Genomic DNA, 72,089 nt, shown 5'->3' on the forward strand with positions numbered 1-72,089 from the left:
ACAGAAGCATTCTCAGAAACTTGTGTGTGATGAGTGCTTTCAACTCACAGACTTGAACGATCCTTTTGATAGGACAGTTTTGAAACACTCCTTTTGTAGGAATCTGCAAGTGTTTATTTCGAGCTCATTGAGGCCAATGGTGGAAAAGGAAATGTCCTCAAATAACAACTACACGGAAGCATTCTCCGAAACTTCTTTGCAATGAGTGCATTCAACTCACAGACTTGAACCTTCCTTTTGAAAGAGCAGTTTTGAAACACTCTTTTTGTAGAATCTTCAAGTGGATGTTTGGAACGCTTTGAGGCCTAGGCTGGGAAATGAAATATCTTCACCTAAAAACTAGACAGAAGCATTCTCAGAAACTTCTGTGTGATGAGTGCATTCAACTCACAGACTTGAATATTCCTTTTGATAGAGCAGTTTGGAAACACTGCTTTTGCAGAATCTGCAAGGGTTTATTTGGAGCACTTTGAGGCCTATGCTGGAAAAGGAAATATCTTCACATAAAAACTAGACAGAAGCATTCTCAGAAAATTCTTTGCGATGAGTGCATTCTACTCACAGAGTTGAACCTTCTTTTTGATAGAAGAGTTTTGAAACTCTCTTTCTGTAGAATCTGCAAGTGCATATTTGGAGCTGTTGGAGGCCAATGCTGGAAAAGGAAATATCTTCACATAAAAACTAGACAGAAGCATTCTCAGAAACTTGTTTGCGATGAGTGCATTCAACTCACAGAATTGAACTTTCCTTTTGAAAGAGCAGTTTTGAAACACACTTTTTGTACAATCTGCAAGTGGATATTTAGAACGCTTTCTGGCTTATGCTGGGAAATGAAATATCTTCACCTAAAACCCAGACAGAAGCATTCTCGGAAACTTCTGTGTGATGAGTGCATTCAACTCAGAGACTTGAACATTACTTTGGATAGAGCAGTATGGAAACACTCCTTTTGAAGTATCTGCAAGTGTTTGTTTGGAGCGGTTGGAGGCCTATGCTGGAAAAGGAAATATCTTCACATAAAAACTAGACAGAAGCATTCTCAGAAACTTCTTTGTGATGAGTGCATTCTACTCACAGAGTTGAACCTTCTTTTTGATAGAGGAGTTTTGAAACTGTCTTTTTGTAGAATCTGCAAGTGCATATTTGGAGCTGTTTGAGGCCAATGATTTAAAAGGAAATAACTTCACATAAAAACTAGACAGAAGCGTTCTTAGAAACTTGTTTGGGAGGAGTGCATTCAAGTCACAGATTTGAACCTTTCTTTTGAAAGAGCTGTTTTGAAACACTCTTTTTGTAGAATCTGCTAGTGTATATTTGGAGCGCTGTGAGGCCTATGCTGGGAAATGAAATAACTTCACCTAAAAACTAGACAGAAGGATTCTCAGAAACTTCTGTGTGATGAATGCATTCAACTCACAGACGTGAACGTTCCTTTTGATAGGACAGTTTTGAAACACTCCTTTGGTAGAATCTGCAAGTGTTTATTTCGAGCGCTTTGAGGCCAATGCTGGAAAAGGAAATATCTTCACATAAAAACTAGACAGAAGCATTCTCAGAAACTTATGTGTGATGAGTGCGTTCAACTCACAGACTTGAACGATCCTTTTGATAGGACAGTTTTGAAACACTCCTTTTGTAGAATCTGCAAGTGTTTATTTCGAGCTCATTGAGGCCAATGTTGGAAAAGGAAATGTCCTCAAATAACAACTACACAGAAGCATTCTCCGAAACTTCTTTGCAATGAGTGCATTCAACTCACAGACTTGAACCTTCCTTTTGAAAGAGCAGTTTTGAAACACTCTTTTTGTAGAATCTTCAAGTGGATATTTGGAACGCTTTGAGGCCTAGGCTGGGAAATGAAATATCTTCACCTAAAAACCAGACAGAAGCATTCTCAGAAACTTCTGTGTGATAAGTGCATTCAACTCACAGACTTGAACATTCCTTTTGATAGAGAAGTTTGGAAACACTCCTTTTGCAGAATCTGCAAGGGTTTATTTGGAACACTTTGAGGCCTATGCTGGAAAAGCAAATATCTTCACATAAAAACTAGACAGAAGCATTCTCAGAAACTTCTTTGTGATGAGTGCATTCTACTCACAGAGTTGAACCTTCTTTTTGATAGAAGAGTTTTGAAACTCTCTTTCTGTAGAATCTGCAAGTGCATATTTGGAGCTGTTGGAGGCCAATGCTGGAAAAGGAAATATCTTCACATAAAAACTAGACAGAAGCATTCTCAGAAACTTGTTTGCAATGAGTGCATTCAACTCACAGACTTGAACGTTCCTACTGAAAGAGCAGTTTTGAAACACACTTTTTGTACAATCTGCAAGTGGATATTTAGAACGCTTTCTGGCTTATGCTGGGAAATGAAATATCTTCACCTAAAACCCAGACAGAAGCATTCTCGGAAACTTCTGTGTGATGAGTGCATTCAACTCACAGACTTGAACATTACTTTGGATAGAGCAGTATGGAAACACTCCTTTTGAAGTATCTGCAAGTGTTTGTTTGGAGCGGTTTGAGGCCTATTCTGGAAAAGGAAATATCTTCACATAAAAACTAGACAGAAGCATTCTCAGAAAATTCTTTGTGATGAGTGCATTCTACTCACAGAGTTGAACCTTCTTTTTGATAGAAGAGTTTTGAAACTGTCTTTTTGTGGAATCTGCAAGTGCATATTTGGAGCTGTTTGAGGCCAATGATGGAAAAGGAAATATCTTCACATAAAAACTAGACAGAAGCGTTCTCAGAAACTTGTTTGGGAGGAGTGCATTCAAGTCACAGATTTGAACCTTTCTTTTGAAAGAGGAGTTTTGAAACACTCTTTATGTAGAATCTGCTAGTGTATATTTGGAGCGCTGTGAGGCCTATGCTGGGAAATGAATTATCTTCACCTAAAAACTAGACAGAAGGATTCTCAGAAACTTCTGTGTGATGAATGCATTCAACTCACAGACATGAACGTTCCTTTTGATAGGACAGTTTTGAAACACTCCTTTGGTAGAATCTGCAAGTGTTTATTTCGAGCGCTTTGAGGCCAATGCTGGAAAAGGAAATATCTTCACATAAAAACTAGACAGAAGCATTCTCAGAAACTTGTGTGTGATGAGTGCTTTCAACTCACAGACTTGAACGATCCTTTTGATAGGACAGTTTTGAAACACTCCTTTTGTAGGAATCTGCAAGTGTTTATTTCGAGCTCATTGAGGCCAATGGTGGAAAAGGAAATGTCCTCAAATAACAACTACACGGAAGCATTCTCCGAAACTTCTTTGCAATGAGTGCATTCAACTCACAGACTTGAACCTTCCTTTTGAAAGAGCAGTTTTGAAACACTCTTTTTGTAGAATCTTCAAGTGGATATTTGGAACGCTTTGAGGCCTAGGCTGGGAAATGAAATATCTTCACCTAAAAACTAGACAGAAGCATTCTCAGAAACTTCTGTGTGATGAGTGCATTCAACTCACAGACTTGAACATTCCTTTTGATAGAGCAGTTTGGAAACACTGCTTTTGCAGAATCTGCAAGGGTTTATTTGGAGCACTTTGAGGCCTATGCTGGAAAAGGAAATATCTTCACATAAAAACTAGACAGAAGCATTCTCAGAAAATTCTTTGCGATGAGTGCATTCTACTCACAGAGTTGAACCTTCTTTTTGATAGAAGAGTTTTGAAACTCTCTTTCTGTAGAATCTGCAAGTGCATATTTGGAGCTGTTGGAGGCCAATGCTGGAAAAGGAAATATCTTCACATAAAAACTAGACAGAAGCATTCTCAGAAACTTGTTTGCGATGAGTGCATTCAACTCACAGAATTGAACTTTCCTTTTGAAAGAGCAGTTTTGAAACACACTTTTTGTACAATCTGCAAGTGGATATTTAGAACGCTTTCTGGCTTATGCTGGGAAATGAAATATCTTCACCTAAAACCCAGACAGAAGCATTCTCGGAAACTTCTGTGTGATGAGTGCATTCAACTCACAGACTTGAACATTACTTTGGATAGAGCAGTATGGAAACACTCCTTTTGAAGTATCTGCAAGTGTTTGTTTGGAGCGGTTTGAGGCCTATGCTGGAAAAGGAAATATCTTCACATAAAAACTAGACAGAAGCATTCTCAGAAACTTCTTTGTGATGAGTGCATTCTACTCACAGAGTTGAACCTTCTTTTTGATAGAAGAGTTTTGAAACTGTCTTTTTGTAGAATCTGCAAGTGCATATTTGGAGCTGTTTGAGGCCAATGATTTAAAAGGAAATAACTTCACATAAAAACTAGACAGAAGCGTTCTTAGAAACTTGCTTGGGAGGAGTGCATTCAAGTCACAGATTTGAACCTTTCTTTTGAAAGAGCTGTTTTGAAACACTCTTTTTGTAGAATCTGCTAGTGTATATTTGGAGCGCTGTGAGGCCTATGCTGGGAAATGAAATAACTTCACCTAAAAACTAGACAGAAGGATTCTCAGAAACTTCTGTGTGATGAATGCATTCAACTCACAGACGTGAACGTTCCTTTTGATAGGACAGTTTTGAAACACTCCTTTGGTAGAATCTGCAAGTGTTTATTTCGAGCGCTTTGAGGCCAATGCTGGAAAAGGAAATATCTTCACATAAAAACTAGACAGAAGCATTCTCAGAAACTTATGTGTGATGAGTGCGTTCAACTCACAGACTTGAACGATCCTTTTGATAGGACAGTTTTGAAACACTCCTTTTGTAGAATCTGTAAGTGTTTATTTCGAGCTCATTGAGGCCAATGTTGGAAAAGGAAATGTCCTCAAATAACAACTACACAGAAGCATTCTCCGAAACTTCTTTGCAATGAGTGCATTCAACTCACAGACTTGAACCTTCCTTTTGAAAGAGCAGTTTTGAAACACTCTTTTTGTAGAATCTTCAAGTGGATATTTGGAACGCTTTGAGGCCTAGGCTGGGAAATGAAATATCTTCACCTAAAAACCAGACAGAAGCATTCTCAGAAACTTCGGTGTGATGAGTGCATTCAACTCACAGACTTGAACATTCCTTTTGATAGAGAAGTTTGGAAACACTCCTTTTGCAGAATCTGCAAGGGTTTATTTGGAACACTTTGAGGCCTATGCTGGAAAAGCAAATATCTTCACATAAAAACTAGACAGAAGCATTCTCAGAAACTTCTTTGTGATGAGTGCATTCTACTCACAGAGTTGAACCTTCTTTTTGATAGAAGAGTTTTGAAACTCTCTTTCTGTAGAATCTGCAAGTGCATATTTGGAGCTGTTGGAGGCCAATGCTGGAAAAGGAAATATCTTCACATAAAAACTAGACAGAAGCATTCTCAGAAACTTGTTTGCAATGAGTGCATTCAACTCACAGACTTGAACGTTCCTACTGAAAGAGCAGTTTTGAAACACACTTTTTGTACAATCTGCAAGTGGATATTTAGAACGCTTTCTGGCCTACGCTGGGAAATGGAATATCTTCACCTAAAACCTAGACAGAAGCATTCTCGGAAACTTCTGTGTGATGAGTGCATTCAACTCACAGACTTGAACATTACTTTGGATAGAGCAGTTTGGAAACACTCCTTTTGAAGAATCTGCAAGTGTTTGTTTGGAGCGTTTTGAGGCCTATGCTGGAAAAGGAAATATCTTCACATAAAAACTAGACAGAAGCATTCTCAGAAACTTCTTTGTGATGAGTGCATTCTACTCACAGAGTTGAACCTTCTTTTTGATAGAAGAGTTTTGAAACTGTCTTTTTGTAGAATCTGCAAGTGCATATTTGGAGCTGTTTGAGGCCAATGATGGAAAAGGAAATATCTTCACATAAAAACTAGACAGAAGCGTTCTCAGAAACTTGTTTGGGAGGAGTGCATTCAAGTCAAAGATTTGAACCTTTCTTTTGAAAGAGGAGTTTTGAAACACTCTTTATGTAGAATCTGCTAGTGTATATTTGGAGCGCTGTGAGGCCTATGCTGGGAAATGAATTATCTTCACCTAAAAACTAGACAGAAGGATTCTCAGAAACTTCTGTGTGATGAATGCATTCAACTCACAGACATGAACGTTCCTTTTGATAGGACAGTTTTAAAACACTCCTTTGGTAGAATCTGCAAGTGTTTATTTCGAGCGCTTTGAGGCCAATGCTGGAAAAGGAAATATCTTCACATAAAAACTAGACAGAAGCATTCTCAGAAACTTGTGTGTGATGAGTGCTTTCAACTCACAGACTTGAACGATCCTTTTGATAGGACAGTTTTGAAACACTCCTTTTGTAGGAATCTGCAAGTGTTTATTTCGAGCTCATTGAGGGCAATGGTGGAAAAGGAAATGTCCTCAAATAACAACTACACAGAAGCATTCTCCGAAACTTCTTTGCAATGAGTGCATTCAACTCACAGACTTGAACCTTCCTTTTGAAAGAGCAGTTTTGAAAAACTCTTTTTGTAGAATCTTCAAGTGGATATTTGGAACGCTTTGAGGCCTAGGCTGGGAAATGAAATATCTTCACCTAAAAACTAGACAGAAGCATTCTCAGAAACTTCTGTGTGATGAGTGCATTCAACTCACAGACTTGAACATTCCTTTTGATAGAGCAGTTTGGAAACACTGCTTTTACAGAATCTGCAAGGGTTTATTTGGAGCACTTTGAGGCCTATGCTGGAAAAGGAGATATCTTCACATAAAAACTAGACAGAAGCATTCTCAGAAAATTCTTTGCAATGAGTGCATTCTACTCATAGAGTTGAACCTTCTTTTTGATAGAAGAGTTTTGAAACTCTCTTTCTGTAGAATCTGCAAGTGCATATTTGGAGCTGTTGGAGGCCAATGCTGGAAAAGGAAATATCTTCACATAAAAACTAGACAGAAGCATTCTCAGAAACTTGTTTGCGATGAGTGCATTCAACTCACAGAATTGAACTTTCCTTATGAAAGAGCAGTTTTGAAACACACTTTTTGTACAATCTGCAAGTGGATATTTAGAACGCTTTCTGGCTTATGCTGGGAAATGAAATATCTTCACCTAAAACCCAGACAGAAGCATTCTCGGAAACTTCTGTGTGATGAGTGCATTCAACTCACAGACTTGAACATTACTTTGGATAGAGCAGTATGGAAACACTCCTTTTGAAGTATCTGCAAGTGTTTGTTTGGAGCGGTTTGAGGCCTATGCTGGAAAAGGAAATATCTTCACATAAAAACTAGACAGAAGCATTCTCAGAAACTTCTTTGTGATGAGTGCATTCTACTCACAGAGTTGAACCTTCTTTTTGATAGAAGAGTTTTGAAACTGTCTTTTTGTAGAATCCGCAAGTGCATATTTGGAGCTGTTTGAGGCCAATGATTTAAAAGGAAATAACTTCACATAAAAACTAGACAGAAGCGTTCTTAGAAACTTGTTTGGGAGGAGTGCATTCAAGTCACAGATTTGAACCTTTCTTTTGAAAGAGCTGTTTTGAAACACTCTTTTTGTAGAATCTGCTAGTGTATATTTGGAGCGCTGTGAGGCCTATGCTGGGAAATGAAATAACTTCACCTAAAAACTAGACAGAAGGATTCTCAGAAACTTCTGTGTGATGAATGCATTCAACTCACAGACGTGAACGTTCCTTTTGATAGGACAGTTTTGAAACACTCCTTTGGTAGAATCTGCAAGTGTTTATTTCGAGCGCTTTGAGGCCAATGCTGGAAAAGGAAATATCTTCACATAAAAACTAGACAGAAGCATTCTCAGAAACTTATGTGTGATGAGTGCGTTCAACTCACAGACTTGAACGATCCTTTTGATAGGACAGTTTTGAAACACTCCTTTTGTAGAATCTGCAAGTGTTTATTTCGAGCTCATTGAGGCCAATGTTGGAAAAGGAAATGTCCTCAAATAACAACTACACAGAAGCATTCTCCGAAACTTCTTTGCAATGAGTGCATTCAACTCACAGACTTGAACCTTCCTTTTGAAAGAGCAGTTTTGAAACACTCTTTTTGTAGAATCTTCAAGTGGATATTTGGAACGCTTTGAGGCCTAGGCTGGGAAATGAAATATCTTCACCTAAAAACCAGACAGAAGCATTCTCAGAAACTTCGGTGTGATGAGTGCATTCAACTCACAGACTTGAACATTCCTTTTGATAGAGAAGTTTGGAAACACTCCTTTTGCAGAATCTGCAAGGGTTTATTTGGAACACTTTGAGGCCTATGCTGGAAAAGCAAATATCTTCACATAAAAACTAGACAGAAGCATTCTCAGAAACTTCTTTGTGATGAGTGCATTCTACTCACAGAGTTGAACCTTCTTTTTGATAGAAGAGTTTTGAAACTCTCTTTCTGTAGAATCTGCAAGTGCATATTTGGAGCTGTTGGAGGCCAATGCTGGAAAAGGAAATATCTTCACATAAAAACTAGACAGAAGCATTCTCAGAAACTTGTTTGCAATGAGTGCATTCAACTCACAGACTTGAACGTTCCTACTGAAAGAGCAGTTTTGAAACACACTTTTTGTACAATCTGCAAGTGGATATTTAGAACGCTTTCTGGCCTACGCTGGGAAATGGAATATCTTCACCTAAAACCTAGACAGAAGCATTCTCGGAAACTTCTGTGTGATGAGTGCATTCAACTCACAGACTTGAACATTAGTTTGGATAGAGCAGTTTGGAAACACTCCTTTTGAAGAATCTGCAAGTGTTTGTTTGGAGCGTTTTGAGGCCTATGCTGGAAAAGGAAATATCTTCACATAAAAACTAGACAGAAGCATTCTCAGAAACTTCTTTGTGATGAGTGCATTCTACTCACAGAGTTGAACCTTCTTTTTGATAGAAGAGTTTTGAAACTGTCTTTTTGTAGAATCTGCAAGTGCATATTTGGAGCTGTTTGAGGCCAATGATGGAAAATGAAATATCTTCACATAAAAACTAGACAGAAGCGTTCTCAGAAACTTGTTTGGGAGGCGTGCATTCAAGTCACAGATTTGAACCTTTCTTTTGAAAGAGCAGTTTTGAAACCCTCTTTTTGTAGAATCTGCTAGTGTATATTTGGAGCGCTGTGAGGCCTATGCTGGGAAATGAAATATCTTCACCTAAAAACTAGACAGAAGGATTCTCAGAAACTTCTGTGCGATGATTGCATTCAACTCACAGACGTGAATGTTCCTTTTGATAGGACAGTTTTGAAACACTCCTTTGGTAGAATCTGCAAGTGTTTATTTCGAGCGCTTTGAGGCCAATGCTGGAAAAGGAAATATCTTCACATAAAAACTAGACAGAAGCATTCTCAGAAACTTGTGTGTGATGAGTGCGTTCAACTCACAGACTTGAACGATCCTTTTGATAGGTCAGTTTGGAAACATTCCTTTTGTAGGATCTGCAAGTGTTTATTTAGAGCTCTTTGAGGCCAATGGTGGAAAAGGAAATGTCCTCAAATAACAACTACACAGAAGCATTCTCCGAAACTTCTTTGCAATGAGTGCATTCAACTCACAGACTTGAAACTTCCTTTTGAAAGAGCAGTATTGAAACACTCTTTTTGTAGAATCTTCAAGTGGATATTTGGAACGCTTTGAGGCCTAGGCTGGGAAATGAAATATCTTCACCTAAAAACTAGACAGAAGCATTCTCAGAAACTTCTGTGTGATGAGTGCATTCAACTCACAGACTTGAACATTCCTTTTGATAGAGAAGTTTGGAAACCCTACTTTTGCAGAATCTGCAAGGGTTCATTTGGAGCACTTTGAGGCCTATGCTGGAAAAGGAAATATCTTCACATAAAAACTAGACAGAAGCATTCTCAGAAAATTCTTTGCGATGAGTGCATTCTACTCACAGAGTTGAACCTTCTTTTTGATAGAAGAGTTTTGAAACTCTCTTTCTGTAGAATCTGCAAGTGCATATTTGGAGCTGTTGGAGGCCAATGCTGGAAAAGGAAATATCTTCACATAAAAACTAGACAGAAGCATTCTCAGAAACTTGTTTGCAATGAGTGCATTCAACTCACAGACTTGAACGTTCCTACTGAAAGAGCAGTTTTGAAACACACTTTTTGTACAATCTGCAAGTGGATATTTAGAACGCTTTCTGGCTTATGCTGGGAAATGAAATATCTTCACCTAAAACCCAGACAGAAGCATTCTCGGAAACTTCTGTGTGATGAGTGCATTCAACTCACAGACTTGAACATTACTTTGGATAGAGCAGTATGGAAACACTCCTTTTGAAGTATCTGCAAGTGTTTGTTTGGAGCGGTTTGAGGCCTATTCTGGAAAAGGAAATATCTTCACATAAAAACTAGACAGAAGCATTCTCAGAAAATTCTTTGTGATGAGTGCATTCTACTCACAGAGTTGAACCTTCTTTTTGATAGAAGAGTTTTGAAACTGTCTTTTTGTGGAATCTGCAAGTGCATATTTGGAGCTGTTTGAGGCCAATGATGGAAAAGGAAATATCTTCACATAAAAACTAGACAGAAGCGTTCTCAGAAACTTGTTTGGGAGGAGTGCATTCAAGTCACAGATTTGAACCTTTCTTTTGAAAGAGGAGTTTTGAAACACTCTTTATGTAGAATCTGCTAGTGTATATTTGGAGCGCTGTGAGGCCTATGCTGGGAAATGAATTATCTTCACCTAAAAACTAGACAGAAGGATTCTCAGAAACTTCTGTGTGATGAATGCATTCAACTCACAGACATGAACGTTCCTTTTGATAGGACAGTTTTGAAACACTCCTTTGGTAGAATCTGCAAGTGTTTATTTCGAGCGCTTTGAGGCCAATGCTGGAAAAGGAAATATCTTCACATAAAAACTAGACAGAAGCATTCTCAGAAACTTGTGTGTGATGAGTGCTTTCAACTCACAGACTTGAACGATCCTTTTGATAGGACAGTTTTGAAACACTCCTTTTGTAGGAATCTGCAAGTGTTTATTTCGAGCTCATTGAGGCCAATGGTGGAAAAGGAAATGTCCTCAAATAACAACTACACGGAAGCATTCTCCGAAACTTCTTTGCAATGAGTGCATTCAACTCACAGACTTGAACCTTCCTTTTGAAAGAGCAGTTTTGAAACACTCTTTTTGTAGAATCTTCAAGTGGATATTTGGAACGCTTTGAGGCCTAGGCTGGGAAATGAAATATCTTCACCTAAAAACTAGACAGAAGCATTCTCAGAAACTTCTGTGTGATGAGTGCATTCAACTCACAGACTTGAACATTCCTTTTGATAGAGCAGTTTGGAAACACTGCTTTTGCAGAATCTGCAAGGGTTTATTTGGAGCACTTTGAGGCCTATGCTGGAAAAGGAAATATCTTCACATAAAAACTAGACAGAAGCATTCTCAGAAAATTCTTTGCGATGAGTGCATTCTACTCACAGAGTTGAACCTTCTTTTTGATAGAAGAGTTTTGAAACTCTCTTTCTGTAGAATCTGCAAGTGCATATTTGGAGCTGTTGGAGGCCAATGCTGGAAAAGGAAATATCTTCACATAAAAACTAGACAGAAGCATTCTCAGAAACTTGTTTGCGATGAGTGCATTCAACTCACAGAGTTGAACTTTCCTTTTGAAAGAGCAGTTTTGAAACACACTTTTTGTACAATCTGCAAGTGGATATTTAGAACGCTTTCTGGCTTATGCTGGGAAATGAAATATCTTCACCTAAAACCCAGACAGAAGCATTCTCGGAAACTTCTGTGTGATGAGTGCATTCAACTCACAGACTTGAACATTACTTTGGATAGAGCAGTATGGAAACACTCCTTTTGAAGTATCTGCAAGTGTTTGTTTGGAGCGGTTTGAGGCCTATGCTGGAAAAGGAAATATCTTCACATAAAAACTAGACAGAAGCATTCTCAGAAACTTCTTTGTGATGAGTGCATTCTACTCACAGAGTTGAACCTTCTTTTTGATAGAAGAGTTTTGAAACTGTCTTTTTGTAGAATCTGCAAGTGCATATTTGGAGCTGTTTGAGGCCAATGATTTAAAAGGAAATAACTTCACATAAAAACTAGACAGAAGCGTTCTTAGAAACTTGTTTGGGAGGAGTGCATTCAAGTCACAGATTTGAACCTTTCTTTTGAAAGAGCTGTTTTGAAACACTCTTTTTGTAGAATCTGCTAGTGTATATTTGGAGCGCTGTGAGGCCTATGCTGGGAAATGAAATAACTTCACCTAAAAACTAGACAGAATTATTCTCAGAAACTTCTGTGTGATGAATGCATTCAACTCACAGACGTGAACGTTCCTTTTGATAGGACAGTTTTGAAACACTCCTTTGGTAGAATCTGCAAGTGTTTATTTCGAGCGCTTTGAGGCCAATGCTGGAAAAGGAAATATCTTCACATAAAAACTAGACAGAAGCATTCTCAGAAACTTATGTGTGATGAGTGCGTTCAACTCACAGACTTGAACGATCCTTTTGATAGGACAGTTTTGAAACACTCCTTTTGTAGAATCTGTAAGTGTTTATTTCGAGCTCATTGAGGCCAATGTTGGAAAAGGAAATGTCCTCAAATAACAACTACACAGAAGCATTCTCCGAAACTTCTTTGCAATGAGTGCATTCAACTCACAGACTTGAACCTTCCTTTTGAAAGAGCAGTTTTGAAACACTCTTTTTGTAGAATCTTCAAGTGGATATTTGGAACGCTTTGAGGCCTAGGCTGGGAAATGAAATATCTTCACCTAAAAACCAGACAGAAGCATTCTCAGAAACTTCGGTGTGATGAGTGCATTCAACTCACAGACTTGAACATTCCTTTTGATAGAGAAGTTTGGAAACACTCCTTTTGCAGAATCTGCAAGGGTTTATTTGGAACACTTTGAGGCCTATGCTGGAAAAGCAAATATCTTCACATAAAAACTAGACAGAAGCATTCTCAGAAACTTCTTTGTGATGAGTGCATTCTACTCACAGAGTTGAACCTTCTTTTTGATAGAAGAGTTTTGAAACTCTCTTTCTGTAGAATCTGCAAGTGCATATTTGGAGCTGTTGGAGGCCAATGCTGGAAAAGGAAATATCTTCACATAAAAACTAGACAGAAGCATTCTCAGAAACTTGTTTGCAATGAGTGCATTCAACTCACAGACTTGAACGTTCCTACTGAAAGAGCAGTTTTGAAACACACTTTTTGTACAATCTGCAAGTGGATATTTAGAACGCTTTCTGGCCTACGCTGGGAAATGGAATATCTTCACCTAAAACCTAGACAGAAGCATTCTCGGAAACTTCTGTGTGATGAGTGCATTCAACTCACAGACTTGAACATTACTTTGGATAGAGCAGTTTGGAAACACTCCTTTTGAAGAATCTGCAAGTGTTTGTTTGGAGCGTTTTGAGGCCTATGCTGGAAAAGGAAATATCTTCACATAAAAACTAGACAGAAGCATTCTCAGAAACTTCTTTGTGATGAGTGCATTCTACTCACAGAGTTGAACCTTCTTTTTGATAGAAGAGTTTTGAAACTGTCTTTTTGTAGAATCTGCAAGTGCATATTTGGAGCTGTTTGAGGCCAATGATGGAAAAGGAAATATCTTCACATAAAAACTAGACAGAAGCGTTCTCAGAAACTTGTTTGGGAGGAGTGCATTCAAGTCAAAGATTTGAACCTTTCTTTTGAAAGAGGAGTTTTGAAACACTCTTTATGTAGAATCTGCTAGTGTATATTTGGAGCGCTGTGAGGCCTATGCTGGGAAATGAATTATCTTCACCTAAAAACTAGACAGAAGGATTCTCAGAAACTTCTGTGTGATGAATGCATTCAACTCACAGACATGAACGTTCCTTTTGATAGGACAGTTTTAAAACACTCCTTTGGTAGAATCTGCAAGTGTTTATTTCGAGCGCTTTGAGGCCAATGCTGGAAAAGGAAATATCTTCACATAAAAACTAGACAGAAGCATTCTCAGAAACTTGTGTGTGATGAGTGCTTTCAACTCACAGACTTGAACGATCCTTTTGATAGGACAGTTTTGAAACACTCCTTTTGTAGGAATCTGCAAGTGTTTATTTCGAGCTCATTGAGGGCAATGGTGGAAAAGGAAATGTCCTCAAATAACAACTACACAGAAGCATTCTCCGAAACTTCTTTGCAATGAGTGCATTCAACTCACAGACTTGAACCTTCCTTTTGAAAGAGCAGTTTTGAAAAACTCTTTTTGTAGAATCTTCAAGTGGATATTTGGAACGCTTTGAGGCCTAGGCTGGGAAATGAAATATCTTCACCTAAAAACTAGACAGAAGCATTCTCAGAAACTTCTGTGTGATGAGTGCATTCAACTCACAGACTTGAACATTCCTTTTGATAGAGAAGTTTGGAAACCCTACTTTTGCAGAATCTGCAAGGGTTCATTAGGAGCACTTTGAGGCCTATGCTGGAAAAGGAAATATCTTCACATAAAAACTAGACAGAAGCATTCTCAGAAAATTCTTTGCGATGAGTGCATTCTACTCACAGAGTTGAACCTTCTTTTTGATAGAAGAGTTTTGAAACTCTCTTTCTGTAGAATCTGCAAGTGCATATTTGGAGCTGTTGGAGGCCAATGCTGGAAAAGGAAATTTCTTCACATAAAAACTAGACAGACGCATTCTCAGAAACTTGTTTGCGATGAGTGCATTCAACTCACAGAATTGAACGTTCCTTTTGAAAGAGCAGTTTTGAAACACACTTTTTGTACAATCTGCAAGTGGATATTTAGAACGCTTTCTGGCTTATGCTGGGAAATGAAATATCTTCACCTAAAACCCAGACAGAAGCATTCTCGGAAACTTCTGTGTGATGAGTGCATTCAACTCACAGACTTGAACATTACTTTGGATAGAGCAGTATGGAAACACTCCCTTTGTAGTATCCGCAAGTGTTTGTTTGGAGCGGTTTGAGGAGTATGCTGGAAAAGGAAATATCTTCACATAAAAACTAGACAGAAGCATTCTCAGAAACTTGTTTGCAATGAGTGCATTCAACTCACAGACTTGAACATTGCTTTGGATAGAGCAGTTTGGAAACACTCCTTTTGAAGAATCTGCAAGTGTTTGTTTGGAGCGTTTTGAGGCCTATGCTGGAAAAGGAAATATCTTCATATAAAAACTAGACAGAAGCATTCTCAGAAACTTCTTTGTGATGAGTGCATTCTACTCACAGAGTTGAACCTTCTTTTTGATACAAGAGTTTTGAAACTGTCTTTTTTTAGAATCTGCAGGTGCATATTTGGAGCTGTTTGAGGCCAATGATTGAAAAGGAAATATCTTCACATAAAAACTAGACAGAAGCGTTCTCAGAAACTTGTTTGGGAGGAGTGCATTCAAGTCAAAGATTTGAACCTTTCTTTTGAAAGAGGAGTTTTGAAACACTCTTTATGTAGAATCTGCTAGTGTATATTTGGAGCGCTGTGAGGCCTATGCTGGGAAATGAATTATCTTCACCTAAAAACTAGACAGAAGGATTCTCAGAAACTTCTGTGTGATGAATGCATTCAACTCACAGACATGAACGTTTCTTTTGATAGGACAGTTTTGAAACACTCCTTTGGTAGAATCTGCAAGTGTTTATTTCGAGCGCTTTGAGGCCAATGCTGGAAAAGGAAATATCTTCACATAAAAACTAGACAGAAGCATTCTCAGAAACTTGTGTGTGATGAGTGCTTTCAACTCACAGACTTGAACGATCCTTTTGATAGGACAGTTTTGAAACACTCCTTTTGTAGGAATCTGCAAGTGTTTATTTCGAGCTCATTGAGGCCAATGGTGGAAAAGGAAATGTCCTCAAATAACAACTACACAGAAGCATTCTCCGAAACTTCTTTGCAATGAGTGCATTCAACTCACAGACTTGAACCTTCCTTTTGAAAGAGCAGTTTTGAAACACTCTTTTTGTAGAATCTTCAAGTGGATATTTGGAACGCTTTGAGGCCTAGGCTGGGAAATGAAATATCTTCACCTAAAAACTAGACAGAAGCATTCTCAGAAACTTCTGTGTGATGAGTGCATTCAACTAACAGACTTGAACATTCCTTTTGATAGAGCAGTTTGGAAACACTGCTTTTGCAGAATCTGCAAGGGTTTATTTGGAGCACTTTGAGGCCTATGCTGGAAAAGGAAATATCTTCACATAAAAACTAGACAGAAGCATTCTCAGAAAATTCTTTGCGATGAGTGCATTCTACTCACAGAGTTGAACCTTCTTTTTGATAGAAGAGTTTTGAAACTCTCTTTCTGTAGAATCTGCAAGTGCATATTTGGAGCTGTTGGAGGCCAATGCTGGAAAAGGAAATATCTTCACATAAAAACTAGACAGAAGCATTCTCAGAAACTTGTTTGCGATGAGTGCATTCAACTCACAGAATTAAACGTTCCTTTTGAAAGAGCAGTTTTGAAACACACTTTTTGTACAATCTGCAAGTGGATATTTAGAACGCTTTCTGGGTTATGCTGGGAAATGAAATATCTTCACCTAAAACCCAGACAGAAGCATTCTCGGAAACTTCTGTGTGATGAGTGCATTCAACTCACAGACTTGAACATTACTTTGGACAGAGCAGTATGGAAACACTCCTTTTGAAGTATCTGCAAGTGTTTGTTTGGAGCGGTTTGAGGCCTATGCTGGAAAAGGAAATATCTTCACATAAAAACTAGACAGAAGCATTCTCAGAAACTTATGTGTGATGAGTGCGTTCAACTCACAGACTTGAACATTACTTTGGATAGAGCAGTTTGGAAACACTCGTTTTGAAGAATCTGCAAGTGTTTGTTTGGAGCGTTTTGAGGCCTATGCTGGAAAAGGAAATATCTTCACATAAAAACTAGACAGAAGCATTCTCAGAAACTTCTTTGTGATGAGTGCATTCTACTCACAGAGTTGAACCTTCTTTTTGATAGAAGAGTTTTGAAACTGTCTTTTTTTAGAATCTGCAGGTGCATATTTGGAGCTGTTTGAGGCCAATGATGGAAAAGGAAATATCTTCACATAAAAACTAGACAGAAGCGTTCTCAGAAACTTGTTTGGGAGGAGTGCATTCAAGTCACAGATTTGAACCTTTCTTTTGAAAGAGGAGTTTTGAAACACTCTTTATGTAGAATCTGCTAGTGTATATTTGGAGCGCTGTGAGGCCTATGCTGGGAATTGAATATCTTCACCTAAAAACTAGACAGAAGGATTCTCAGAAACTTCTGTGTGATGAGTGTATTCAACTTACAGACGTGAACGTTCCTTTTAATAGGACAGTTTTGAAACACTCCTTTGGTAGAATCTGCAAGTGTTTATTTCGAGCGCTTTGAGGCCAATGCTGGAAAAGGAAATATCTTCACATAAAAACTAGACAGAAGCATTCTCAGAAACTTATGTGTGATGAGTGCGTTCAACTCACAGACTTGAACGATCCTTTTGATAGGACAGTTTTGAAACACTCCTTTTGTAGAATCTGCAAGTGTTTATTTCGAGCTCATTGAGGCCAATGTTGGAAAAGGAAATGTCCTCAAATAACAACTACACAGAAGCATTCTCCGAAACTTCTTTGCAATGAGTGCATTCAACTCACTGACTTGAACCTTCCTTTTGAAAGAGCAGTTTTGAAACACTCTTTTTGTAGAATCTTCAAGTGGATATTTGGAACGCTTTGAGGCCTAGGCTGGGAAATGAAATATCTTCACCTAAAAACTAGACAGAAGCATTCTCAGAAACTTCTGTGTGATGAGTGCATTCAACTCACAGACTTGAACATTCCTTTTGATAGAGAAGTTTGGAAACACTCCTTTTGCAGAATCTGCAAGGGTTTATTTGGAGCACTTTGAGGCCTATGCTAGAAAAGGAAATATCTTCACATAAAAACTAGACAGAAGCATTCTCAGAAACTTCTTTGTGATGAGTGCATTCTACTCACAGAGTTGAACCTTCTTTTTGATAGAAGAGTTTTGAAACTCTCTTTCTGTAGAATCTGCAAGTGCATATTTGGAGCTGTTGGAGGCCAATGCTGGAAAAGGAAATATCTTCACATAAAAACTAGACAGAAGCATTCTCAGAAACTTGTTTGCAATGAGTGCATTCAACTCACAGACTTGAACATTACTTTGGATAGAGCAGTTTGGAAACACTCCTTTTGAAGAATCTGCAAGTGTTTGTTTGGAGCGTTTTGAGGCCTATGCTGGAAAAGGAAATATCTTCACATAAAAACTAGACAGAAGCATTCTCAGAAACTTGTTTGCGATGAGTGCATTCAACTCACAGAATTGAACGTTCCTTTTGAAAGAGCAGTTTTGAAACACACTTTTTGTACAATCTGCAAGTGGATATTTAGAACGCTTTCTGGCTTATGCTGGAAAATGAAATATCTTCACCTAAAACCCAGACAGAAGCATTCTCGGAAACTTCTGTGTGATGAGTGCATTCAACTCACAGACTTGAACATTACTTTGGATAGAGCAGTATGGAAACACTCCCTTTGTAGTATCTGCAAGTGTTTGTTTGGAGCGGTTTGAGGCCTATGCTGGAAAAGGAAATATCTTCACATAAAAACTAGACAGAAGCATTCTCAGAAACTTGTTTGCAATGAGTGCATTCAACTCACAGACTTGAACATTACTTTGGATAGAGCAGTTTGGAAACACTCCTTTTGAAGAATCTGCAAATGTTTGTTTGGAGCGTTTTGAGGCCTATGCTGGAAAAGGAAATAGCTTCACATAAAAACTAGACAGAAGCATTCTCAGAAACTTCTTTGTGATGAGTGCATTCTACTCACAGAGTTGAACCTTCTTTTTGATAGAAGAGTTTTGAAACTGTCTTTTTGTAGAATCTGCAAGTGCATATTTGGAGCTGTTTGAGGCCAATGATGGAAAGGGAAATATCTTCACATAAAAACTAGACAGAAGCGTTCTCAGAAACTTGTTTGGGAGGCGTGCATTCAAGTCACAGATTTGAACCTTTCTTTTGAAAGAGCAGTTTTGAAACCCTCTTTTTGTAGAATCTGCTAGTGTATATTTGGAGCGCTGTGAGGCCTATGCTGGGAAATGAAATATCTTCACCTAAAAAGTAGACAGAAGGATTCTCAGAAACTTCTGTGCGATGATTGCATTCAACTCACAGACGTGAACGTTCCTTTTGATAGGACAGTTTTGAAACACTCCTTTGGTAGAATCTGCAAGTGTTTATTTCGAGCGCTTTGAGGCCAATGCTGGAAAAGGAAATATCTTCACATAAAAACTAGACAGAAGCATTCTCAGAAACTTGTGTGTGATGAGTGCGTTCAACTCACAGACTTGAACGATCCTTTTGATAGGTCAGTTTGGAAACATTCCTTTTGTAGGATCTGCAAGTGTTTATTTAGAGCTCTTTGAGGCCAATGGTGGAAAAGGAAATGTCCTCAAATAACAACTACACAGAAGCATTCTCCGAAACTTCTTTGCAATGAGTGCATTCAACTCACAGACTTGAAACTTCCTTTTGAAAGAGCAGTATTGAAACACTCTTTTTGTAGAATCTTCAAGTGGATATTTGGAACGCTTTGAGGCCTAGGCTGGGAAATGAAATATCTTCACCTAAAAACTAGACAGAAGCATTCTCAGAAACTTCTGTGTGATGAGTGCATTCAACTCACAGACTTGAACGTTCCTTTTGATAGAGAAGTTTGGAAACCCTACTTTTGCAGAATCTGCAAGGGTTCATTTGGAGCACTTTGAGGCCTATGCTGGAAAAGGAAATATCTTCACATAAAAACTAGACAGAAGCATTCTCAGAAAATTCTTTGCGATGAGTGCATTCTACTCACAGAGTTGAACCTTCTTTTTCATACAAGAGTTTTGAAACTCTCTTTCTGTAGAATCTGCAAGTGCATATTTGGAGCTGTTGGAGGCCAATGCTGGAAAAGGAAATATCTTCACATAAAAACTAGACAGAAGCATTCTCAGAAACTTGTTTGCGATGAGTGCATTCAACTCACAGAATTGAACGTTCCTTTTGAAAGAGCAGTTTTGAAACACACTTTTTGTACAATCTGCAAGTGGATATTTAGAACGCTTTCTGGCTTATGCTGGGAAATGAAATATCTTCACCTAAAACCCAGACAGAAGCATTCTCGGAAACTTCTGTGTGATGAGTGCATTCAACTCACAGACTTGAACATTACTTTGGATAGAGCAGTATGGAAACACTCCCTTTGTAGTATCTGCAAGTGTTTGTTTGGAGCGGTTTGAGGCCTATGCTGGAAAAGGAAATATCTTCACATAAAAACTAGACAGAAGCATTCTCAGAAACTTCTTTGTGATGAGTGCATTCTACTCACAGAGTTGAACCTTCTTTTTGATAGAAAAGTTTTGAAACTGTCTTTTTGTAGAATCTGCAAGTGCATATTTGGAGCTGTTTGAGGCCAATGATTTAAAAGGAAATATCTTCACATAAAAACTAGACAGAAGCGTTCTTAGAAACCTGTTTGAGAGGAGTGCATTCAAGTCACAGATTTGAACCTTTCTTTTGAAAGAGCTGTTTTGAAACACTCTTTTTGTAGAATCTGCTAGTGTATATTTGGAGCGCTGTGAGGCCTATGCTGGGAAATGAAATAACTTCACCTAAAAACTAGACAGAAGTATTCTCAGAAACTTCTGTGTGATGAATGCATTCAAGTCACAGACGTGAACGTTCCTTTTGATAGGACAGTTTTGAAACACTCCTTTGGTAGAATCTGCAAGTGTTTATTTCGAGCGCTTTGAGGCCAATGCTGGAAAAGGAAATATCTTCACATAAAAACTAGACAGAAGCATTCTCAGAAACTTATGTGTGATGAGTGCGTTCAACTCACAGACTTGAACGATCCTTTTGATAGGACAGTTTTGAAACACTCCTTTTGTGGAATCTGCAAGTGTTTATTTCGAGCTCATTGAGGCCAATGTTGGAAAAGGAAATGTCCTCAGATAACAACTACACAGAAGCATTCTCCGAAACTTCTTTGCAATGAGTGCATTCAACTCACCGACTTGAACCTTCCTTTTGAAAGAGCAGTTTTGAAACACTCTTTTTGTAGAATCTTCAAGTGGATATTTGGAACGCTTTGAGGCCTAGGCTGGGAAATGAAATATCTTCACCTAAAAACTAGACAGAAGCATTCTCAGAAACTTCTGTGTGATGAGTGCATTCAACTCACAGACTTGAACATTCCTTTTGATAGAGAAGTTTGGAAACACTCCTTTTGCAGAATCTGCAAGGGTTTATTTGGAGCACTTTGAGGCCTATGCTAGAAAAGGAAATATCTTCACATAAAAACTAGACAGAAGCATTCTCAGAAACTTCTTTGTGATGAGTGCATTCTACTCACAGAGTTGAACCTTCTTTTTGATAGAAGAGTTTTGAAACTCTCTTTCTGTAGAATCTGCAAGTGCATATTTGGAGCTGTTGGAGGCCAATGCAGGAAAAGGAAATATCTTCACATAAAAACTAGACAGAAGCATTCTCAGAAACTTGTTTGCAATGAGTGCATTCAACTCACAGACTTGAACATTACTTTGGATAGAGCAGTTTGGAAACACTCCTTTTGAAGAATCTGCAAGTGTTTGTTTGGAGCGTTTTGAGGCCTATGCTGGAAAAGGAAATATCTTCACATAAAAACTAGACAGAAGCATTCTCAGAAACTTCGTTGTGATGAGTGCATTCTACTCACAGAGTTGTACCTTCTTTTTGATAGAAGAGTTTTGAAACTCTCTTTCTGTAGAATCTGCAAGTGCATATTTGGAGCTGTTGGAGGCCAATGCTGGAAAAGGAAATATCTTCACATAAAAACTAGACAGAAGCATTCTCAGAAACTTGTTTGCAATGAGTGCATTCAACTCACGGACTTGAACATTACTTTGGATAGAGCAGTTTGGAAACACTCCTTTTGAAGAATCTGCAAGTGTTTGTTTGGAGCGTTTTGAGGCCTATGCTGGAAAAGGAAATATCTTCACATAAAAACTAGACAGAAGCATTCTCAGAAACTTCTTTGTGATGAGTGCATTCTACTCACAGAGTTGAACCTTCTTTTTGATAGAAGAGTTTTGAAACTGTCTTTTTGTAGAATCTGCAGGTGCATATTTGGAGCTGTTTGAGGCCAATGATGGAAAAGGAAATATCTTCACATAAAAACTAGACAGAAGCGTTCTCAGAAACTTGTTTGGGAGGAGTGCATTCAAGTCACAGATTTGAACCTTTCTTTTGAAAGAGGAGTTTTGAAACACACTTTATGTAGAATCTGCTAGTGTATATTTGGAGCGCTGTGAGGCCTATGCTGGGAAATGAAATATCTTCACCTAAAAACTAGACAGAAGGATTCTCAGAAACTTCTGTGTGATGAATGCATTCAACTCACAGACGTGAACGTTCCTTTTGATAGGACAGTTTTGAAACACTCCTTTGGTAGAATCTGCAAGTGTTTATTTCGAGCGCTTTGAGGCCAATGCTGGAAAAGGAAATATCTTCACATAAAAACTAGACAGAAGCATTCTCAGAAACTTATGTGTGATGAGTGCGTTCAACTCACAGACTTGAACGATCCTTTTGATAGGACAGTTTTGAAACACTCCTTTTGTAGAATCTGCAAGTGTTTATTTCGAGCTCATTGAGGCCAATGGTGGAAAAGGAAATGTCCTCAAATAACAACTTCACAGAAGCATTCTCCGAAACTTCTTTGCAATGAGTGCATTCAACTCACAGACTTGAACCTTCCTTTTGAAAGAGCAGTTTTGAAACACTCTTTTTGTAGAATCTTCAAGTGGATATTTGGAACGCTTTGAGGCCTAGGCTGAGAAATGAAATATCTTCACCTAAAAACTAGACAGAAGCATTCTGAGAAACTTCTTTGTGATGAGTGCATTCAACTCACAGACTTGAACATTCCTTTTGATAGAGAAGTTTGGAAACACTCCTTTTGCAGAATCTGCAAGGGTTTATTTGGAGCACTTTGAGGCCTATGCTGGAAAAGCAAATATCTTCACATAAAAACTAGACAGAAGCATTCTCAGAAACTTCTTTGTGATGAGTGCATTCTACTCACAGAGTTGAACCTTCTTTTTGATAGAAGAGTTTTGAAACTCTCTTTCTGTAGAATCTGCAAGTGCATATTTGGAGCTGTTGGAGGCCAATGCTGGAAAAGGAAATATCTTCACATAAAAACTAGACAGAAGCATTCTCAGAAACTTGTTTGCAATGAGTGCATTCAACTCACAGACTTGAACGTTCCTACTGAAAGAGCAGTTTTGAAACACACTTTTTGTACAATCTGAAAGTGGATATTTAGAACGCTTTCTGGCCTATGCTGGGAAATGGAATATCTTCACCTAAAACCTAGACAGAAGCATTCTCGGAAACTTCTGTGTGATGAGTGCATTCAACTCACAGACTTGAACATTACTTTGGATAGAGCAGTTTGGAAACACTCCTTTTGAAGAATCTGCAAGTGTTTGTTTGGAGCGTTTTGAGGCCTATGCTGGAAAAGGAAATATCTTCACATAAATACTAGACAGAAGCATTCTCAGAAACTTCTTTGTGATGAGTGCATTCTACTCACAGAGTTGAACCTTCTTTTTGATAGAAGAGTTTTGAAACTGTCTTTTTGTAGAATCTGCAAGTGCATATTTGGAGCTGTTTGAGGCCAATGATGGAAAAGGAAATATCTTCACATAAAAACTAGACAGAAGCATTCTCAGAAACTTGTTTGCGATGAGTGCATTCAACTCACAGAATTGAACGTTCCTTTTGAAAGAGCAGTTTTGAAACACACTTTTTGTACAATCTGCAAGTGGATATTTAGAACGCTTTCTGGCTTATGCTGGGAAATGAAATATCTTCACCTAAAACCCAGACAGAAGCATTCTCGGAAACTTCTGTGTGATGAGTGCATTCAACTCACAGACTTGAACATTACTTTGGATAGAGCAGTATGGAAACACTCCCTTTGTAGTATCCGCAAGTGTTTGTTTGGAGCGGTTTGAGGAGTATGCTGGAAAAGGAAATATCTTCACATAAAAACTAGACAGAAGCATTCTCAGAAACTTGTTTGCAATGAGTGCATTCAACTCACAGACTTGAACATTGCTTTGGATAGAGCAGTTTGGAAACACTCCTTTTGAAGAATCTGCAAGTGTTTGTTTGGAGCGTTTTGAGGCCTATGCTGGAAAAGGAAATATCTTCATATAAAAACTAGACAGAAGCATTCTCAGAAACTTCTTTGTGATGAGTGCATTCTACTCACAGAGTTGAACCTTCTTTTTGATACAAGAGTTTTGAAACTGTCTTTTTGTAGAATCTGCAGGTGCATATTTGGAGCTGTTTGAGGCCAATGATTGAAAAGGAAATATCTTCACATAAAAACTAGACAGAAGCGTTCTCAGAAACTTGTTTGGGAGGAGTGCATTCAAGTCAAAGATTTGAACCTTTCTTTTGAAAGAGGAGTTTTGAAACACTCTTTATGTAGAATCTGCTAGTGTATATTTGGAGCGCTGTGAGGCCTATGCTGGGAAATGAATTATCTTCACCTAAAAACTAGACAGAAGGATTCTCAGAAACTTCTGTGTGATGAATGCATTCAACTCACAGACATGAACGTTTCTTTTGATAGGACAGTTTTGAAACACTCCTTTGGTAGAATCTGCAAGTGTTTATTTCGAGCGCTTTGAGGCCAATGCTGGAAAAGGAAATATCTTCACATAAAAACTAGACAGAAGCATTCTCAGAAACTTGTGTGTGATGAGTGCTTTCAACTCACAGACTTGAACGATCCTTTTGATAGGACAGTTTTGAAACACTCCTTTTGTAGGAATCTGCAAGTGTTTATTTCGAGCTCATTGAGGCCAATGGTGGAAAAGGAAATGTCCTCAAATAACAACTACACAGAAGCATTCTCCGAAACTTCTTTGCAATGAGTGCATTCAACTCACAGACTTGAACCTTCCTTTTGAAAGAGCAGTTTTGAAACACTCTTTTTGTAGAATCTTCAAGTGGATATTTGGAACGCTTTGAGGCCTAGGCTGGGAAATGAAATATCTTCACCTAAAAACTAGACAGAAGCATTCTCAGAAACTTCTGTGTGATGAGTGCATTCAACTCACAGACTTGAACATTCCTTTTGATAGAGCAGTTTGGAAACACTGCTTTTGCAGAATCTGCAAGGGTTTATTTGGAGCACTTTGAGGCCTATGCTGGAAAAGGAAATATCTTCACATAAAAACTAGACAGAAGCATTCTCAGAAAATTCTTTGCGATGAGTGCATTCTACTCACAGAGTTGAACCTTCTTTTTGATAGAAGAGTTTTGAAACTCTCTTTCTGTAGAATCTGCAAGTGCATATTTGGAGCTGTTGGAGGCCAATGCTGGAAAAGGAAATATCTTCACATAAAAACTAGACAGAAGCATTCTCAGAAACTTGTTTGCGATGAGTGCATTCAACTCACAGAATTAAACGTTCCTTTTGAAAGAGCAGTTTTGAAACACACTTTTTGTACAATCTGCAATTGGATATTTAGAACGCTTTCTGGCTTATGCTGGGAAATGAAATATCTTCACCTAAAACCCAGACAGAAGCATTCTCGGAAACTTCTGTGTGATGAGTGCATTCAACTCACAGACTTGAACATTACTTTGGACAGAGCAGTATGGAAACACTCCTTTTGAAGTATCTGCAAGTGTTTGTTTGGAGCGGTTTGAGGCCTATGCTGGAAAAGGAAATATCTTCACATAAAAACTAGACAGAAGCATTCTCAGAAACTTATGTGTGATGAGTGCGTTCAACTCACAGACTTGAACATTACTTTGGATAGAGCAGTTTGGAAACACTCGTTTTGAAGAATCTGCAAGTGTTTGTTTGGAGCGTTTTGAGGCCTATGCTGGAAAAGGAAATATCTTCACATAAAAACTAGACAGAAGCATTCTCAGAAACTTCTTTGTGATGAGTGCATTCTACTCACAGAGTTGAACCTTCTTTTTGATAGAAGAGTTTTGAAACTGTCTTTTTTTAGAATCTGCAGGTGCATATTTGGAGCTGTTTGAGGCCAATGATGGAAAAGGAAATATCTTCACATAAAAACTAGACAGAAGCGTTCTCAGAAACTTGTTTGGGAGGAGTGCATTCAAGTCACAGATTTGAACCTTTCTTTTGAAAGAGGAGTTTTGAAACACTCTTTATGTAGAATCTGCTAGTGTATATTTGGAGCGCTGTGAGGCCTATGCTGGGAAATGAAATATCTTCACCTAAAAACTAGACAGAAGGATTCTCAGAAACTTCTGTGTGATGAGTGTATTCAACTTACAGACGTGAACGTTCCTTTTAATAGGACAGTTTTGAAACACTCCTTTGGTAGAATCTGCAAGTGTTTATTTCGAGCGCTTTGAGGCCAATGCTGGAAAAGGAAATATCTTCACATAAAAACTAGACAGAAGCATTCTCAGAAACTTATGTGTGATGAGTGCGTTCAACTCACAGACTTGAACGATCCTTTTGATAGGACAGTTTTGAAACACTCCTTTTGTAGAATCTGCAAGTGTTTATTTCGAGCTCATTGAAGCCAATGTTGGAAAAGGAAATATCCTCAAATAACAACTACACAGAAGCATTCTCCGAAACTTCTTTGCAATGAGTGCATTCAACTCACAGACTTGAACCTTCCTTTTGAAAGAGCAGTTTTGAAACACTCTTTTTGTAGAATCTTCAAGTGGATATTTGGAACGCTTTGAGGCCTAGGCTGGGAAATGAAATATCTTCACCTAAAAACTAGACAGAAGCATTCTCAGAAACTTCTTTGTGATGAGTGCATTCAACTCACAGACTTGAACATTCCTTTTGATAGAGAAGTTTGGAAACACTCCTTTTGCAGAATCTGCAAGGGTTTATTTGGAGCACTTTGAGGCCTATGCTGGAAAAGCAAATATCTTCACATAAAAACTAGACAGAATCATTCTCAGAAACTTCTTTGTGATGAGTGCATTCTACTCACAGAGTTGAACCTTCTTTTTGATAGAAGAGTTTTGAAACTCTCTTTCTGTAGAATCTGCAAGTGCATATTTGGAGCTGTTGGAGGCCAATGCTGGAAAAGGAAATATCTTCACATAAAAACTAGACAGAAGCATTCTCAGAAACTTGTTTGCAATGAGTGCATTCAACTCACAGACTTGAACATTACTTTGGATAGAGCAGTTTGGAAACACTCCTTTTGAAGAATCTGCAAGTGTTTGTTTGGAGCGTTTTGAGGCCTATGCTGGAAAAGGAAATATCTTCACATAAAAACTAGACAGAAGCATTCTCAGAAACTTGTTTGCGATGAGTGCATTCAACTCACAGAATTGAACGTTCCTTTTGAAAGAGCAGTTTTGAAACACACTTTTTGTACAATCTGCAAGTGGATATTTAGAACGCTTTCTGGCTTAAGCTGGGAAATGAAATATCTTCACCTAAAACCCAGACAGAAGCATTCTCGGAAACTTCTGTGTGATGAGTGCATTCAACTCACAGACTTGAACATTACTTTGGATAGAGCAGTATGGAAACACTCCCTTTGTAGTATCTGCAAGTGTTTGTTTGGAGCGGTTTGAGGCCTATGCTGGAAAAGGAAATATCTTCACATAAAAACTAGACAGAAGCATTCTCAGAAACTTGTTTGCAATGAGTGCATTCAACTCACAGACTTGAACATTACTTTGGATAGAGCAGTTTGGAAACACTCCTTTTGAAGAATCTGCAAGTGTTTGTTTGGAGCGTTTTGAGGCCTATGCTGGAAAAGGAAATAGCTTCACATAAAAACTAGACAGAAGCATTCTCAGAAACTTCTTTGTGATGAGTGCATTCTACTCACAGAGTTGAACCTTCTTTTTGATAGAAGAGTTTTGAAACTGTCTTTTTGTAGAATCTGCAAGTGCATATTTGGAGCTGTTTGAGGCCAATGATGGAAAAGGAAATATCTTCACATAAAAACTAGACAGAAGCGTTCTCAGAAACTTGTTTGGGAGGAGTGCATTCAAGTCAAAGATTTGAACCTTTCTTTTGAAAGAGGAGTTTTGAAACACTCTTTATGTAGAATCTGCTAGTGTATATTTGGAGCGCTGTGAGGCCTATGCTGGGAAATGAATTATCTTCACCTAAAAACTAGACAGAAGGATTCTCAGAAACTTCTGTGTGATGAATGCATTCAACTCACAGACATGAACGTTCCTTTTGATAGGACAGTTTTAAAACACTCCTTTGGTAGAATCTGCAAGTGTTTATTTCGAGCGCTTTGAGGCCAATGCTGGAAAAGGAAATATCTTCACATAAAAACTAGACAGAAGCATTCTCAGAAACTTGTGTGTGATGAGTGCTTTCAACTCACAGACTTGAACGATCCTTTTGATAGGACAGTTTTGAAACACTCCTTTTGTAGGAATCTGCAAGTGTTTATTTCGAGCTCATTGAGGGCAATGGTGGAAAAGGAAATGTCCTCAAATAACAACTACACAGAAGCATTCTCCGAAACTTCTTTGCAATGAGTGCATTCAACTCACAGACTTGAACCTTCCTTTTGAAAGAGCAGTTTTGAAAAACTCTTTTTGTAGAATCTTCAAGTGGATATTTGGAACGCTTTGAGGCCTAGGCTGGGAAATGAAATATCTTCACCTAAAAACTAGACAGAAGCATTCTCAGAAACTTCTGTGTGATGAGTGCATTCAACTCACAGACTTGAACATTCCTTTTGATAGAGCAGTTTGGAAACACTGCTTTTACAGAATCTGCAAGGGTTTATTTGGAGCACTTTGAGGCCTATGCTGGAAAAGGAGATATCTTCACATAAAAACTAGACAGAAGCATTCTCAGAAAATTCTTTGCAATGAGTGCATTCTACTCATAGAGTTGAACCTTCTTTTTGATAGAAGAGTTTTGAAACTCTCTTTCTGTAGAATCTGCAAGTGCATATTTGGAGCTGTTGGAGGCCAATGCTGGAAAAGGAAATATCTTCACATAAAAACTAGACAGAAGCATTCTCAGAAACTTGTTTGCGATGAGTGCATTCAACTCACAGAATTGAACTTTCCTTATGAAAGAGCAGTTTTGAAACACACTTTTTGTACAATCTGCAAGTGGATATTTAGAACGCTTTCTGGCTTATGCTGGGAAATGAAATATCTTCACCTAAAACCCAGACAGAAGCATTCTCGGAAACTTCTGTGTGATGAGTGCATTCAACTCACAGACTTGAACATTACTTTGGATAGAGCAGTATGGAAACACTCCTTTTGAAGTATCTGCAAGTGTTTGTTTGGAGCGGTTTGAGGCCTATGCTGGAAAAGGAAATATCTTCACATAAAAACTAGACAGAAGCATTCTCAGAAACTTCTTTGTGATGAGTGCATTCTACTCACAGAGTTGAACCTTCTTTTTGATAGAAGAGTTTTGAAACTGTCTTTTTGTAGAATCCGCAAGTGCATATTTGGAGCTGTTTGAGGCCAATGATTTAAAAGGAAATAACTTCACATAAAAACTAGACAGAAGCGTTCTTAGAAACTTGTTTGGGAGGAGTGCATTCAAGTCACAGATTTGAACCTTTCTTTTGAAAGAGCTGTTTTGAAACACTCTTTTTGTAGAATCTGCTAGTGTATATTTGGAGCGCTGTGAGGCCTATGCTGGGAAATGAAATAACTTCACCTAAAAACTAGACAGAAGGATTCTCAGAAACTTCTGTGTGATGAATGCATTCAACTCACAGACGTGAACGTTCCTTTTGATAGGACAGTTTTGAAACACTCCTTTGGTAGAATCTGCAAGTGTTTATTTCGAGCGCTTTGAGGCCAATGCTGGAAAAGGAAATATCTTCACATAAAAACTAGACAGAAGCATTCTCAGAAACTTATGTGTGATGAGTGCGTTCAACTCACAGACTTGAACGATCCTTTTGATAGGACAGTTTTGAAACACTCCTTTTGTAGAATCTGCAAGTGTTTATTTCGAGCTCATTGAGGCCAATGTTGGAAAAGGAAATGTCCTCAAATAACAACTACACAGAAGCATTCTCCGAAACTTCTTTGCAATGAGTGCATTCAACTCACAGACTTGAACCTTCCTTTTGAAAGAGCAGTTTTGAAACACTCTTTTTGTAGAATCTTCAAGTGGATATTTGGAACGCTTTGAGGCCTAGGCTGGGAAATGAAATATCTTCACCTAAAAACCAGACAGAAGCATTCTCAGAAACTTCGGTGTGATGAGTGCATTCAACTCACAGACTTGAACATTCCTTTTGATAGAGAAGTTTGGAAACACTCCTTTTGCAGAATCTGCAAGGGTTTATTTGGAACACTTTGAGGCCTATGCTGGAAAAGCAAATATCTTCACATAAAAACTAGACAGAAGCATTCTCAGAAACTTCTTTGTGATGAGTGCATTCTACTCACAGAGTTGAACCTTCTTTTTGATAGAAGAGTTTTGAAACTCTCTTTCTGTAGAATCTGCAAGTGCATATTTGGAGCTGTTGCAGGCCAATGCTGGAAAAGGAAATATCTTCACATAAAAACTAGACAGAAGCATTCTCAGAAACTTGTTTGCAATGAGTGCATTCAACTCACAGACTTGAACGTTCCTACTGAAAGAGCAGTTTTGAAACACACTTTTTGTACAATCTGCAAGTGGATATTTAGAACGCTTTCTGGCCTACGCTGGGAAATGGAATATCTTCACCTAAAACCTAGACAGAAGCATTCTCGGAAACTTCTGTGTGATGAGTGCATTCAACTCACAGACTTGAACATTACTTTGGATAGAGCAGTTTGGAAACACTCCTTTTGAAGAATCTGCAAGTGTTTGTTTGGAGCGTTTTGAGGCCTATGCTGGAAAAGGAAATATCTTCACATAAAAACTAGACAGAAGCATTCTCAGAAACTTCTTTGTGATGAGTGCATTCTACTCACAGAGTTGAACCTTCTTTTTGATAGAAGAGTTTTGAAACTGTCTTTTTGTAGAATCTGCAAGTGCATATTTGGAGCTGTTTGAGGCCAATGATGGAAAATGAAATATCTTCACATAAAAACTAGACAGAAGCGTTCTCAGAAACTTGTTTGGGAGGCGTGCATTCAAGTCACAGATTTGAACCTTTCTTTTGAAAGAGCAGTTTTGAAACCCTCTTTTTGTAGAATCTGCTAGTGTATATTTGGAGCGCTGTGAGGCCTATGCTGGGAAATGAAATATCTTCACCTAAAAACTAGACAGAAGGATTCTCAGAAACTTCTGTGCGATGATTGCATTCAACTCACAGACGTGAATGTTCCTTTTGATAGGACAGTTTTGAAACACTCCTTTGGTAGAATCTGCAAGTGTTTATTTCGAGCGCTTTGAGGCCAATGCTGGAAAAGGAAATATCTTCACATAAAAACTAGACAGAAGCATTCTCAGAAACTTGTGTGTGATGAGTGCGTTCAACTCACAGACTTGAACGATCCTTTTGATAGGTCAGTTTGGAAACATTCCTTTTGTAGGATCTGCAAGTGTTTATTTAGAGCTCTTTGAGGCCAATGGTGGAAAAGGAAATGTCCTCAAATAACAACTACACAGAAGCATTCTCCGAAACTTCTTTGCAATGAGTGCATTCAACTCACAGACTTGAAACTTCCTTTTGAAAGAGCAGTATTGAAACACTCTTTTTGTAGAATCTTCAAGTGGATATTTGGAACGCTTTGAGGCCTAGGCTGGGAAATGAAATATCTTCACCTAAAAACTAGACAGAAGCATTCTCAGAAACTTCTGTGTGATGAGTGCATTCAACTCACAGACTTGAACATTCCTTTTGATAGAGAAGTTTGGAAACCCTACTTTTGCAGAATCTGCAAGGGTTCATTTGGAGCACTTTGAGGCCTATGCTGGAAAAGGAAATATCTTCACATAAAAACTAGACAGAAGCATTCTCAGAAAATTCTTTGCGATGAGTGCATTCTACTCACAGAGTTGAACCTTCTTTTTGATAGAAGAGTTTTGAAACTCTCTTTCTGTAGAATCTGCAAGTGCATATTTGGAGCTGTTGGAGGCCAATGCTGGAAAAGGAAATATCTTCACATAAAAACTAGACAGAAGCATTCTCAGAAACTTGTTTGCAATGAGTGCATTCAACTCACAGACTTGAACGTTCCTACTGAAAGAGCAGTTTTGAAACACACTTTTTGTACAATCTGCAAGTGGATATTTAGAACGCTTTCTGGCTTATGCTGGGAAATGAAATATCTTCACCTAAAACCCAGACAGAAGCATTCTCGGAAACTTCTGTGTGATGAGTGCATTCAACTCACAGAGTTGAACATTACTTTGGATAGAGCAGTATGGAAACACTCCTTTTGAAGTATCTGCAAGTGTTTGTTTGGAGCGGTTTGAGGCCTATTCTGGAAAAGGAAATATCTTCACATAAAAACTAGACAGAAGCATTCTCAGAAAATTCTTTGTGATGAGTGCATTCTACTCACAGAGTTGAACCTTCTTTTTGATAGAAGAGTTTTGAAACTGTCTTTTTGTGGAATCTGCAAGTGCATATTTGGAGCTGTTTGAGGCCAATGATGGAAAAGGAAATATCTTCACATAAAAAATAGACAGAAGCGTTCTCAGAAACTTGTTTGGGAGGAGTGCATTCAAGTCACAGATTTGAACCTTTCTTTTGAAAGAGGAGTTTTGAAACACTCTTTATGTAGAATCTGCTAGTGTATATTTGGAGCGCTGTGAGGCCTATGCTGGGAAATGAATTATCTTCACCTAAAAACTAGACAGAAGGATTCTCAGAAACTTCTGTGTGATGAATGCATTCAACTCACAGACATGAACGTTCCTTTTGATAGGACAGTTTTGAAACACTCCTTTGGTAGAATCTGCAAGTGTTTATTTCGAGCGCTTTGAGGCCAATGCTGGAAAAGGAAATATCTTCACATAAAAACTAGACAGAAGCATTCTCAGAAACTTGTGTGTGATGAGTGCTTTCAACTCACAGACTTGAACGATCCTTTTGATAGGACAGTTTTGAAACACTCCTTTTGTAGGAATCTGCAAGTGTTTATTTCGAGCTCATTGAGGCCAATGGTGGAAAAGGAAATGTCCTCAAATAACAACTACACGGAAGCATTCTCCGAAACTTCTTTGCAATGAGTGCATTCAACTCACAGACTTGAACCTTCCTTTTGAAAGAGCAGTTTTGAAACACTCTTTTTGTAGAATCTTCAAGTGGATATTTGGAACGCTTTGAGGCCTAGGCTGGGAAATGAAATATCTTCACCTAAAAACTAGACAGAAGCATTCTCAGAAACTTCTGTGTGATGAGTGCATTCAACTCACAGACTTGAACATTCCTTTTGATAGAGCAGTTTGGAAACACTGCTTTTGCAGAATCTGCAAGGGTTTATTTGGAGCACTTTGAGGCCTATGCTGGAAAAGGAAATATCTTCACATAAAAACTAGACAGAAGCATTCTCAGAAAATTCTTTGCGATGAGTGCATTCTACTCACAGAGTTGAACCTTCTTTTTGATAGAAGAGTTTTGAAACTCTCTTTCTGTAGAATCTGCAAGTGCATATTTGGAGCTGTTGGAGGCCAATGCTGGAAAAGGAAATATCTTCACATAAAAACTAGACAGAAGCATTCTCAGAAACTTGTTTGCGATGAGTGCATTCAACTCACAGAGTTGAACTTTCCTTTTGAAAGAGCAGTTTTGAAACACACTTTTTGTACAATCTGCAAGTGGATATTTAGAACGCTTTCTGGCTTATGCTGGGAAATGAAATATCTTCACCTAAAACCCAGACAGAAGCATTCTCGGAAACTTCTGTGTGATGAGTGCATTCAACTCACAGACTTGAACATTACTTTGGATAGAGCAGTATGGAAACACTCCTTTTGAAGTATCTGCAAGTGTTTGTTTGGAGCGGTTTGAGGCCTATGCTGGAAAAGGAAATATCTTCACATAAAAACTAGAGAGAAGCATTCTCAGAAACTTCTTTGTGATGAGTGCATTCTACTCACAGAGTTGAACCTTCTTTTTGATAGAAGAGTTTTGAAACTGTCTTTTTGTAGAATCTGCAAGTGCATATTTGGAGCTGTTTGAGGCCAATGATTTAAAAGGAAATAACTTCACATAAAAACTAGACAGAAGCGTTCTTAGAAACTTGTTTGGGAGGAGTGCATTCAAGTCACAGATTTGAACCTTTCTTTTGAAAGAGCTGTTTTGAAACACTCTTTTTGTAGAATCTGCTAGTGTATATTTGGAGCGCTGTGAGGCCTATGCTGGGAAATGAAATAACTTCACCTAAAAACTAGACAGAATTATTCTCAGAAACTTCTGTGTGATGAATGCATTCAACTCACAGACGTGAACGTTCCTTTTGATAGGACAGTTTTGAAACACTCCTTTGGTAGAATCTGCAAGTGTTTATTTCGAGCGCTTTGAGGCCAATGCTGGAAAAGGAAATATCTTCACATAAAAACTAGACAGAAGCATTCTCAGAAACTTATGTGTGATGAGTGCGTTCAACTCACAGACTTGAACGATCCTTTTGATAGGACAGTTTTGAAACACTCCTTTTGTAGAATCTGTAAGTGTTTATTTCGAGCTCATTGAGGCCAATGTTGGAAAAGGAAATGTCCTCAAATAACAACTACACAGAAGCATTCTCCGAAACTTCTTTGCAATGAGTGCATTCAACTCACAGACTTGAACCTTCCTTTTGAAAGAGCAGTTTTGAAACACTCTTTTTGTAGAATCTTCAAGTGGATATTTGGAACGCTTTGAGGCCTAGGCTGGGAAATGAAATATCTTCACCTAAAAACCAGACAGAAGCATTCTCAGAAACTTCGGTGTGATGAGTGCATTCAACTCACAGACTTGAACATTCCTTTTGATAGAGAAGTTTGGAAACACTCCTTTTGCAGAATCTGCAAGGGTTTATTTGGAACACTTTGAGGCCTATGCTGGAAAAGCAAATATCTTCACATAAAAACTAGACAGAAGCATTCTCAGAAACTTCTTTGTGATGAGTGCATTCTACTCACAGAGTTGAACCTTCTTTTTGATAGAAGAGTTTTGAAACTCTCTTTCTGTAGAATCTGCAAGTGCATATTTGGAGCTGTTGGAGGCCAATGCTGGAAAAGGAAATATCTTCACATAAAAACTAGACAGAAGCATTCTCAGAAACTTGTTTGCAATGAGTGCATTCAACTCACAGACTTGAACGTTCCTACTGAAAGAGCAGTTTTGAAACACACTTTTTGTACAATCTGCAAGTGGATATTTAGAACGCTTTCTGGCCTACGCTGGGAAATGGAATATCTTCACCTAAAACCTAGACAGAAGCATTCTCGGAAACTTCTGTGTGATGAGTGCATTCAACTCACAGACTTGAACATTACTTTGGATAGAGCAGTTTGGAAACACTCCTTTTGGAGAATCTGCAAGTGTTTGTTTGGAGCGTTTTGAGGCCTATGCTGGAAAAGGAAATATCTTCACATAAAAACTAGACAGAAGCATTCTCAGAAACTTCTTTGTGATGAGTGCATTCTACTCACAGAGTTGAACCTTCTTTTTGATAGAAGAGTTTTGAAACTGTCTTTTTGTAGAATCTGCAAGTGCATATTTGGAGCTGTTTGAGGCCAATGATGGAAAAGGAAATATCTTCACATAAAAACTAGACAGAAGCGTTCTCAGAAACTTGTTTGGGAGGAGTGCATTCAAGTCAAAGATTTGAACCTTTCTTTTGAAAGAGGAGTTTTGAAACACTCTTTATGTAGAATCTGCTAGTGTATATTTGGAGCGCTGTGAGGCCTATGCTGGGAAATGAATTATCTTCACCTAAAAACTAGACAGAAGGATTCTCAGAAACTTCTGTGTGATGAATGCATTCAACTCACAGACATGAACGTTCCTTTTGATAGGACAGTTTTAAAACACTCCTTTGGTAGAATCTGCAAGTGTTTATTTCGAGCGCTTTGAGGCCAATGCTGGAAAAGGAAATATCTTCACATAAAAACTAGACAGAAGCATTCTCAGAAACTTGTGTGTGATGAGTGCTTTCAACTCACAGACTTGAACGATCCTTTTGATAGGACAGTTTTGAAACACTCCTTTTGTAGGAATCTGCAAGTGTTTATTTCGAGCTCATTGAGGGCAATGGTGGAAAAGGAAATGTCCTCAAATAACAACTACACAGAAGCATTCTCCGAAACTTCTTTGCAATGAGTGCATTCAACTCACAGACTTGAACCTTCCTTTTGAAAGAGCAGTTTTGAAAAACTCTTTTTGTAGAATCTTCAAGTGGATATTTGGAACGCTTTGAGGCCTAGGCTGGGAAATGAAATATCTTCACCTAAAAACTAGACAGAAGCATTCTCAGAAACTTCTGTGTGATGAGTGCATTCAACTCACAGACTTGAACATTCCTTTTGATAGAGAAGTTTGGAAACCCTACTTTTGCAGAATCTGCAAGGGTTCATTTGGAGCACTTTGAGGCCTATGCTGGAAAAGGAAATATCTTCACATAAAAACTAGACAGAAGCATTCTCAGAAAATTCTTTGCGATGAGTGCATTCTACTCACAGAGTTGAACCTTCTTTTTGATAGAAGAGTTTTGAAACTCTCTTTCTGTAGAATCTGCAAGTGCATATTTGGAGCTGTTGGAGGCCAATGCTGGAAAAGGAAATTTCTTCACATAAAAACTAGACAGACGCATTCTCAGAAACTTGTTTGCGATGAGTGCATTCAACTCACAGAATTGAACGTTCCTTTTGAAAGAGCAGTTTTGAAACACACTTTTTGTACAATCTGCAAGTGGTTATTTAGAACGCTTTCTGGCTTATGCTGGGAAATGAAATATCTTCACCTAAAACCCAGACAGAAGCATTCTCGGAAACTTCTGTGTGATGAGTGCATTCAACTCACAGACTTGAACATTACTTTGGATAGAGCAGTATGGAAACACTCCCTTTGTAGTATCCGCAAGTGTTTGTTTGGAGCGGTTTGAGGAGTATGCTGGAAAAGGAAATATCTTCACATAAAAACTAGACAGAAGCATTCTCAGAAACTTGTTTGCAATGAGTGCATTCAACTCACAGACTTGAACATTGCTTTGGATAGAGCAGTTTGGAAACACTCCTTTTGAAGAATCTGCAAGTGTTTGTTTGGAGCGTTTTGAGGCCTATGCTGGAAAAGGAAATATCTTCATATAAAAACTAGACAGAAGCATTCTCAGAAACTTCTTTGTGATGAGTGCATTCTACTCACAGAGTTGAACCTTCTTTTTGATACAAGAGTTTTGAAACTGTCTTTTTTTAGAATCTGCAGGTGCATATTTGGAGCTGTTTGAGGCCAATGATTGAAAAGGAAATATCTTCACATAAAAACTAGACAGAAGCGTTCTCAGAAACTTGTTTGGGAGGAGTGCATTCAAGTCAAAGATTTGAACCTTTCTTTTGAAAGAGGAGTTTTGAAACACTCTTTATGTAGAATCTGCTAGTGTATATTTGGAGCGCTGTGAGGCCTATGCTGGGAAATGAATTATCTTCACCTAAAAACTAGACAGAAGGATTCTCAGAAACTTCTGTGTGATGAATGCATTCAACTCACAGACATGAACGTTTCTTTTGATAGGACAGTTTTGAAACACTCCTTTGGTAGAATCTGCAAGTGTTTATTTCGAGCGCTTTGAGGCCAATGCTGGAAAAGGAAATATCTTCACATAAAAACTAGACCGAAGCATTCTCAGAAACTTGTGTGTGATGAGTGCTTTCAACTCACAGACTTGAACGATCCTTTTGATAGGACAGTTTTGAAACACTCCTTTTGTAGGAATCTGCAAGTGTTTATTTCGAGCTCATTGAGGCCAATGGTGGAAAAGGAAATGTCCTCAAATAACAACTACACAGAAGCATTCTCCGAAACTTCTTTGCAATGAGTGCATTCAACTCACAGACTTGAACCTTCCTTTTGAAAGAGCAGTTTTGAAACACTCTTTTTGTAGAATCTTCAAGTGGATATTTGGAACGCTTTGAGGCCTAGGCTGGGAAATGAAATATCTTCACCTAAAAACTAGACAGAAGCATTCTCAGAAACTTCTGTGTGATGAGTGCATTCAACTAACAGACTTGAACATTCCTTTTGATAGAGCAGTTTGGAAACACTGCTTTTGCAGAATCTGCAAGGGTTTATTTGGAGCACTTTGAGGCCTATGCTGGAAAAGGAAATATCTTCACATAAAAACTAGACAGAAGCATTCTCAGAAAATTCTTTGCGATGAGTGCATTCTACTCACAGAGTTGAACCTTCTTTTTGATAGAAGAGTTTTGAAACTCTCTTTCTGTAGAATCTGCAAGTGCATATTTGGAGCTGTTGGAGGCCAATGCTGGAAAAGGAAATATCTTCACATAAAAACTAGACAGAAGCATTCTCAGAAACTTGTTTGCGATGAGTGCATTCAACTCACAGAATTAAACGTTCCTTTTGAAAGAGCAGTTTTGAAACACACTTTTTGTACAATCTGCAAGTGGATATTTAGAACGCTTTCTGGGTTATGCTGGGAAATGAAATATCTTCACCTAAAACCCAGACAGAAGCATTCTCGGAAACTTCTGTGTGATGAGTGCATTCAACTCACAGACTTGAACATTACTTTGGACAGAGCAGTATGGAAACACTCCTTTTGAAGTATCTGCAAGTGTTTGTTTGGAGCGGTTTGAGGCCTATGCTGGAAAAGGAAATATCTTCACATAAAAACTAGACAGAAGCATTCTCAGAAACTTATGTGTGATGAGTGCGTTCAACTCACAGACTTGAACATTACTTTGGATAGAGCAGTTTGGAAACACTCGTTTTGAAGAATCTGCAAGTGTTTGTTTGGAGCGTTTTGAGGCCTATGCTGGAAAAGGAAATATCTTCACATAAAAACTAGACAGAAGCATTCTCAGAAACTTCTTTGTGATGAGTGCATTCTACTCACAGAGTTGAACCTTCTTTTTGATAGAAGAGTTTTGAAACTGTCTTTTTTTAGAATCTGCAGGTGCATATTTGGAGCTGTTTGAGGCCAATGATGGAAAAGGAAATATCTTCACATAAAAACTAGACAGAAGCGTTCTCAGAAACTTGTTTGGGAGGAGTGCATTCAAGTCACAGATTTGAACCTTTCTTTTGAAAGAGGAGTTTTGAAACACTCTTTATGTAGAATCTGCTAGTGTATATTTGGAGCGCTGTGAGGCCTATGCTGGGAATTGAATATCTTCACCTAAAAACTAGACAGAAGGATTCTCAGAAACTTCTGTGTGATGAGTGTATTCAACTTACAGACGTGAACGTTCCTTTTAATAGGACAGTTTTGAAACACTCCTTTGGTAGAATCTGCAAGTGTTTATTTCGAGCGCTTTGAGGCCAATGCTGGAAAAGGAAATATCTTCACATAAAAACTAGACAGAAGCATTCTCAGAAACTTATGTGTGATGAGTGCGTTCAACTCACAGACTTGAACGATCCTTTTGATAGGACAGTTTTGAAACACTCCTTTTGTAGAATCTGCAAGTGTTTATTTCGAGCTCATTGAAGCCAATGTTGGAAAAGGAAATATCCTCAAATAACAACTACACAGAAGCATTCTCCGAAACTTCTTTGCAATGAGTGCATTCAACTCACGGACTTGAACCTTCCTTTTGAAAGAGCAGTTTTGAAACACTCTTTTTGTAGAATCTTCAAGTGGATATTTGGAACGCTTTGAGGCCTAGGCTGGGAAATGAAATATCTTCACCTAAAAACTAGACAGAAGCATTCTCAGAAACTTCTTTGTGATGAGTGCATTCAACTCACAGACTTGAACATTCCTTTTGATAGAGAAGTTTGGAAACACTCCTTTTGCAGAATCTGCAAGGGTTTATTTGGAGCACTTTGAGGCCTATGCTGGAAAAGCAAATATCTTCACATAAAAACTAGACAGAATCATTCTCAGAAACTTCTTTGTGATGAGTGCATTCTACTCACAGAGTTGAACCTTCTTTTTGATAGAAGAGTTTTGAAACTCTCTTTCTGTAGAATCTGCAAGTGCATATTTGGAGCTGTTGGAGGCCAATGCTGGAAAAGGAAATATCTTCACATAAAAACTAGACAGAAGCATTCTCAGAAACTTGTTTGCAATGAGTGCATTCAACTCACAGACTTGAACATTACTTTGGATAGAGCAGTTTGGAAACACTCCTTTTGAAGAATCTGCAAGTGTTTGTTTGGAGCGTTTTGAGGCCTATGCTGGAAAAGGAAATATCTTCACATAAAAACTAGACAGAAGCATTCTCAGAAACTTGTTTGCGATGAGTGCATTCAACTCACAGAATTGAACGTTCCTTTTGAAAGAGCAGTTTTGAAACACACTTTTTGTACAATCTGCAAGTGGATATTTAGAACGCTTTCTGGCTTATGCTGGGAAATGAAATATCTTCACCTAAAACCCAGACAGAAGCATTCTCGGAAACTTCTGTGTGATGAGTGCATTCAACTCACAGACTTGAACATTACTTTGGATAGAGCAGTATGGAAACACTCCCTTTGTAGTATCTGCAAGTGTTTGTTTGGAGCGGTTTGAGGCCTATGCTGGAAAAGGAAATATCTTCACATAAAAACTAGACAGAAGCATTCTCAGAAACTTGTTTGCAATGAGTGCATTCAACTCACAGACTTGAACATTACTTTGGATAGAGCAGTTTGGAAACACTCCTTTTGAAGAATCTGCAAGTGTTTGTTTGGAGCGTTTTGAGGCCTATGCTGGAAAAGGAAATAGCTTCACATAAAAACTAGACAGAAGCATTCTCAGAAACTTCTTTGTTATGAGTGCATTCTACTCACAGAGTTGAACCTTCTTTTTGATAGAAGAGTTTTGAAACTGTCTTTTTGTAGAATCTGCAAGTGCATATTTGGAGCTGTTTGAGGCCAATGATTTAAAAGGAAATATCTTCACATAAAAACTAGACAGAAGCGTTCTCAGAAACCTGTTTGAGAGGAGTGCATTCAAGTCACAGATCTGAACCTTTCTTTTGAAAGAGCTGTTTTGAAACACTCTTTTTGTAGAATCTGCTAGTGTATATTTGGAGCGCTGTGAGGCCTATGCTGGGAAATGAAATAACTTCACCTAAAAACTAGACAGAAGTATTCTCAGAAACTTCTGTGTGATGAATGCATTCAAGTCACAGACGTGAACGTTCCTTTTGATAGGACAGTTTTGAAACACTCCTTTGGTAGAATCTGCAAGTGTTTATTTCGAGCGCTTTGAGACCAATGCTGGAAAAGGAAATATCTTCACATAAAAACTAGACAGAAGCATTCTCAGAAACTTATGTGTGATGAGTGCGTTCAACTCACAGACTTGAACGATCCTTTTGATAGGACAGTTTTGAAACACTCCTTTTGTAGAATCTGCAAGTGTTTATTTCGAGCTCATTGAGGCCAATGTTGGAAAAGGAAATGTCCTCAAATAACAACTACACAGAAGCATTCTCCGAAACTTCTTTGCAATGAGTGCATTCAACTCACCGACTTGAACCTTCCTTTTGAAAGAGCAGTTTTGAAACACTCTTTTTGTAGAATCTTCAAGTGGATATTTGGAACGCTTTGAGGCCTAGGCTGGGAAATGAAATATCTTCACCTAAAAACTAGACAGAAGCATTCTCAGAAACTTCTGTGTGATGAGTGCATTCAACTCACAGACTTGAACATTCCTTTTGATAGAGAAGTTTGGAAACACTCCTTTTGCAGAATCTGCAAGGGTTTATTTGGAGCACTTTGAGGCCTATGCTAGAAAAGGAAATATCTTCACATAAAAACTAGACAGAAGCATTCTCAGAAACTTCTTTGTGATGAGTGCATTCTACTCACAGAGTTGAACCTTCTTTTTGATAGAAGAGTTTTGAAACTCTCTTTCTGTAGAATCTGCAAGTGCATATTTGGAGCTGTTGGAGGCCAATGCTGGAAAAGGAAATATCTTCACATAAAAACTAGACAGAAGCATTCTCAGAAACTTGTTTGCAATGAGTGCATTCAACTCACAGACTTGAACATTACTTTGGATAGAGCAGTTTGGAAACACTCCTTTTGAAGAATCTGCAAGTGTTTGTTTGGAGCGTTTTGAGGCCTATGCTGGAAAAGGAAATATCTTCACATAAAAACTAGACAGAAGCATTCTCAGAAACTTGTTTGCGATGAGTGCATTCAACTCACAGAATTGAACGTTCCTTTTGAAAGAGCAGTTTTGAAACACACTTTTTGTACAATCTGCAAGTGGATATTTAGAACGCTTTCTGGCTTATGCTGGAAAATGAAATATCTTCACCTAAAACCCAGACAGAAGCATTCTCGGAAACTTCTGTGTGATGAGTGCATTCAACTCACAGACTTGAACATTACTTTGGATAGAGCAGTATGGAAACACTCCCTTTGTAGTATCTGCAAGTGTTTGTTTGGAGCGGTTTGAGGCCTATGCTGGAAAAGGAAATATCTTCACATAAAAACTAGACAGAAGCATTCTCAGAAACTTGTTTGCAATGAGTGCATTCAACTCACAGACTTGAACATTACTTTGGATAGAGCAGTTTGGAAACACTCCTTTTGAAGAATCTGCAAATGTTTGTTTGGAGCGTTTTGAGGCCTATGCTGGAAAAGGAAATAGCTTCACATAAAAACTAGACAGAAGCATTCTCAGAAACTTCTTTGTGATGAGTGCATTCTACTCACAGAGTTGAACCTTCTTTTTGATAGAAGAGTTTTGAAACTGTCTTTTTGTAGAATCTGCAAGTGCATATTTGGAGCTGTTTGAGGCCAATGATGGAAAGGGAAATATCTTCACATAAAAACTAGACAGAAGCGTTCTCAGAAACTTGTTTGGGAGGCGTGCATTCAAGTCACAGATTTGAACCTTTCTTTTGAAAGAGCAGTTTTGAAACCCTCTTTTTGTAGAATCTGCTAGTGTATATTTGGAGCGCTGTGAGGCCTATGCTGGGAAATGAAATATCTTCACCTAAAAACTAGACAGAAGGATTCTCAGAAACTTCTGTGCGATGATTGCATTCAACTCACAGACGTGAACGTTCCTTTTGATAGGACAGTTTTGAAACACTCCTTTGGTAGAATCTGCAAGTGTTTATTTCGAGCGCTTTGAGGCCAATGCTGGAAAAGGAAATATCTTCACATAAAAACTAGACAGAAGCATTCTCAGAAACTTGTGTGTGATGAGTGCGTTCAACTCACAGACTTGAACGATCCTTTTGATAGGTCAGTTTGGAAACATTCCTTTTGTAGGATCTGCAAGTGTTTATTTAGAGCTCTTTGAGGCCAATGGTGGAAAAGGAAATGTCCTCAAATAACAACTACACAGAAGCATTCTCCGAAACTTCTTTGCAATGAGTGCATTCAACTCACAGACTTGAAACTTCCTTTTGAAAGAGCAGTATTGAAACACTCTTTTTGTAGAATCTTCAAGTGGATATTTGGAACGCTTTGAGGCCTAGGCTGGGAAATGAAATATCTTCACCTAAAAACTAGACAGAAGCATTCTCAGAAACTTCTGTGTGATGAGTGCATTCAACTCACAGACTTGAACGTTCCTTTTGATAGAGAAGTTTGGAAACCCTACTTTTGCAGAATCTGCAAGGGTTCATTTGGAGCACTTTGAGGCCTATGCTGGAAAAGGAAATATCTTCACATAAAAACTAGACAGAAGCATTCTCAGAAAATTCTTTGCGATGAGTGCATTCTACTCACAGAGTTGAACCTTCTTTTTCATACAAGAGTTTTGAAACTCTCTTTCTGTAGAATCTGCAAGTGCATATTTGGAGCTGTTGGAGGCCAATGCTGGAAAAGGAAATATCTTCACATAAAAACTAGACAGAAGCATTCTCAGAAACTTGTTTGCGATGAGTGCATTCAACTCACAGAATTGAACGTTCCTTTTGAAAGAGCAGTTTTGAAACACACTTTTTGTACAATCTGCAAGTGGATATTTAGAACGCTTTCTGGCTTATGCTGGGAAATGAAATATCTTCACCTAAAACCCAGACAGAAGCATTCTCGGAAACTTCTGTGTGATGAGTGCATTCAACTCACAGACTTGAACATTACTTTGGATAGAGCAGTATGGAAACACTCCCTTTGTAGTATCTGCAAGTGTTTGTTTGGAGCGGTTTGAGGCCTATGCTGGAAAAGGAAATATCTTCACATAAAAACTAGACAGAAGCATTCTCAGAAACTTCTTTGTGATGAGTGCATTCTACTCACAGAGTTGAACCTTCTTTTTGATAGAAAAGTTTTGAAACTGTCTTTTTGTAGAATCTGCAAGTGCATATTTGGAGCTGTTTGAGGCCAATGATTTAAAAGGAAATATCTTCACATAAAAACTAGACAGAAGCGTTCTTAGAAACCTGTTTGAGAGGAGTGCATTCAAGTCACAGATTTGAACCTTTCTTTTGAAAGAGCTGTTTTGAAACACTCTTTTTGTAGAATCTGCTAGTGTATATTTGGAGCGCTGTGAGGCCTATGCTGGGAAATGAAATAACTTCACCTAAAAACTAGACAGAAGTATTCTCAGAAACTTCTGTGTGATGAATGCATTCAAGTCACAGACGTGAACGTTCCTTTTGATAGGACAGTTTTGAAACACTCCTTTGGTAGAATCTGCAAGTGTTTATTTCGAGCGCTTTGAGGCCAATGCTGGAAAAGGAAATATCTTCACATAAAAACTAGACAGAAGCATTCTCAGAAACTTATGTGTGATGAGTGCGTTCAACTCACAGACTTGAACGATCCTTTTGATAGGACAGTTTTGAAACACTCCTTTTGTGGAATCTGCAAGTGTTTATTTCGAGCTCATTGAGGCCAATGTTGGAAAAGGAAATGTCCTCAGATAACAACTACACAGAAGCATTCTCCGAAACTTCTTTGCAATGAGTGCATTCAACTCACCGACTTGAACCTTCCTTTTGAAAGAGCAGTTTTGAAACACTCTTTTTGTAGAATCTTCAAGTGGATATTTGGAACGCTTTGAGGCCTAGGCTGGGAAATGAAATATCTTCACCTAAAAACTAGACAGAAGCATTCTCAGAAACTTCTGTGTGATGAGTGCATTCAACTCACAGACTTGAACATTCCTTTTGATAGAGAAGTTTGGAAACACTCCTTTTGCAGAATCTGCAAGGGTTTATTTGGAGCACTTTGAGGCCTATGCTAGAAAAGGAAATATCTTCACATAAAAACTAGACAGAAGCATTCTCAGAAACTTCTTTGTGATGAGTGCATTCTACTCACAGAGTTGAACCTTCTTTTTGATAGAAGAGTTTTGAAACTCTCTTTCTGTAGAATCTGCAAGTGCATATTTGGAGCTGTTGGAGGCCAATGCAGGAAAAGGAAATATCTTCACATAAAAACTAGACAGAAGCATTCTCAGAAACTTGTTTGCAATGAGTGCATTCAACTCACAGACTTGAACATTACTTTGGATAGAGCAGTTTGGAAACACTCCTTTTGAAGAATCTGCAAGTGTTTGTTTGGAGCGTTTTGAGGCCTATGCTGGAAAAGGAAATATCTTCACATAAAAACTAGACAGAAGCATTCTCAGAAACTTCGTTGTGATGAGTGCATTCTACTCACAGAGTTGTACCTTCTTTTTGATAGAAGAGTTTTGAAACTCTCTTTCTGTAGAATCTGCAAGTGCATATTTGGAGCTGTTGGAGGCCAATGCTGGAAAAGGAAATATCTTCACATAAAAACTAGACAGAAGCATTCTCAGAAACTTGTTTGCAATGAGTGCATTCAACTCACGGACTTGAACATTACTTTGGATAGAGCAGTTTGGAAACACTCCTTTTGAAGAATCTGCAAGTGTTTGTTTGGAGCGTTTTGAGGCCTATGCTGGAAAAGGAAATATCTTCACATAAAAACTAGACAGAAGCATTCTCAGAAACTTCTTTGTGATGAGTGCATTCTACTCACAGAGTTGAACCTTCTTTTTGATAGAAGAGTTTTGAAACTGTCTTTTTGTAGAATCTGCAGGTGCATATTTGGAGCTGTTTGAGGCCAATGATGGAAAAGGAAATATCTTCACATAAAAACTAGACAGAAGCGTTCTCAGAAACTTGTTTGGGAGGAGTGCATTCAAGTCACAGATTTGAACCTTTCTTTTGAAAGAGGAGTTTTGAAACACACTTTATGTAGAATCTGCTAGTGTATATTTGGAGCGCTGTGAGGCCTATGCTGGGAAATGAAATATCTTCACCTAAAAACTAGACAGAAGGATTCTCAGAAACTTCTGTGTGATGAATGCATTCAACTCACAGACGTGAACGTTCCTTTTGATAGGACAGTTTTGAAACACTCCTTTGGTAGAATCTGCAAGTGTTTATTTCGAGCGCTTTGAGGCCAATGCTGGAAAAGGAAATATCTTCACATAAAAACTAGACAGAAGCATTCTCAGAAACTTATGTGTGATGAGTGCGTTCAACTCACAGACTTGAACGATCCTTTTGATAGGACAGTTTTGAAACACTCCTTTTGTAGAATCTGCAAGTGTTTATTTCGAGCTCATTGAGGCCAATGGTGGAAAAGGAAATGTCCTCAAATAACAACTTCACAGAAGCATTCTCCGAAACTTCTTTGCAATGAGTGCATTCAACTCACAGACTTGAACCTTCCTTTTGAAAGAGCAGTTTTGAAACACTCTTTTTGTAGAATCTTCAAGTGGATATTTGGAACGCTTTGAGGCCTAGGCTGAGAAATGAAATATCTTCACCTAAAAACTAGACAGAAGCATTCTGAGAAACTTCTTTGTGATGAGTGCATTCAACTCACAGACTTGAACATTCCTTTTGATAGAGAAGTTTGGAAACACTCCTTTTGCAGAATCTGCAAGGGTTTATTTGGAGCACTTTGAGGCCTATGCTGGAAAAGCAAATATCTTCACATAAAAACTAGACAGAAGCATTCTCAGAAACTTCTTTGTGATGAGTGCATTCTACTCACAGAGTTGAACCTTCTTTTTGATAGAAGAGTTTTGAAACTCTCTTTCTGTAGAATCTGCAAGTGCATATTTGGAGCTGTTGGAGGCCAATGCTGGAAAAGGAAATATCTTCACATAAAAACTAGACAGAAGCATTCTCAGAAACTTGTTTGCAATGAGTGCATTCAACTCACAGACTTGAACGTTCCTACTGAAAGAGCAGTTTTGAAACACACTTTTTGTACAATCTGAAAGTGGATATTTAGAACGCTTTCTGGCCTATGCTGGGAAATGGAATATCTTCACCTAAAACCTAGACAGAAGCATTCTCGGAAACTTCTGTGTGATGAGTGCATTCAACTCACAGACTTGAACATTACTTTGGATAGAGCAGTTTGGAAACACTCCTTTTGAAGAATCTGCAAGTGTTTGTTTGGAGCGTTTTGAGGCCTATGCTGGAAAAGGAAATATCTTCACATAAATACTAGACAGAAGCATTCTCAGAAACTTCTTTGTGATGAGTGCATTCTACTCACAGAGTTGAACCTTCTTTTTGATAGAAGAGTTTTGAAACTGTCTTTTTGTAGAATCTGCAAGTGCATATTTGGAGCTGTTTGAGGCCAATGATGGAAAAGGAAATATCTTCACATAAAAACTAGACAGAAGCATTCTCAGAAACTTGTTTGCGATGAGTGCATTCAACTCACAGAATTGAACGTTCCTTTTGAAAGAGCAGTTTTGAAACACACTTTTTGTACAATCTGCAAGTGGATATTTAGAACGCTTTCTGGCTTATGCTGGGAAATGAAATATCTTCACCTAAAACCCAGACAGAAGCATTCTCGGAAACTTCTGTGTGATGAGTGCATTCAACTCACAGACTTGAACATTACTTTGGATAGAGCAGTATGGAAACACTCCCTTTGTAGTATCCGCAAGTGTTTGTTTGGAGCGGTTTGAGGAGTATGCTGGAAAAGGAAATATCTTCACATAAAAACTAGACAGAAGCATTCTCAGAAACTTGTTTGCAATGAGTGCATTCAACTCACAGACTTGAACATTGCTTTGGATAGAGCAGTTTGGAAACACTCCTTTTGAAGAATCTGCAAGTGTTTGTTTGGAGCGTTTTGAGGCCTATGCTGGAAAAGGAAATATCTTCATATAAAAACTAGACAGAAGCATTCTCAGAAACTTCTTTGTGATGAGTGCATTCTACTCACAGAGTTGAACCTTCTTTTTGATACAAGAGTTTTGAAACTGTCTTTTTGTAGAATCTGCAGGTGCATATTTGGAGCTGTTTGAGGCCAATGATTGAAAAGGAAATATCTTCACATAAAAACTAGACAGAAGCGTTCTCAGAAACTTGTTTGGGAGGAGTGCATTCAAGTCAAAGATTTGAACCTTTCTTTTGAAAGAGGAGTTTTGAAACACTCTTTATGTAGAATCTGCTAGTGTATATTTGGAGCGCTGTGAGGCCTATGCTGGGAAATGAATTATCTTCACCTAAAAACTAGACAGAAGGATTCTCAGAAACTTCTGTGTGATGAATGCATTCAACTCACAGACATGAACGTTTCTTTTGATAGGACAGTTTTGAAACTCTCCTTTGGTAGAATCTGCAAGTGTTTATTTCGAGCGCTTTGAGGCCAATGCTGGAAAAGGAAATATCTTCACATAAAAACTAGACAGAAGCATTCTCAGAAACTTGTGTGTGATGAGTGCTTTCAACTCACAGACTTGAACGATCCTTTTGATAGGACAGTTTTGAAACACTCCTTTTGTAGGAATCTGCAAGTGTTTATTTCGAGCTCATTGAGGCCAATGGTGGAAAAGGAAATGTCCTCAAATAACAACTACACAGAAGCATTCTCCGAAACTTCTTTGCAATGAGTGCATTCAACTCACAGACTTGAACCTTCCTTTTGAAAGAGCAGTTTTGAAACACTCTTTTTGTAGAATCTTCAAGTGGATATTTGGAACGCTTTGAGGCCTAGGCTGGGAAATGAAATATCTTCACCTAAAAACTAGACAGAAGCATTCTCAGAAACTTCTGTGTGATGAGTGCATTCAACTCACAGACTTGAACATTCCTTTTGATAGAGCAGTTTGGAAACACTGCTTTTGCAGAATCTGCAAGGGTTTATTTGGAGCACTTTGAGGCCTATGCTGGAAAAGGAAATATCTTCACATAAAAACTAGACAGAAGCATTCTCAGAAAATTCTTTGCGATGAGTGCATTCTACTCACAGAGTTGAACCTTCTTTTTGATAGAAGAGTTTTGAAACTCTCTTTCTGTAGAATCTGCAAGTGCATATTTGGAGCTGTTGGAGGCCAATGCTGGAAAAGGAAATATCTTCACATAAAAACTAGACAGAAGCATTCTCAGAAACTTGTTTGCGATGAGTGCATTCAACTCACAGAATTAAACGTTCCTTTTGAAAGAGCAGTTTTGAAACACACTTTTTGTACAATCTGCAATTGGATATTTAGAACGCTTTCTGGCTTATGCTGGGAAATGAAATATCTTCACCTAAAACCCAGACAGAAGCATTCTCGGAAACTTCTGTGTGATGAGTGCATTCAACTCACAGACTTGAACATTACTTTGGACAGAGCAGTATGGAAACACTCCTTTTGAAGTATCTGCAAGTGTTTGTTTGGAGCGGTTTGAGGCCTATGCTGGAAAAGGAAATATCTTCACATAAAAACTAGACAGAAGCATTCTCAGAAACTTATGTGTGATGAGTGCGTTCAACTCACAGACTTGAACATTACTTTGGATAGAGCAGTTTGGAAACACTCGTTTTGAAGAATCTGCAAGTGTTTGTTTGGAGCGTTTTGAGGCCTATGCTGGAAAAGGAAATATCTTCACATAAAAACTAGACAGAAGCATTCTCAGAAACTTCTTTGTGATGAGTGCATTCTACTCACAGAGTTGAACCTTCTTTTTGATAGAAGAGTTTTGAAACTGTCTTTTTTTAGAATCTGCAGGTGCATATTTGGAGCTGTTTGAGGCCAATGATGGAAAAGGAAATATCTTCACATAAAAACTAGACAGAAGCGTTCTCAGAAACTTGTTTGGGAGGAGTGCATTCAAGTCACAGATTTGAACCTTTCTTTTGAAAGAGGAGTTTTGAAACACTCTTTATGTAGAATCTGCTAGTGTATATTTGGAGCGCTGTGAGGCCTATGCTGGGAAATGAAATATCTTCACCTAAAAACTAGACAGAAGGATTCTCAGAAACTTCTGTGTGATGAGTGTATTCAACTTACAGACGTGAACGTTCCTTTTAATAGGACAGTTTTGAAACACTCCTTTGGTAGAATCTGCAAGTGTTTATTTCGAGCGCTTTGAGGCCAATGCTGGAAAAGGAAATATCTTCACATAAAAACTAGACAGAAGCATTCTCAGAAACTTATGTGTGATGAGTGCGTTCAACTCACAGACTTGAACGATCCTTTTGATAGGACAGTTTTGAAACACTCCTTTTGTAGAATCTGCAAGTGTTTATTTCGAGCTCATTGAAGCCAATGTTGGAAAAGGAAATATCCTCAAATAACAACTACACAGAAGCATTCTCCGAAACTTCTTTGCAATGAGTGCATTCAACTCACAGACTTGAACCTTCCTTTTGAAAGAGCAGTTTTGAAACACTCTTTTTGTAGAATCTTCAAGTGGATATTTGGAACGCTTTGAGGCCTAGGCTGGGAAATGAAATATCTTCACCTAAAAACTAGACAGAAGCATTCTCAGAAACTTCTTTGTGATGAGTGCATTCAACTCACAGACTTGAACATTCCTTTTGATAGAGAAGTTTGGAAACACTCCTTTTGCAGAATCTGCAAGGGTTTATTTGGAGCACTTTGAGGCCTATGCTGGAAAAGCAAATATCTTCACATAAAAACTAGACAGAATCATTCTCAGAAACTTCTTTGTGATGAGTGCATTCTACTCACAGAGTTGAACCTTCTTTTTGATAGAAGAGTTTTGAAACTCTCTTTCTGTAGAATCTGCAAGTGCATATTTGGAGCTGTTGGAGGCCAATGCTGGAAAAGGAAATATCTTCACATAAAAACTAGACAGAAGCATTCTCAGAAACTTGTTTGCAATGAGTGCATTCAACTCACAGACTTGAACATTACTTTGGATAGAGCAGTTTGGAAACACTCCTTTTGAAGAATCTGCAAGTGTTTGTTTGGAGCGTTTTGAGGCCTATGCTGGAAAAGGAAATATCTTCACATAAAAACTAGACAGAAGCATTCTCAGAAACTTGTTTGCGATGAGTGCATTCAACTCACAGAATTGAACGTTCCTTTTGAAAGAGCAGTTTTGAAACACACTTTTTGTACAATCTGCAAGTGGATATTTAGAACGCTTTCTGGCTTAAGCTGGGAAATGAAATATCTTCACCTAAAACCCAGACAGAAGCATTCTCGGAAACTTCTGTGTGATGAGTGCATTCAACTCACAGACTTGAACATTACTTTGGATAGAGCAGTATGGAAACACTCCCTTTGTAGTATCTGCAAGTGTTTGTTTGGAGCGGTTTGAGGCCTATGCTGGAAAAGGAAATATCTTCACATAAAAACTAGACAGAAGCATTCTCAGAAACTTGTTTGCAATGAGTGCATTCAACTCACAGACTTGAACATTACTTTGGATAGAGCAGTTTGGAAACACTCCTTTTGAAGAATCTGCAAGTGTTTGTTTGGAGCGTTTTGAGGCCTATGCTGGAAAAGGAAATAGCTTCACATAAAAACTAGACAGAAGCATTCTCAGAAACTTCTTTGTGATGAGTGCATTCTACTCACAGAGTTGAACCTTCTTTTTGATAGAAGAGTTTTGAAACTGTCTTTTTGTAGAATCTGCAAGTGCATATTTGGAGCTGTTTGAGGCCAATGATGGAAAAGGAAATATCTTCACATAAAAACTAGACAGAAGCGTTCTCAGAAACTTGTTTGGGAGGCGTGCATTCAAGTCACAGATTTGAACCTTTCTTTTGAAAGAGCAGTTTTGAAACCCTCTTTTTGTAGAATCTGCTAGTGTATATTTGGAGCGCTGTGAGGCCTATGCTGGGAAATGAAATATCTTCACCTAAAAACTAGACAGAAGGATTCTCAGAAACTTCTGTGCGATGATTGCATTCAACTCACAGACGTGAACGTTCCTTTTGATAGGACAATTTTGAAACACTCCTTTGGTAGAATCTGCAAGTGTTTATTTCGAGCGCTTTGAGGCCAATGCTGGAAAAGGAAATATCTTCACATAAAAACTAGACAGAAGCATTCTCAGAAACTTGTGTGTGATGAGTGCGTTCAACTCACAGACTTGAACGATCCTTTTGATAGGTCAGTTTGGAAACATTCCTTTTGTAGGATCTGCAAGTGTTTATTTAGAGCTCTTTGAGGCCAATGGTGGAAAAGGAAATGTCCTCAAATAACAACTACACAGAAGCATTCTCCGAAACTTCTTTGCAATGAGTGCATTCAACTCACAGACTTGAAATTTCCTTTTGAAAGAGCAGTATTGAAACACTCTTTTTGTAGAATCTTCAAGTGGATATTTGGAACGCTTTGAGGCCTAGGCTGGGAAATGAAATATCTTCACCTAAAAACTAGACAGAAGCATTCTCAGAAACTTCTGTGTGATGAGTGCATTCAACTCACAGACTTGAACATTCCTTTTGATAGAGAAGTTTGGAAACCCTACTTTTGCAGAATCTGCAAGGGTTCATTTGGAGCACTTTGAGGCCTATGCTGGAAAAGGAAATATCTTCACATAAAAACTAGACAGAATCATTCTCAGAAAATTCTTTGCGATGAGTGCATTCTACTCACAGAGTTGAACCTTCTTTTTCATACAAGAGTTTTGAAACTCTCTTTCTGTAGAATATGCAAGTGCATATTTGGAGCTGTTGGAGGCCAATGCTGGAAAAGGAAATATCTTCACATAAAAACTAGACAGAAGCATTCTCAGAAACTTGTTTGCGATGAGTGCATTCAACTCACAGAATTGAACGTTCCTTTTGAAAGAGCAGTTTTGAAACACACTTTTTGTACAATCTGCAAGTGGATATTTAGAACGCTTTCTGGCTTATGCTGGGAAATGAAATAACTTCACCTAAAACCCAGACAGAAGCATTCTCGGAAACTTCTGTGTGATGAGTGCATTCAACTCACAGACTTGAACATTACTTTGGATAGAGCAGTATGGAAACACTCCCTTTGTAGTATCTGCAAGTGTTTGTTTGGAGCGGTTTGAGGCCTATGCTGGAAAAGGAAATATCTTCACATAAAAACTAGACAGAAGCATTCTCAGAAACTTCTTTGTGATGAGTGCATTCTACTCACAGAGTTGAACCTTCTTTTTGATAGAAAAGTTTTGAAACTGTCTTTTTGTAGAATCTGCAAGTGCATATTTGGAGCTGTTTGAGGCCAATGATTTAAAAGGAAATATCTTCACATAAAAACTAGACAGAAGCGTTCTTAGAAACCTGTTTGAGAGGAGTGCATTCAAGTCACAGATTTGAACCTTTCTTTTGAAAGAGCTGTTTTGAAACACTCTTTTTGTAGAATCTGCTAGTGTATATTTGGAGCGCTGTGAGGCCTATGCTGGGAAATGAAATAACTTCACCTAAAAACTAGACAGAAGTATTCTCAGAAACTTCTGTGTGATGAATGCATTCAAGTCACAGACGTGAACGTTCCTTTTGATAGGACAGTTTTGAAACACTCCTTTGGTAGAATCTGCAAGTGTTTATTTCGAGCGCTTTGAGACCAATGCTGGAAAAGGAAATATCTTCACATAAAAACTAGACAGAAGCATTCTCAGAAACTTATGTGTGATGAGTGCGTTCAACTCACAGACTTGAACGATCCTTTTGATAGGACAGTTTTGAAACACTCCTTTTGTGGAATCTGCAAGTGTTTATTTCGAGCTCATTGAGGCCAATGTTGGAAAAGGAAATGTCCTCAAATAACAACTACACAGAAGCATTCTCCGAAACTTCTTTGCAATGAGTGCATTCAACTCACCGACTTGAACCTTCCTTTTGAAAGAGCAGTTTTGAAACACTCTTTTTGTAGAATCTTCAAGTGGATATTTGGAACGCTTTGAGGCCTAGGCTGGGAAATGAAATATCTTCACCTAAAAACTAGACAGAAGCATTCTCAGAAACTTCTGTGTGATGAGTGCATTCAACTCACAGACTTGAACATTCCTTTTGATAGAGAAGTTTGGAAACACTCCTTTTGCAGAATCTGCAAGGGTTTATTTGGAGCACTTTGAGGCCTATGCTAGAAAAGGAAATATCTTCACATAAAAACTAGACAGAATCATTCTCAGAAACTTCTTTGTGATGAGTGCATTCTACTCACAGAGTTGAACCTTCTTTTTGATAGAAGAGTTTTGAAACTCTCTTTCTGTAGAATCTGCAAGTGCATATTTGGAGCTGTTGGAGGCCAATGCTGGAAAAGGAAATATCTTCACATAAAAACTAGACAGAAGCATTCTCAGAAACTTGTTTGCAATGAGTGCATTCAACTCACAGACTTGAACATTACTTTGGATAGAGCAGTTTGGAAACACTCCTTTTGAAGAATCTGCAAGTGTTTGTTTGGAGCGTTTTGAGGCCTATGCTGGAAAAGGAAATATCTTCACATAAAAACTAGACAGAAGCATTCTCAGAAACTTGTTTGCGATGAGTGCATTCAACTCACAGAATTGAACGTTCCTTTTGAAAGAGCAGTTTTGAAACACACTTTTTGTACAATCTGCAAGTGGATATTTAGAACGCTTTCTGGCTTATGCTGGAAAATGAAGTATCTTCACCTAAAACCCAGACAGAAGCATTCTCGGAAACTTCTGTGTGATGAATGCATTCAACTCACAGACTTGAACATTACTTTGGATAGAGCAGTATGGAAACACTCCCTTTGTAGTATCTGCAAGTGTTTGTTTGGAGCGGTTTGAGGCCTATGCTGGAAAAGGAAATATCTTCACATAAAAACTAGACAGAAGCATTCTCAGAAACTTGTTTGCAATGAGTGCATTCAACTCACAGACTTGAACATTACTTTGGATAGAGCAGTTTGGAAACACTCCTTTTGAAGAATCTGCAAGTGTTTGTTTGGAGCGTTTTGAGGCCTATGCTGGAAAAGGAAATAGCTTCACATAAAAACTAGACAGAAGCATTCTCAGAAACTTCTTTGTGATGAGTGCATTCTACTCACAGAGTTGAACCTTCTTTTTGATAGAAGAGTTTTGAAACTGTCTTTTTGTAGAATCTGCAAGTGCATATTTGGAGCTGTTTGAGGCCAATGATGGAAAAGGAAATATCTTCACATAAAAACTAGACAGAAGCGTTCTCAGAAACTTGTTTGGGAGGCGTGCATTCAAGTCACAGATTTGAACCTTTCTTTTGAAAGAGCAGTTTTGAAACCCTCTTTTTGTAGAATCTGCTAGTGTATATTTGGAGCGCTGTGAGGCCTATGCTGGGAAATGAAATATCTTCACCTAAAAACTAGACAGAAGAATTCTCAGAAACTTCTGTGCGATGATTGCATTCAACTCACAGACGTGAACGTTCCTTTTGATAGGACAGTTTTGAAACACTCCTTTGGTAGAATCTGCAAGTGTTTATTTCGAGCGCTTTGAGGCCAATGCTGGAAAAGGAAATATCTTCACATAAAAACTAGACAGAAGCATTCTCAGAAACTTGTGTGTGATGAGTGCGTTCAACTCACAGACTTGAACGATCCTTTTGATAGGTCAGTTTGGAAACATTCCTTTTGTAGGATCTGCAAGTGTTTATTTAGAGCTCTTTGAGGCCAATGGTGGAAAAGGAAATGTCCTCAAATAACAACTACACAGAAGCATTCTCCGAAACTTCTTTGCAATGAGTGCATTCAACTCACAGACTTGAAACTTCCTTTTGAAAGAGCAGTATTGAAACACTCTTTTTGTAGAATCTTCAAGTGGATATTTGGAACGCTTTGAGGCCTAGGCTGGGAAATGAAATATCTTCACCTAAAAACTAGACAGAAGCATTCTCAGAAACTTCTGTGTGATGAGTGCATTCAACTCACAGACTTGAACGTTCCTTTTGATAGAGAAGTTTGGAAACCCTACTTTTGCAGAATCTGCAAGGGTTCATTTGGAGCACTTTGAGGCCTATGCTGGAAAAGGAAATATCTTCACATAAAAACTAGACAGAAGCATTCTCAGAAAATTCTTTGCGATGAGTGCATTCTACTCACAGAGTTGAACCTTCTTTTTCATACAAGAGTTTTGAAACTCTCTTTCTGTAGAATCTGCAAGTGCATATTTGGAGCTGTTGGAGGCCAATGCTGGAAAAGGAAATATCTTCACATAAAAACTAGACAGAAGCATTCTCAGAAACTTGTTTGCGATGAGTGCATTCAACTCACAGAATTGAACGTTCCTTTTGAAAGAGCAGTTTTGAAACACACTTTTTGTACAATCTGCAAGTGGATATTTAGAACGCTTTCTGGCTTATGCTGGGAAATGAAATATCTTCACCTAAAACCCAGACAGAAGCATTCTCGGAAACTTCTGTGTGATGAGTGCATTCAACTCACAGACTTGAACATTACTTTGGATAGAGCAGTATGGAAACACTCCCTTTGTAGTATCTGCAAGTGTTTGTTTGGAGCGGTTTGAGGCCTATGCTGGAAAAGGAAATATCTTCACATAAAAACTAGACAGAAGCATTCTCAGAAACTTCTTTGTGATGAGTGCATTCTACTCACAGAGTTGAACCTTCTTTTTGATAGAAAAGTTTTGAAACTGTCTTTTTGTAGAATCTGCAAGTGCATATTTGGAGCTGTTTGAGGCCAATGATTTAAAAGGAAATATCTTCACATAAAAACTAGACAGAAGCGTTCTTAGAAACCTGTTTGAGAGGAGTGCATTCAAGTCACAGATTTGAACCTTTCTTTTGAAAGAGGAGTTTTGAAACACTCTTTTTGTAGAATCTGCTAGTGTATATTTGGAGCGCTGTGAGGCCTATGCTGGGAAATGAAATAACTTCACCTAAAAACTAGACAGAAGTATTCTCAGAAACTTCTGTGTGATGAATGCATTCAAGTCACAGACGTGAACGTTCCTTTTGATAGGACAGTTTTGAAACACTCCTTTGGTAGAATCTGCAAGTGTTTATTTCGAGCGCTTTGAGGCCAATGCTGGAAAAGGAAATATCTTCACATAAAAACTAGACAGAAGCATTCTCAGAAACTTATGTGTGATGAGTGCGTTCAACTCACAGACTTGAACGATCCTTTTGATAGGACAGTTTTGAAACACTCCTTTTGTGGAATCTGCAAGTGTTTATTTCGAGCTCATTGAGGCCAATGTTGGAAAAGGAAATGTCCTCAAATAACAACTACACAGAAGCATTCTCCGAAACTTCTTTGCAATGAGTGCATTCAACTCACCGACTTGAACCTTCCTTTTGAAAGAGCAGTTTTGAAACACTCTTTTTGTAGAATCTTCAAGTGGATATTTGGAACGCTTTGAGACCTAGGCTGGGAAATGAAATATCTTCACCTAAAAACTAGACAGAAGCATTCTCAGAAACTTCTGTGTGATGAGTGCATTCAACTCACAGACTTGAACATTCCTTTTGATAGAGAAGTTTGGAAACACTCCTTTTGCAGAATCTGCAAGGGTTTATTTGGAGCACTTTGAGGCCTATGCTAGAAAAGGAAATATCTTCACATAAAAACTAGACAGAAGCATTCTCAGAAACTTCTTTGTGATGAGTGCATTCTACTCACAGAGTTGAACCTTCTTTTTGATAGAAGAGTTTTGAAACTCTCTTTCTGTAGAATCTGCAAGTGCATATTTGGAGCTGTTGGAGGCCAATGCTGGAAAAGGAAATATCTTCACATAAAAACTAGACAGAAGCATTCTCAGAAACTTGTTTGCAATGAGTGCATTCAACTCACAGACTTGAACATTACTTTGGATAGAGCAGTTTGGAAACACTCCTTTTGAAGGATCTGCAAGTGTTTGTTTGGAGCGTTTTGAGGCCTATGCTGGAAAAGGAAATATCTTCACATAAAAACTAGACAGAAGCATTCTCAGAAACTTCGTTGTGATGAGTGCATTCTACTCACAGAGTTGTACCTTCTTTTTGATAGAAGAGTTTTGAAACTCTCTTTCTGTAGAATCTGCAAGTGCATATTTGGAGCTGTTGGAGGCCAATGCTGGAAAAGGAAATATCTTCACATAAAAACTAGACAGAAGCATTCTCAGAAACTTGTTTGCAATGAGTGCATTCAACTCACGGACTTGAACATTACTTTGGATAGAGCAGTTTGGAAACACTCCTTTTGAAGAATCTGCAAGTGTTTGTTTGGAGCGTTTTGAGGCCTATGCTGGAAAAGGAAATATCTTCACATAAAAACTAGACAGAAGCATTCTCAGAAACTTCTTTGTGATGAGTGCATTCTACTCACAGAGTTGAACCTTCTTTTTGATAGAAGAGTTTTGAAACTGTCTTTTTGTAGAATCTGCAGGTGCATATTTGGAGCTGTTTGAGGCCAATGATGGAAAAGGAAATATCTTCACATAAAAACTAGACAGAAGCGTTCTCAGAAACTTGTTTGGGAGGAGTGCATTCAAGTCACAGATTTGAACCTTTCTTTTGAAAGAGGAGTTTTGAAACACACTTTATGTAGAATCTGCTAGTGTATATTTGGAGCGCTGTGAGGCCTATGCTGGGAAATGAAATATCTTCACCTAAAAACTAGACAGAAGGATTCTCAGAAACTTCTGTGTGATGAATGCATTCAACTCACAGACGTGAACGTTCCTTTTGATAGGACAGTTTTGAAACACTCCTTTGGTAGAATCTGCAAGTGTTTATTTCGAGCGCTTTGAGGCCAATGCTGGAAAAGGAAATATCTTCACATAAAAACTAGACAGAAGCATTCTCAGAAACTTATGTGTGATGAGTGCGTTCAACTCACAGACTTGAACGATCCTTTTGATAGGACAGTTTTGAAACACTCCTTTTGTAGAATCTGCAAGTGTTTATTTCGAGCTCATTGAGGCCAATGGTGGAAAAGGAAATGTCCTCAAATAACAACTTCACAGAAGCATTCTCCGAAACTTCTTTGCAATGAGTGCATTCAACTCACAGACTTGAACCTTCCTTTTGAGAGAGCAGTTTTGAAACACTCATTTTGTAGAATCTTCAAGTGGATATTTGGAACGCTTTGAGGCCTAGGCTGAGAAATGAAATATCTTCACCTAAAAACTAGACAGAAGCATTCTCAGAAACTTCTTTGTGATGAGTGCATTCAACTCACAGACTTGAACATTCCTTTTGATAGAGAAGTTTGGAAACACTCCTTTTGCAGAATCTGCAAGGGTTTATTTGGAGCACTTTGAGGCCTATGCTGGAAAAGCAAATATCTTCACATAAAAACTAGACAGAAGCATTCTCAGAAACTTCTTTGTGATGAGTGCATTCTACTCACAGAGTTGAACCTTCTTTTTGATAGAAGAGTTTTGAAACTCTCTTTCTGTAGAATCTGCAAGTGCATATTTGGAGCTGTTGGAGGCCAATGCTGGAAAAGGAAATATCTTCACATAAAAACTAGACAGAAGCATTCTCAGAAACTTGTTTGCAATGAGTGCATTCAACTCACAGACTTGAACGTTCCTACTGAAAGAGCAGTTTTGAAACACACTTTTTGTACAATCTGAAAGTGGATATTTAGAACGCTTTCTGGCCTATGCTGGGAAATGGAGTATCTTCACCTAAAACCTAGACAGAAGCATTCTCGGAAACTTCTGTGTGATGAGTGCATTCAACTCACAGACTTGAACATTACTTTGGATAGAGCAGTTTGGAAACACTCCTTTTGAAGAATCTGCAAGTGTTTGTTTGGAGCGTTTTGAGGCCTATGCTGGAAAAGGAAATATCTTCACATAAATACTAGACAGAAGCATTCTCAGAAACTTCTTTATGATGAGTGCATTCTACTCACAGAGTTGAACCTTCTTTTTGATAGAAGAGTTTTGAAACTGTCTTTTTGTAGAATCTGCAGGTGCATATTTGGAGCTGTTTGAGGCCAATGATGGAAAAGGAAATATCTTCACATAAAAACTAGACAGAAGCGTTCTCAGAAACTTGTTTGGGAGGCGTGCATTCAAGTCACAGATTTGAACCTTTCTTTTGAAAGAGCAGTATTGAAACCCTCTTTTTGTAGAATCTGCTAGTGTATATTTGGAGCGCTGTGAGGCCTATGCTGGGAAATGAAATATCTTCACCTAAAAACTAGACAGAAGGATTCTCAGAAACTTCGGTGTGATTAATGCATTCAACTCACAGACGTGAACGTTCCTTTTGATAGGACAGTTTTGAAACACTCCTTTGGCAGAATCTGCAAGTGTTTATTTCGAGCGCTTTCAGGCCAATGTTGGAAAAGGAAATATCTTCACATAAAAACTAGACAGAAGCATTCTCAGAAACTTGTGTGTGATGAGTGCGTTCAACTCACAGACTTGAACGATACTTTTGATAGGTCAGTTTGGAAACATTCCTTTTGTAGGATCTGCAAGTGTTTATTTAGAGCTCATTGAGGCCAATGGTGGAAAAGGAAATGTCCTCAAATAACAACTACACAGAAGCATTCTCCGAAACTTCTTTGCAATGAGTGCATTCAACTCACAGACTTGAAACTTCCTTTTTAAAGAGCAGTATTGAAACACTCCTTTTGTAGAATCTTCAAGTGGATATTTGGAACGCTTTGAGGCCTAGGCTGGGAAATGAAATATCTTCACCTAAAAACTAGACAGAAGCATTCTCAGAAATTTCTGTGTGATGAGTGCATTCAACTCACAGACTTGAACATTCCTTTTGATAGAGAAGTTTGGAAACCCTACTTTTGCAGAATCTGCAAGGGTTCATTTGGAGCACTTTGAGGCCTATGCTGGAAAAGGAAATATCTTCACATAAAAATTAGACAGAAGCATTCTCAGAAAATTCTTTGCAATGAGTGCATTCTACTCACAGAGTTGAACCTTCTTTTTGATAGAAGAGTTTTGAAACTCTCTTTCTGTAGAATCTGCAAGTGCATATTTGGAGCTGTTGGAGGCCAATGCTGGAAAAGGAAATATCTTCACATAAAAACTAGACAGAAGCATTCTCAGAAACTTGTTTGCGATGAGTGCATTCAACTCACAGAATTGAACGTTCCTTTTGAAAGAGCAGTTTTGAAACACACTTTTTGTACAATCTGCAAGTGGACATTTAGAACGCTTTCTGGCTTATGCTGGGAAATGAAATATCTTCACCTAAAACCCAGACAGAAGCATTCTCGGAAACTTCTGTGTGATGAGTGCATTCAACTCACAGACTTGAACATTACTTTGGATAGAGCAGTATGGAAACACTCCTTTTGAAGTATCTGCAAGTGTTTGTTTGGAGCGGTTTGAGGCCTATGCTGGAAAAGGAAATATCTTCACATAAAAACTAGACAGAAGCATTCTCATAAACTTGTTTGCAATGAGTGCATTCAACTCACAGACTTGAACATTACTTTGGATAGAGCAGTTTGGAAACACTCCTTTTGAAGAATCTGCAAGTGTTTGTTTGGAGCGTTTTGAGGCCTATGCTGGAAAAGGAAATATCTTCACATAAAAACCAGACAGAAGCATTCTCAGAAACTTCTTTGTGATGAGTGCATTCTACTCACAGAGTTGAACCTTCTTTTTGATAGAAGAGTTTTGAAACTGTCTTTTTGTAGAATCTGCAGGTGCATATTTGGAGCTGTTTGAGGCCAATGATGGAAAAGGAAATATCTTCACATAAAAACTAGACAGAAGCGTTCTCAGAAACTTGTTTGGGAGGAGTGCATTCAAGTCACAGATTTGAACCTTTCTTTTGAAAGAGGAGTTTTGAAACACTCTTTATGTAGAATCTGCTAGTGTATATTTGGAGCGCTGTGAGGCCTATGCTGGGAAATGAAATATCTTCACCTAAAACCTTGACAGAAGGATTCTCAGAAACTTCTGTGTGATGAATGCATTCAACTCAGACGTGAACGTTCCTTTTGATAGGACAGTTTTGAAACACTCCTTTGGTAGAATCTGCAAGTGTTTATTTCGAGCGCTTTGAGGCCAAAGCTGGAAAAGGAAATATCTTCACATAAAAACTAGACAGAAGCATTCTCAGAAACTTATGTGTGATGAGTGCGTTCAACTCACAGACTTGAACGATCCTTTTGATAGGACAGTTTTGAAACACTCCTTTTGTAGAATCTGCAAGTGTTTATTTCGAGCTCATTGAGGTCAATGTTGGAAAAGGAAATGTCCTCAAATAACAACTACACAGAAGCATTCTCCGAAACTTCTTTGCAATGAGTGCATTCAACTCACCGACTTGAACCTTCCTTTTGAAAGAGCAGTTTTGAAACACTCTTTTTGTAGAATCTTCAAGTGGATATTTGGAACGCTTTGAGGCCTAGGCTGAGAAATGAAATATCTTCACCTAAAAACTAGACAGAAGCATTCTCAGAAACTTCTTTGTGATGAGTGCATTCAACTCACAGACTTGAACATTCCTTTTGATAGAGAAGTTTGGAAACACTCCTTTTGCAGAATCTGCAAGGGTTTATTTGGAGCACTTTGAGGCCTATGCTGGAAAAGGAAATATCTTCACATAAAAACTAGACAGAAGCATTCTCAGAAACTTCTTTGTGATGAGTGCATTCTACTCACAGAGTTGAACCTTCTTTTTGATAGAAGAGTTTTGAAACTCTCTTTCTGTAGAATCTGCAAGTGCATATTTGGAGCTGTTGGAGGCCAATGCTGGAAAAGGAAATATCTTCACATAAAAACTAGACAGAAGCATTCTCAGAAACTTGTTTGCAATGAGTGCATTCAACTCACAGACTTGAACATTACTTTGGATAGAGCAGTTTGGAAACACTCCTTTTGAAGAATCTGCAAGTGTTTGTTTGGAGCGTTTTGAGGCCTATGCTGGAAAAGGAAATATCTTCACATAAAAACTAGACAGAAGCATTCTCAGAAACTTCTTTGTGATGAGTGCATTCTACTCACAGAGTTGAACCTTCTTTTTGATAGAAGAGTTTTGAAACTGCCTTTTTGTAGAATCTGCAGGTGCATATTTGGAGCTGTTTGAGGCCAATGATGGAAAAGGAAATATCTTCACATAAAAACTAGACAGAAGCGTTCTCAGAAACTTGTTTGGGAGGAGTGCATTCAAGTCACAGATTTGAACCTTTCTTTTGAAAGAGGAGTTTTGAAACACTCTTTATGTAGAATCTGCTAGTGTATATTTGGAGCGCTGTGAGGCCTATGCTGGGAAATGAAATATCTTCACCTAAAAACTAGACAGAAGGATTCTCAGAAACTTCTGTGCAATGAATGAATTCAACTCACAGACGTGAACGTTCCTTTTGATAGGACAGTTTTGAAACACTCCTTTGGTAGAATCTGCAAGTGTTTATTTCGAGCGCTTTGAGGCCAATGCTGGAAAAGGAAATATCTTCACATAAAAACTAGACAGAAGCATTCTCAGAAACTTGTGTGTGATGAGTGCGTTCAACTCACAGACTTGAACGATCCTTTTGATAGGTCAGTTTGGAAACATTCCTTTTGTAGGATCTGCAAGTGTTTATTTAGAGCTCATTGAGGCCAATGGTGGAAAAGGAAATGTCCACAAATAACAACTACACAGAAGCATTCTCCGAAACTTCTTTGCAATGAGTGCATTCAACTCACAGACTTGAAACTTCCTTTTGAAAGAGCAGTATTGAAACACTCTTTTTGTAGAATCTTCAAGTGGATATTTGGAACGCTTTGAGGCCTAGGCTGGGAAATGAAATATCTTCACCTAAAAACTAGACAGAAGCATTCTCAGAAACTTCTGTGTGATGAGTGCATTCAACTCACAGACTTGAACATTCCTTTTGATAGAGAAGTTTGGAAACCCTACTTTTGCAGAATCTGCAAGGGTTCATTTGGAGCACTTTGAGGCCTATGCTGGAAAACGAAATATCTTCACATAAAAACTAGACAGAAGCATTCTCAGAAAATTCTTTACGATGAGTGCATTCTACTCACAGAGTTGAACCTTCTTTTTGATAGAAGAGTTTTGAAACTGTCTTTCTGTAGAATCTGCAAGTGCATATTTGGAGCTGTTGGAGGCCAATGCTGGAAAAGGAAATATCTTCACATAAAAACTAGACAGAAGCATTCTCAGAAAGTTGTTTGCGATGAGTGCATTCAACTCACAGAATTGAACGTTCCTTTTGAAAGAGCAGTTTTGAAACACACTTTTTGTACAATCTGCAAGTGGATATTTAGAACGCTTTCTGGCTTATGCTGGGAAATGAAATATCTTCACCTAAAACCCAGACAGAAGCATTCTCGGAAACTTCTGTGTGATGAGTGCATTCAACTCACAGACTTGAACATTACTTTGGATAGAGCAGTATGGAAACACTCCCTTTGTAGTATCTGCAAGTGTTCGTTTGGAGCGGTTTGAGGCCTATGCTGGAAAAGGAAATATCTTCACATAAAAACTAGACAGAAGCATTCTCAGAAACTTCTTTGTGATGAGTGCATTCTACTCACAGAGTTGAACCTTCTTTTTGATAGAAAAGTTTTGAAACTGTCTTTTTGTAGAATCCGCAAGTGCATATTTGGAGCTGTTTGAGGCCAATGATTTAAAAGGAAATATCTTCACATAAAAAGTAGACAGAAGCGTTCTTAGAAACCTGTTTGGGAGGAGTGCATTCAAGTCACAGATTTGAACCTTTCTTTTGAAAGAGCTGTTTTGAAACACTCTTTTTGTAGAATCTGCTAGTGTATATTTGGAGCGCTGTGAGGCCTATGTTGGGAAATGAAATAACTTCACCTAAAAACTAGACAGAAGGATTCTCAGAAAGTCCTGTGTGATGAATGCATTCAACTCACAGACGTGAACGTTCCTTTTGATAGGACAGTTTTGAAACACTCCTTTGGTAGAATCTGCAAGTGTTTATTTCGAGCGCTTTGAGGCCAATGCTGGAAAAGGAAATATCTTCACATAAAAACTAGACAGAAGCATTCTCAGAAACTTATGTGTGATGAGTGCGTTCAACTCACAGACTTGAATGATCCTTTTGATAGGACAGTTTTGAAACACTCCTTTTGTAGAATCTGCAAGTGTTTATTTCGAGCTCATTGAGGCCAATGTTGGAAAAGGAAATGTCCTCAAATAACAACTACACAGAAGCATTCTCCGAAACTTCTTTGCAATGAGTGCATTCAACTCACCGACTTGAACCTTCCTTTTGAAAGAGCAGTTTTGAAACACTCTTTTTGTAGAATCTTCAAGTGGACATTTGGAACGCTTTGAGGTCTAGGCTGGGAAATGAAATATCTTCACCTAAAAACTAGACAGAAGCATTCTCAGAAACTTCTGTGCGATGAGTGCATTCAACTCACGGACTTGAACATTCCTTTTGATAGAGAAGTTTGGAAACACTCCTTTTGCAGAATCTGCTAGGGTTTATTTGGAGCACTTTGAGGCCTATGCTGGAAAAGGAAATATCTTCACATAAAAACTAGACAGAAGCATTCTCAGAAACTTCTTTGTGAAGAGTGCATTCTACTCACAGAGTTGAACCTTCTTTTTGATAGAAGAGTTTTGAAACTCTCTTTCTGTAGAATCTGCAAGTGCATATTTGGAGCTGTTGGAGGCCAATGCTGGAAAAGGAAATATCTTCACATAAAAACTAGACAGAAGCATTCTCAGAAACTTGTTTGCAATGAGTGCATTCAACTCACAGACTTGAACATTACTTTGGAAAGAGCAGTTTGGAAACACTCCTTTTGAAGAATCTGCAAGTGTTTGTTTGGAGCGTTTTGAGGCCTATGCTGGAAAAGGAAATATCTTCACATAAAAACTAGACAGAAGCATTCTCAGAAACTTCTTTGTGATGAGTGCATTCTACTCACAGAGTTGAACCTTCTTTTTGATAGAAGAGTTTTGAAACTGTCTTTTTGTAGAATCTGCAGGTGCATATTTGGAGCTGTTTGAGGCCAATGATGGAAAAGGAAATATCTTCACATAAAAACTAGACAGAAGCGTTCTCAGAAACTTGTTTGGGAGGAGTGCATTCAAGTCACAGATTTGAACCTTTCTTTTGAAAGAGGAGTTTTGAAACACTCTTTATGTAGAATCTGCTAGTGTATATTTGGAGCGCTGTGAGGCCTATGCTGGGAAATGAAATATCTTCACCTAAAAACAAGACAGAAGGATTCTCAGAAACTTCTGTGTGATGAATGCATTCAACTCACAGACGTGAACGTTCCTTTTGATAGGACAGTTTTGAAACACTCCTTTGGTAGAATCTGCAAGTGTTTATTTCGAGCACTTTGAGGCCAAAGCTGGAAAAGGAAATATCTTCACATAAAAACTAGACAGAAGCATTCTCAGAAACTTATGTGTGATGAGTGCGTTCAACTCACAGACTTGAACGATCCTTTTGATAGGACAGTTTTGAAACACTCCTTTTGTAGAATCTGCAAGTGTTTATTTCGAGCTCATTGAGGCCAATGTTGGAAAAGGAAATGTCCTCAAATAACAACTACACAGAAGCATTCTCTGAAACTTCTTTGCAATGAGTGCATTCAACTCACAGACTTGAACCTTCCTTTTGAAAGAGCAGTTTTGAAACACTCTTTTTGTAGAATCTTCAAGCGGATATTTGGAACGCTTTGAGGCCTAGGCTGGGAAATGAAATATCTTCACCTAAAAACTAGACAGAAGCATTCTCAGAAACTTCTTTGTGATGAGTGCATTCAACTCACAGACTTGAACATTCCTTTTGATAGAGAAGTTTGGAAACACTCCTTTTGCAGAATCTGCAAGGGTTTATTTGGAGCACTTTGAGGCCTATGCTGGAAAAGGAAATATCTTCACATAAAAACTAGACAGAAGCATTCTCAGAAACTTCTTTGTGATGAGTGCATTCTACTCACAGAGTTGAACCTTCTTTTTGATAGAAGAGTTTTGAAACTCTCTTTCTGTAGAATCTGCAAGTGCATATTTGGAGATGTTGGAGGCCAATGCTGGAAAAGGAAATATCTTCACATAAAAACTAGACAGAAGCATTCTCAGAAACTTGTTTGCGATGAGTGCATTCAACTCACAGACTTGAACGTTCCTACTGAAAGAGCAGTTTTGAAACACACTTTTTGTACAATCTGAAAGTGGATATTTAGAACGCTTTCTGGCCTATGCTGGGAAATGGAATATCTTCACCTAAAACCTAGACAGAAGCATTCTCGGAAACTTCTGTGTGATGAGTGCATTCAACTCACAGACTTGAACATTACTTTGGATATAGCAGTTTGGAAACTCTCCTTTTGTAGAATCTGCAAGTGTTTGTTTGGAGCGTTTTGAGGCCTATGCTGGAAAAGGAAATATCTTCACATAAATACTAGACAGAAGGATTCTCAGAAACTTCTTTGTGATGAGTGCATTCTACTCACAGAGTTGAACCTTCTTTTTGATAGAAGAGTTTTGAAACTGTCTTTTTGTAGAATCTGCAAGTGCATATTTGGAGCTGTTTGAGGCCAATGATGGAAAAGGAAATATCTTCACATAAAAACTAGACGGAAGCGTTCTCAGAAACTTGTTTGGGAGGAGTGCATTCAAGTCAAAGATTTGAACCTTTCTTTTGAAAGAGGAGTTTTGAAACACTCTGTATGTAGAATCTGCTAGTGTATATTTGGAGCGCTGTGAGGCCTATGCTGGGAAATGAATTATCTTCACCTAAAAACTAGACAGAAGGATTCTCAGAAACTTCTGTGTGATGAATGCATTCAACTCACAGACATGAACGTTCCTTTTGATAGGACAGTTTTGAAACACTCCTTTGGTAGAATCTGCAAGTGTTTATTTCGAGCGCTTTGAGGCCAATGCTGGAAAAGGAAATATCTTCACATAAAAACTAGACAGAAGCATTCTCAGAAACTTGTGTGTGATGAGTGCTTTCAACTCACAGACTTGAACGATCCTTTTGATAGGACAGTTTTGAAACACTCCTTTTGTAGGAATCTGCAAGTGTTTATTTCGAGCTCATTGAGGCCAATGGTGGAAAAGGAAATGTCCTCAAATAACAACTACACAGAAGCATTCTCCGAAACTTCTTTGCAATGAGTGCATTCAACTCACAGACTTGAACCTTCCTTTTGAAAGAGCAGTTTTGAAACACTCTTTTTGTAGAATCTTCAAGTGGATATTTGGAACGCTTTGAGGCCTAGGCTGGGAAATGAAATATCTTCACCTAAAAACTAGACAGAAGCATTCTCAGAAACTTCTGTGTGATGAGTGCATTCAACTCACAGACTTGAACACTCCTTTTGATAGAGCAGTTTGGAAACACTGCTTTTGCAGAATCTGCAAGGGTTTATTTGGAGCACTTTGAGGACTATGCTGGAAAAGGAAATATCTTCACATAAAAACTAGACAGAAGCATTCTCAGAAACTTCTTTGTGATGAGTGCGTTCTACTCACGGAGTTGAACCTTCTTTTTGATAGAAGAGTTTTGAAACTCTCTTTCTGTAGAATCTGCAAGTGCATATTTGGAGCTGTTGGAGGCCAATGCTGGAAAAGGAAATATCTTCACATAAAAACTAGACAGAAGCATTCTCAGAAACTTGTTTGCAATGAGTGCATTCAACTCACAGACTTGAACGTTCCTACTGAAAGAGCAGTTTTGAAACACACTTTTTGTACAATCTGAAAGTGGATATTTAGAACGCTTTCTGGCCTATGCTGGGAAATGGAATATCTTCACCTAAAACCTAGACAGAAGCATTCTCGGAAAATTCTGTGTGATGAGTGCATTCAACTCACAGACTTGAACATTACTTTGGATAGAGCAGTTTGGAAACACTCCTTTTGAAGAATCTGCAAGTGTTTGTTTGGAGCGTTTTGAGGCCTATGCTGGAAAAGGAAATATCTTCACATAAAAACTAGACAGAAGCATTCTCAGAAACTTCTTTGTGATGAGTGCATTCTACTCACAGAGTTGAACCTTCTTTTTGATAGAAGAGTTTTGAAACTGTCTTTCTGTAGAATCTGCAAGTGCATATTTGGAGCTGTTTGAGGCCAATGATGGAAAAGGAAATATCTTCAGATAAAAACTAGACAGAAGCGTTCTCAGAAACCTGTTTGGGAGGAGTGCATTCAAGTCAAAGATTTGAACCTTTCTTTTGAAAGAGGAGTTTTGAAACACACTTTATGTAGAATCTGCTAGTGTATATTTGGAGCGCTGTGAGGCCTATGCTGGGAAATGAATTATCTTCACCTAAAAACAAGACAGAAGGATTCTCAGAAACTTCTGTGTGATGAATGCATTGAACTCACAGACATGAACGTTCCTTTTGATAGGACAGTTTTGAAACACTCCTTTTGTAGGAATCTGCAAGTGTTTATTTCGAGCTCATTGAGGCCAATGTTGGAAAAGGAAATGTCCTCAAATAACAGCTACACAGAAGCATTCTCCGAAACTTCTTTGCAATGAGTGCATTCAACTCACAGACTTGAACCTTCCTTTTGAAACAGCAGTTTTGAAACACTCTTTTTGTAGAATCTTCAAGTGGATATTTGGAACGCTTTGAGGCGTAGGCTGGGAAATGAAATATCTTCATCTAAAAACTAGACAGAAGCATTCTCAGAAACTTCTGTGTGATGAGTGCATTCAACTCACAGACTTGAACATTCCTTTTGATAGAGCAGTTTGGAAACACTACTTTTGCAGAATCTGCAAGGGTTTATTTGGAGCACTTTGAGGCCTATGCTGGAAAAGGAAATATCTTCACATAAAAACTAGACAGAAGCATTCTCAGAAACTTCTTTGTGATGAGTGCATTCTACTCACAGAGTTGAACCTTCTTTTTGATAGAAGAGTTTTGAAACTCTCTTTCTGTAGAATCTGCAAGTGCATATTTGGAGCTGTTGGAGGCCAATGCTGGAAAAGGAAATATCTTCACATAAAAACTAGACAGAAGCATTCTCAGAAACTTGTTTGCAATGAGTGCATTCAACTCACAGACTTCAACGTTCCTACTGAAAGAGCAGTTTTGAAACACACTTTTTGTACAATCTGAAAGTGGATATTTTGAACGCTTTCTGGCCTATGCTGGGAAATGAAATATCTTCACCTAAAACCTAGACAGAAGCATTCTCCGAAACTTCTGTGTGATGAGTGCATTCAACTCACAGACTTGAACATTACTTTGGATAGAGCAGTTTGGAAACACTCCTTTTGAAGAATCTGCAAGTGTTTGTTTGGAGCGCTTTGAGACCAATGCTGGAAAAGGAAATACCTTCACATGAAAACTAGACAGAAGCATTCTCAGAAATTTGTGTGTGATGAGTGCGTTCAACTCACAGACTTGAACGATCCTTTTGATAGAACAGTTTTGAAACACTCCTTTTGTAGAATCTGCAAGTGTTTATTTCGAACTCATTGAGGAAAATGTTGGAAAAGGAAATGTCCTCAAATAACAACTACACAGAAGCATTCTCCGAAACTTCTTTGCAATGAGTGCATTCAACTCACAGACTTGAACCTTCCTTTTGAAAGAGCAGTTTTGAAACACTCTTTTTGTAGAATCTTCAAGTGGATATTTGGAACGCTTTGAGGCCTAGGCTGGGAAATGAAATATCTTCACCTAAAAAGTAGACAGAAGCATTCTCAGAAACTTCTGTGTGATGAGTGCATTCAACTCACAGACTTGAACATTCCTTTTGATACAGCAGTTTGGAAACACTCCTTTTGCAGAATCTGCAAGGGTTTATTTGGAGCACTTTGAGGCCTATGCTGGAAAAGGAAATATCTTCACATAAAAACTAGACAGAAGCATTCTCAGAAAATTATTTGTGATGAGTGCATTCTACTCACAGAGTTGAACCTTCTTTTTGATAGAAGAGTTTTGAAACTCTCTTTCTGTAGAATCTGCAAGTCCATATATGGAGCTGTTTGAGGCCAATGCTGGAAAAGGAAATATCTTCACATAAAAACTAGACAGAAGCATTCTCAGAAACTTGTTTGGGAGGAGTGCATTCAAGTCACAGATTTGAACCTTTCTTTTGAAAGAGGAGTTTTGAAACACTCTTTTTGTAGAATCTGCTAGTGTATATTTCGAGCGCTGTGAGGCCTATGCTGGGAAATGAAATATCTTCACCTAAAAACTAGACAGAAGGATTCTCAGAAACTTCTGTGTGATGAATGCATTCAACTCACAGACATGAACGTTCCTTATGATAGGACAGTTTTGAAACACTCCTTTGGTAGAATCTGCAAGTGTTTATTTCGAGCGCTTTGAGGCCAATGCTGGAAAAGGAAATATCTTCACATAAAAACTAGACAGAAGCTTTCTCAGAAACTTGTGTGTGATGAGTGCATTCAACTCACAGACTTGAACGATCCTTTTGATAGGACAGTTTGGAAACACTCCTTTTGTAGAATCTGCAAGTGTTTATTTCGAGCTCTTTGAGGCCAATGGTGGAAAAGGAAATGTCCTCAAATAACAACTACACAGAAGCATTCTCCGAAACTTCTTTGGAATGAGTGCATTCAACTCACAGACTTGAACCTTCCTTTTGAAAGAGCAGTATTGAAACACTCTTTTTGTAGAATCTTCAAGTGGATATTTGGAAGGCTTTGCGGCCAAGGCTGGGAAATGAAATATCTTCACCTAAAAACTAGACAGAAGCATTCTCAGAAACTTCTGTGTGATGAGTGCATTCAACTCACAGAGTTGAACATTCCTTTTGATAGAGCAGTTTGGAAACACTCCTTTTGCAGAATCTGCAATGGTTTATTTGGAGCACTTTGAGGCCTATGCTGGAAAAGGAAATATCTTCACATAAAAACTAGACAGAAGCATTCTCAGAAACTTCTTTGTGATGAGTGCATTCTACTCACAGAGTTGAACCTTCTTTTTGATAGAAGAGTTTTGAAACTCTCTTTCTGTATAATCTGCAAGCGCTTATTTGTAGCTGATTGAGGCCAACGCTGGAAAAGGAAATATCTTCACATAAAAACTAGACAGAAGCATTCTCAGAAACTTGTTTGCGATGAGCGCATTCAACTCACGGACTTGAACGTTCCTACTGAAAGAGCAGTTTTGAAACAC

This window comes from Pongo pygmaeus, chromosome 3 (genome assembly GCF_028885625.2).
Source record: "Pongo pygmaeus isolate AG05252 chromosome 3, NHGRI_mPonPyg2-v2.0_pri, whole genome shotgun sequence".
In the NCBI taxonomy this organism is placed as follows: Eukaryota; Metazoa; Chordata; class Mammalia; order Primates; family Hominidae; genus Pongo; species Pongo pygmaeus.